At 42.9% G+C, this 53,832-nt stretch overlaps 1 protein-coding gene across 3 annotated transcripts; it reads left to right on the top strand.

Moving 5' to 3' along the window:
- The first annotated feature begins 7,705 nt into the window (after window positions 1–7,705).
- Window positions 7,706–51,897, top strand: BPIFC (BPI fold containing family C). 3 transcript variants are annotated; one of them, NM_001205834.2, is made up of 16 exons: window positions 7,826–7,911; window positions 15,694–15,823; window positions 17,434–17,554; window positions 25,568–25,696; window positions 27,341–27,496; window positions 27,624–27,687; window positions 29,792–29,852; window positions 32,510–32,601; window positions 33,637–33,813; window positions 34,938–34,991; window positions 36,620–36,790; window positions 37,407–37,474; window positions 47,862–47,904; window positions 49,542–49,605; window positions 50,349–50,425; window positions 51,301–51,894. In NM_001205834.2, the coding sequence occupies exons 2-16, from the start codon at window positions 15,694–15,696 to the stop codon at window positions 51,418–51,420; spliced, it is 1,527 nt and encodes a 508-aa protein (NP_001192763.1). In that variant the 5' UTR covers window positions 7,826–7,911; the 3' UTR covers window positions 51,421–51,894. The 3 variants fall into 3 exon arrangements, with proteins under 3 accessions (XP_010803616.1, NP_001192763.1, XP_010803617.1); XM_010805315.2 differs by lacking the exon at window positions 7,826–7,911 and adding an exon at window positions 7,919–8,026 and having other exon boundaries at window positions 51,301–51,897; XM_010805314.4 differs by lacking the exon at window positions 50,349–50,425 and having other exon boundaries at window positions 7,706–7,911; window positions 51,301–51,428.
- Window positions 51,898–53,832: the final 1,935 nt, after the last annotated feature.

Below are 53,832 nucleotides of genomic sequence, written 5' to 3'. Positions count from 1 at the left end.
TCTATCTGCCCAGTGACCCCTAAAGAATACCCACACTGCCCTATTCCAAAAAGCCTCCTCCACTTCCCTTGACCCCGTCTCCCACGAAGTCAGTTTGCCTCTGAGCTTTTACACATGCTGATTCTGGTACCTAGAATACCTTTCCTATCCTCCTTTTAAGCAAAGTGTGTTGCCCCTTCCTTTTGCTCCAGAAGCACTTGGAACATCCGTTTTAATGTTTTCCATCCCATTGTAGTGCAATTATTTGTGTACCAGGCTTTCTCTAGTCTGAGGCTGTGAGTTTCTCAGGGGGAAAAGGCAGGTCTTATCCATCTTCAACAACACTCAGCCCCCACCTCCAATGTGAGGGCTGGTTAAGCAAGATTCAAAATATGACATAAGGATATCCATGCTTATCTCAGAGGTCTTGATATATTTATTGGAAAAGTAAGATCTGCATTCTGTCTCTACAAGAAAAAGTCTGGTTGGCCTTAGTTTCGATATTTCCTTACGAATCTAATCCATTTTCCTGAATCTTGAGCTTTAATCTACATATTGATAGTTCTCACCCTTTAGAGTGTCTCATAAAACTTATATGAATTACAAGACTTTCCTGGCAGACCAGTTGTTAAGACTCTGCACTTCCAATGCAGGATGTGCTGAGTCAGTCCCTGGTCAGGGAGCTAAGATCTCACATGCTGTGCAGTGTGACCAAAAAATAATAAATATTTAAAGAGTTATATGAATGTACATTTAAATTTTAGCATGAAGTTAAATTCATTTTGAACTGCAAAAATAAAAATAAAAAGTAACTCCCTTTTAAATAAACAATAAGTAAGGGTTATTGGGTGAGTGGGTTTGTTTATTTTTCAAAACCAGCAGGAAGTCACTGCCATAAACCATTCCAAAGTGTGATTGGTGGGAGAGACCGTGTCTGAGTCAATCATCAGTGTCCACCCAGAAATGTTATCACATGGTCAACAGGGGAATGTGGCCTGGGACTGAGCTGGGAAGGGAGGGAGATGTGCTCTCAGGCAATTGGGTGGTTCTGCTAGATGTCTCCCTAGCCCTTCCAGAGCCACGCTAATTCCAGGCAGCTTCCTCTGGTTAGAAGTAAACTAGCAATTTCAAACAAACACATATATCTGTGTTACTCACACAAATTCAATTAGCAGCTCAAAAAACCAGATGTGCTGCCTAGCAACAGCATCCTCTCCTTACCTTCCACATCCGCTAGACTATGGCTTGTCCTTTTGTGACCTTCCTAAAAAAGGCAGCTTAGCACAGGGGTTAAGAGCCTCCCAGATGCAACTTAACCACAGAAGTAAACTTAACCATAGTGGTTCAGAGACTCCCAAAAGCAGAACACCTGGGTCCTGAATCCTGGCTCCACAAACTAGCTGTGATGCCTAAGACTAGGCAAAATTACTTAAACTCTCAGTCTCCTCGTCTATAAAATGGAGATAATATTATTACCTCAAATAGCTTTGGTGGGGATTTAATGAGTTCATATGTAAATGGTGCCTGTATGTGCATGCTTATTTGCTTCAGTCGTATCCGACTCTGTGCGACCCGACGGCCTGCAGCCTGCCAGGCTCCTCTGTCCATGGGATTCTCCAGGCAAGAATACTGGACTGGGTTCCCATGCCCTCCTCCAAGGGATTGTCCCAACCTAGGAATAGAACTCATGTCTCTTATGTCTCCTGCATTAGCAGGCAGGTTCTTTACCACTATTATCACCTGGGAAGCCCCATAGGGTACCAAGCATTCAATAAATGTTAACTCTCATTTTTCTCTACCTCTTATGTCGCTCTTCAGGGTTTCCTTTTAACCAGATTTTACCAACACAAAATGTTGGGGAATGGGGAAGTCAAAGTGTCCTTTGTCCTAAAACTGCTTTATCTGGTTCATCCCCACCCCCGCCAACACACACAAAGAATCCCTGTTTCCTCCCACTTTCGTCTCCTACAAAATATAACATATTTTGTTTCCAAGCTCAAAAACAGTCTTATATTCAAATAACTTCTTTCTGTATGGGAATAGCCCGGACATTCTAGAAACCAAGAGCTAGGATGGTCCACTCTTATATCTGACATCTTTCTCTTTTTTGGACACCTTTCTTTAATGAAGATTCTAGCTAGTTGATTTTTATTTTTCTTTTGGAGTGTTAATTAAAGTCTCTCTTGATCTGCAGAGACTAATATACTGTCAGCCATTAATAAGTGAAATAACAGTAGGCAGTGACCAAAACCATCCCAAAGAAAAAGAAATAGAGAAAGGCAAAGTGGTTGTCTGAGGATGCTTTACAAATAGCTGAGGAAAGAGAGAAGCAAAAGGCAAGGGAGAAAGGAAAACATACACCCAACTGAATGCAGAGTTCCAGAAAATAGCAAGGAGAGATAAGAAGGTCTCCTTAAATGAATGCAAAGAAACAGAAGAATGGAAAAGACTAACAATCTCTTCAAGAAAATTAGAGATGTCAAGGGAAGATTTCATGCAAGGATGGGCACAATAGAGAACAGAAACGGTAAGGACCTAACAGAAACAGAAGAGATTAAGAAGAAGTGGCAAGAATGCACAGAAGAGCTATGTAAGAAAAGTCTTAATGACCCGGATAACCACAGTGGTGTGTTCATTCACCTAGAGCCACACATCCTAGAGTGTGAAGTCAAATGGGCCTTAGGAAGCATTACTATGAACAAAGCTAGTGGAGGTGACAGAATTCCAGAATTCCTGTGTTATTAAAAATCCTAAAAGATGTTGCTGTTAAAGTGCTGAACTCAATATGCCAGCAAATTAAAAAACTCAGCAGTAGTCACAGGACTGGAAAATTTCAGTTTTCAGTCCAATCCCAAAGAAAAGTGAAAAGTGAAAGTGAAGTCCCTCAGTCGTGTCCAACTCTTTTCGACCCCATGGACTGTAGCCCACCAGGCTCCTCCATCCATGGAATTTTCCAGGCAAGAGTACTGGAGTGGGTTGCCATTTCCTTCTCCAAATCCCAAAGAAGGGCAGTGCCAAAGAATGTCAAACTACCGCACAATTGCACTCATTTCACATGCTAACAAGGTTATGCTCAAAATCCTTCAAGCTAGGCTTCAGCAGTATGTGAACTGAGGACTTTCATATGTATAAACTGGGTTTAGAAAAGGCACAGGAACCAGAGATCAAATTCCTAACATCTGCTGGGTCATAGAAAAAGCAAGGGAATTCCAGAAAAGCATATACTTCTGCTTCATTGACTACATTAAAGCCTTTAACTGGGTGGATCAAAACAACTGTGGAACATTCTTAAAGAGATGGGACTACCAGACCACCTTACCTGTCTCCTGAGAAACCTGTATGCAGGTCAAGAAGCAACAATTAGAATCAGACATAGAATAATGGACTGGTTCAAAATTGGGAAAAGAGTACGACCAGGCTGTATATTGTCACCTTGCTTATTTAACTTATATGCAGAGTACATCATGCCAAATGCCAGGCTGGATGAATCACAAGCTGGAATGAAGATTTCCAGGAGAAATATCAACAACCTCAGATACGCAGATGACACCACTCTAATGGAAGAAGGTGAAGAAGAACTAAAGAGCCTCTTGGTGAAAGTGAAAGGAGAGTGAAAAAGCTGGCTTGAAACTCAGTATTCAAAAAACTAAAATATGGCATCCAGTCCCATCACTTCATGACAAATAGAAGGAGAAAAAGTGGAAGCAGTGACAGTTTTTATTTTCTTGGGTTCCCAAATCACTGTGGATGGTGACTGCAGCTATGAAATTAAAGGACTTTTGCTCCTTGGAAGGAAAGCTATGAAAACCTAGACAACGTATTAAAAAAGCAAAAACATCACTTTGCCAACAAAATTCCATATAGTAAAAACTATGGTTTTTCCAGTAGTCATGTACAGATGTGACAGTTGGACCATAAAGAGAGCTGAACACTGAAGAATTGATCCTTTCGAACTGTGGGGTTGGAGAAAACTCTTGAGAGTCCCTTGAACTGCAAGAAGATCAAACCAGTCAATCCTAAAGGAAATCAATCCTGCATATTCATTGGAAGGACTGATACTGAAGCTGAAGCTCCAATATTTTGGCCATCTGATGCAAAGAGCCAACTAGTTGGAAAAGACCCTGATGCTAGGAAAGTTAGAAGGCAGGAGGAGAAAGGCACGACAGAATGAGATGGTTAGATAGCATCACTGACTCAGTGGACTATCTGAGAGACAGTGGAGGATGGAGGAACCTGACATGATGCAGTCCCTGGGATTGCAAAGAGTTAGACATTACTTATCGACTGAAAACCAACCAAATTAGTCTTGCATTCTCAGTTGTCATCATAGGTAGGCTGGATAAGTAGGAATTCCCAGCAAATCCTTAGTTAAATCTGGAAGACTAAAATAAATAATGAAACTGGATATCTGGATATCATGTTGCTGGCTTTTGTTGTTTTTAATGATGAATTTTGCAAATTACTAGAAAATGATTCTTCCAACAGAAAGGAAGGCTTGAGGTAATGTCTAATACCCTTTACAAATAAAACAAAAACAGACCAGCTGTACTCTCTTTTATCTTCGTGTCTTAAACTCCAAGTATCTGAGGCTGTTTTTCCAAAATTATTCCACATCATGCATGAGCTGTACTATTATTTACTTCATAAATAAACCCAATTCTTAAAGTGTATATAAATTTGTTTAAAAGGGGAAGCTATCTAAAGGGGAAATTTTATTAATTTCCTAATAGAGGATAAACATACAAAATAAATATAAATATCATGAACATTAAACTCTGTACAGTACTTCAAAGTAAAACTTGCTTAAAACATCTTTTAAATTATTAATTGAAAATAATAGAGAAAATACAGGTAATAGGGCATCTAAATTATTGACAGTGAAGGAAAAACTTAACATATGCTATCTCACTTAGTTTAATTCTCATAATGACTTTCAAAGTAAATGTGATAACCACTTTTATAGAAGATTCTCTGAGACCCAAAGGAAATAAGTAAATTGCCCAAGTTCCCAGAGTTGGGGTGGGCAGGGCAAGTCTGTGTGAGGCCAGAACCACAAGGACTGCAGGATGGGGTTCCTCCTCCACCCATTTCACATCCTGTCTCCTCTCCTTCATCCAGGCCACACTTCCCAAGACTTCTCTCCAAATCCTGTGCCCAAAATCCCAGGATTCACAACACTGACTTGGGTTAGAGTTTCAGTATTTTGTGCCAAAAATAAAAATTAGTATTTGCATCAGAAAATATACAATTATTTGTATTTTACAGTCTTCAGCTTGCTTTTAAGTGGAGCAGATTCTTATGCAGCTGGTTAATGGGTCTGACGATGCAAATAGGAGGCTAATCAAGGTCTAAGTCTCCCTGACAGAAACAAGGAATGAGGATGGGAAAGACAGGATTGGGGGTGGGGGAAGCAGGAGGTGGAGGTAGAGGCAGAAGCTGCTGGGGAGGTGGGGGAGAGAGAGATCAGAGAGAGAGAAGGGGGATGGAGGAAGAGAGACAGCAGTGCTGCCTCCGAGGGAAGATTCAGAGGGAAGGAAAGAAATATTCACAGGTGCTTGATAAACTTTTCCCCATATAATGTATTATGTCATTCATCTTCTTCCATGTCTGGTTCTTGGCTTTTTATAATACACTAAAATAAATACAATACAATACAATTTCACGTGTTTACCTGTGTAGCACCTGAAATGACCCCATCCTCCTCCTGTAGGACATGTACCATGGGGAACTGCCTCGGATGACCTCACCACTTCTACAGATTTAATTCCATCTCAAGGATAATGACTCGGAAATTCATATTTCTAGTCGACCTCTCCTGGGAACTCCAACTACCCACCTGACGTAGCCATTTAGATGTTTAATATCATCATTTCTGCCCTTACTGCATTCCAGACACACCGGCCCACCTTGGCTATTCCCTCCACCCAATCCCTTCAGGGCTTTTTCGGTCTGGCTTCTAATGATCAGATCTCAACTCAGATACACCTCCTCTGAGAAGCCTTCCTGAGCCGTCCTAACAGAGGAAGCACTTCTCCCCTCAGTTGCATCACCCTGCCAATTACAAGACCACACACCTCCCCCCCCCGGCCCCGCCCCACAATCAACTACTTTCCTTTATTTCCTCCCTAGCATATCACAGTCTACACATTTTGGTTTGTCTTGTTTGCCTGTTTGTTTTGCATCTCCATCCACTAGAATTTAAATTCCATGTGGACATGAATTCTGTCTGTTTTACTGAAAGGAACTTGTACATAGTAGGTGTCCAATATTTGTGGATTTAATGAATGAACTAGTCTATGATGACTGGCAATAACTGATTCTATGAAGAGAGTATCTTCAGGCTCCTATCACCATTGATATGACTGACCACATACCAATGAATAAAGATTTTACAGCACTTTACAATTCAAAAGCACTTTACAGCACAAAAATTTTTCAGCATTTTACAGTTCAAACGTTCTCCTAGGTCACTTAGGCTACTGCTATGGTCTGAATGTTTGTGTCCCTCCAAAATTCATATGCTGAAATCTTAACCCAAAAGGTGATGTTATTAGTAGGTAGCACTTAGGAAATTCATTTCTTCTAAAAGAGGCTCCAAAACTATTCTTAACTCTTTCCACCCTGTGAGAATACAGCCAAAAGAATCTAGCTGTGAACCAGATCTTAAACTACAACAGTGACCTGGATCCTGCTGAGCAACAGAGTCCTAATCAAGACATAACTATGCTGGCTCCTTGATTGTGGACTTCCCATTTCCAGAACAGTGAGCAACAAATTTGTTGTTTATAAGCTATGTCTTAGCTTATACATTTAGCTGAGCTTAGACTGGCTTGTGAAACTTAGTTATAGCAGCCTGAACAGACTAAGACAGCTATCAACATCTTTTTTTCACCAGTACCTATTAAAGTAGATGCTATTTTTATTCCCACTTTACTCCTAAGAAAACTGAAGTTAAACAGGTACCTATAACTGGAGCTGTGCTAGATGAGAAATTTAAAAGCTGTCAGAAGTACAGACAATGCCAAGCAAACACGCCTGTTGTTCTTCCTAGTTTTCCTGAACTGACCTGGTTTTAGTACTGAAAATCCTGTGTCCTGGGTAAACCAGAACAGTGGATCACCCCATCTTAAATTGTAAACTTAAGACCTTTGATGCTTCATGTAATCAGATTCCTGGCCATCTAAAGTGCAATGATTAAAACATGGGGAATGGGGTTTAGAGACTATAGATACCAAGTTCCAAAATAGTCGATGAACCCACCTAAACTGACTTTAGAGGAATGCTGGGAGTGAAAGTCATTAAAAATCTGAAAAACAAGCTGATAGTTAGAGATACTTTCTGTGATCCTACCCTGAAAGATAAAGATGGTAACTAGGTTGGCCTAGTTATCAAGATGCTTTCAGAATGAATCTGATCCACTGAAAGTCCAAAAGGTATCCTTGGCAGTAGTGGCAACATTCAGTACAGGCAGCCTGACCGAGGGAAACCAGCTTACTCTCCCAGAAAGGAAAAGTCTTCCTCTTCCAATTCAATACAACTTCACACCTTTTTTTAATACACTGGAATTCTGAAGCTTTCTGGTAAAGTAGGCATAATAATTTCTCAGGATGTGTGTGTGTGCACGCACGTGCATGTATGTGTGTGTGTGTGTGTGTGTTAGGGAGATAATTATTGCATAGGTGGCATTGTCTGCTCATCTAGGTAGAGACTGAAGTGTTCATTCATGTCTTCATGTTGTTGGGTAACTGAAGTGAAGCAATTATGTGTCACATTTTGAAAGAGGCTTTTTAAAAAGATTCACCACTAGATGATTCAGACTTAATTATCATCTTTGCAGCAGATGAGTTCAAGGCTCCAGTGGAGAACACATCAACTTCAAAGGCAGAGGGAACTGAAGGCGCTCCCTGGCTTTGGATACTTCCTCTTCTTGAGGTAAGAATCTTGAACCAAGATTGAATCAACTTGAAGCCTGAACCACCTTCAAGTCTCTGCCAGTGCACAGCGTCCCAACGGGAACTACCCTCTTGCTGGAGATGACCCAGATCTGGTAGGGCACCTTGAACAGCCGGCTGTCACACATCCTGAATTATTTTGGTCTGCCTAGCCTTTTCTATGCTTTATTTCTTTACGTCACTCAGCCCACCCAGAAAACTGTGAACAGCCCTAAGATAAAAATGAGAGTTGGTTTAGACTACATATTTTAGTTCTGCATCCTTCAAAAGTGGGGCTCAATAGTTTGGACTTCTACTTTTGCCTCCATTCCAGTGGGGAACCCAGCACAGTGGCAGGAAATTCTAACTTGTCTCTCGACTGGTGTGGCCAAGACTAAGGAACTTCAGTGATCTCTGTGCTTTGGGATCAGGTCTTAAACCACAACAGTGACCTGGATCCTGCTGAGCAAACAGCCTTCCCATCGACCTGAATTTTGTAACTCTTATGTGTTAAGTATGGAGTTTTGGGGGATGGGGGTGGGGAGACTTGGGGTAAATTTTCAAGGCCCTTGTTATTAGAGATCTTGGTATAAAATCAAATGTGTGGGCTGAATCCCTTGAAATATTCTTCAAGTCTGCCTATATTCCATACCTGTTGATTTAAACTTCTTACCAATTTTATTATCTGTCTTAACCATTAGGTTGGAATATTCTTATAGACTAGGCTTCTTTAAACCAATTGAACTTAATTTCTCAAACTTTGCCTTTATTTTAAAGGCTACACATTTCATTCACTCAACACACCTTTTAATTTTTCCAGAGTCTGCCAAAGCTCTCCTTCAGGAGCAGTAATGGTACACTGATATTTCTCAGGACTTTCCTAAGTCGTATGTGAGTTTTCTTATTTCTAGTCAACAGAATGGCTCAGGCAAAAGCCATTTAATTTAGAAGTATTATTCTGTCTGGATATTGGTATGGAAATGTAATGCCTTTTGAGGCTTTGAGTATTGGAAAGAAGAATTCCTCAGAAGCAACAAAACACGTAACTCGCTAGCAGGTTTTTAAATCATCCTGATCCCTTCTTTTAACAGGCAACTCACCCTGTCCTTACTTGTCAGCCAAATTACCTAAACTTTTAGGAGTCATCTCCTTGTTTGACAAGATTCTGTTCCTCCCCTGCCCATAAATTATCATCCTAACCAAACAATTCAACTGAAAGTTACATACAATATATTCCTTTATAGCCCAGTAATTTTACTCACTCATAAAATTTCGAGAAGAAAAATATGTGTTTTCTATATGCAGCTTTGAGTTCCTAAATCTCCGTCAAAGTAGACCACTTCAGAAACTTCCTTGAACCAAGAAGTGAAAACAGGTTTTTTGGCTGCTGGAAGGAAATTTAAAACTCCATTTGTGCCCAAGAGAATACAAATGGATTTGCACTTTGATACTTGAACATTTCCAGACACTTAATGAATCTTTCCACATAAAAGATGGCATCAAGCAACTCCTATTTAAAATTCCCAGATAAAAATGAAAAGTGTAGTACTGTCAAGTCATTAAATGAAAAAAAAAAATCATAAACACTAGAATTAGGAGCCAGAAGAACAGGTTTGATTCCCCAGAGTCTGACTTACTCTGGGATCTTGGACAGGTCATTTGAACTCTCTAAGCCTCTGTATCCATATGTCTAAAATGGCAGAAATATACTAGTGTTGTGAGTTTTGTGAATTGTGAAGAACTATAAATTTATCATTTTAATTGCTCTTCCATTCATAAGTAATATCTCTGCTTTGGTTTATTGTGGTTTTTCACTGTAGAAATGAAGAACTATTTATATGATAGTTTGGTTTTCTCATTGTTTTCAACCTTTTCTAGAACTTTCCTTAGCTAACAAGAATCTTGTAAGCCAGTTGGTTAGTAAGTTAGCAAATATTTATTGAGATCCTACTATATACCAGGCAGAGATAATTTCTACCTTACTTTGCATACATCTAATGGGTATAGACTTTTTGGTCTAACATTCATTTCTTTCCACTATTATGAAATCTTTTCCTCATTTAAAAAAATCCCTCTCTGAGAGGGGATATATGTATACCTAAGGCTGATTCATGTTGATGTTTGGCAAAAAACAACAAAATTTTGTGAAGCAATTATCATCCTTCAATTAAAAAATTAATTTTAAAAATCCCTCTCTTATAATAACCTATAATGGAAAATAACCATATACATACATGCTCATGCTCAGTTCCTAAGTCGTATCTGACTCTTTGTGACCCCATGGATTATAGTCTGCCAGGGTCCTCTGTCCATGGGATTTTCCTGGCAAGAATACTGGAGTGGGTAGTCATGCCCTCCTCCAGAGGATCTTCCTGACCCAGAGTTCGAACCTGCATCTCCTGCATTGGCACAGCACACACACGTATATATGTGTGTGAATCTATGTGTGTGTGTGTGTCTCTGTATGATATATATATCATATATATATATATACACACATATATACAGTACATGGGGTTACAAAAAGTTGGACACAATTCAAGTGGCTGAGCAGACATATATATATACATATATATGCACATACATATATATATCTATATATATATATGAGTTGCTTTGCATACAATATTATAAATCAACTATACTTCAATTAAAAAAAAACTCTCTTATGCCTGCCTAGCCATGACTCCCCCATTTACAGTTCTTTGCCTACAGTGATATCAACATAACTACACATCAGTTTGGCCTCATCCTTTGTTAAAATGTGGAACTACTTCTATACCAGTTGGTAAATAGCCACTAATCTAAGGCCCAGGAGTGTTCCTCTTACTCCCATTGTCCCATCCATCTCTACCTATCCCTCTCTCAAGGACCCCTGGACCACTCCCAGGATAGCTAAAGGATCGAGGAAGGCCTAGGATAGATGGCATGCTATGCATGTTCAGTCGCTCACTAGTGTCCAACTGGACCTAACTCCTGCATCCACCCTGAGTATAAAATGCTGTTGATATCATCCTGTCTCCCAGAACATGGAGAGCCTCACACTCATTTATCCTGCTCCTCATATTTCCCCCAACCCTCAGATCACTCATTGCTTGACCAGAGAGACCTCTTCTCCTACCGGAATTCTTTGTCCTCGGCTCTCGCTCTCGCTCTCGCTCCTCTGTGCTTTCCTTAGTATTGTCTTCACCTTATCTTCCTCAAGCTGCACCCCGGCCCTGCCCCCTGCACTGTCCAGTTTCTTTCTGTAGCTTGTCCTTTACTACCAAGACCAAGTCCATACAGCTGAGACACCACACTGTGACCCTATAGACGGTAGCCCACCAGGCTCCCCCATCCCTGGGATTCTCCAGGCAAGAACACTGGAGTGGGTTGCCATTTCCTTCTCCAATGCATGAAAGTGAAAAGTGAAAGTGAAGTCGCTCAGTCATGTCCGACTCTTCACGACCCCATGGACTGCAGCCTACCAGGCTCCTCCGTCCATGGGATTTCCTAGGCAGGAGTACTGGAGTGAGGTGCCATTGCCTTCTCCGGGCATAAGGTCATAGCAGTTTTAAAATATTGAAATACCTCAGTATCTATTAGCAAACAGTCACTGCTCTGGGTCCCCCACCCCACCCCCCAGTATACCCACAGTGGCCACTCCTCCAAGACTTCCTCTGTCCCACCCATGATCCAGGACCTAATCTCCCCAGCCCTGCTCTAGAACTGTGGCCACCATCTGTTCTAATGGATGAATATGCTCTGCTAGTGTGTAAATGCTTTAACCACCTCTGCAAAGAGCTATAATAAAATGTAGAGTGAAATAAATCCTATTCCTTTTAGTTGTGTGCGGCTAGAGGTATCCATCTTCGCTGCTGTATAATATTCCACCGTATGCATAAACCTCCGTGTATGTGCATTCTGCTGGGAATGTCTATGTTGTGTTCAACTCTCTGCTGGGCTCACTTTGCTCTTTTGGACATTTTGGCACCTGGCTCGCGTGGGCAGGGGGTTCTCTTGAGTGTGTTCCTAGAAGAATAAGGTATGTTATATTCAAGGGAAAAATAAAGGCTATTTCTTTGCTTATGATTCATTGATTCCCTCTATCAGTACTTATCAGTCACTCACTGCGTCCAAGACACTGAGGGATTCAGGCTCTGAAACCTCCAAGCCAGACAAGGCCTTTGGCCTCACAGCACTTATATTCTGGTAGAGGAGACAGACAATAAGTAAAAAAAGGAAATATAGGCACATGAATAAATATATATTTTGACTGAGGGTTCAGAAGGAAATGAGATTAGCTTAGGGAAGTCATAAATGGCTTCAGAAGGAGAACTATGTTTACAGTGAACCTTAAGGATGCACAGACTTTCTGTAGGCTAAGTGAAGGGCAACAGCCTAAGTGCAGGTATTAATCAGGAAGCATGGGGTGAGTTTGGGCTTCCTCAGTGGCTCAATGGTAAAGAATCCACCTGCAATGAAGGAGATACAGGTTAGATCCCTGGGTTGGGGAGATCCCCTGGAGAAGAAAACAGCAACCCAGTCCAGTGTTCTCGCCTGGAGAATCCCATGGACAGAGGAGCCTGGCGGGATACAGTCCATGGGGTCACAGAGTCGGACGTGACTTAGTGACTAAACAATAACAATAGTGGGATGAGTTTGGGGACTTCTCTGGACAAGGGATATACAGATCCGCTGACAAATGTAAGCAGGTTGACTGAACCAGCCTCTTCTCATACCTGAAGGTGGATTTATGCAATACAGGACAAATCAAGACTCTACTTCTCGATCTCATGGCCCTCTAGCAAAATGCCCCCTATGAGTATTCACCAGTCTGAGCATACACCCATAGCATGAGTGGGGAAGCTTGTGCACTGGACAGAATGCCAGCCCCAGGGGTGAGAGGAGCAGCCCTTTCTCTGCCACCAAGCTGGATACACTCGTGTGGGGTTTTCCTGGGACATTCTCTGCTGGTCCCACAGAGGCTGGTATATCTCCAGAGGGCATCCTTTCTCATTTCACACAAAAGCCCAGCATAAGCCAGCAGTAGCCCTACTCGGACACTCCCTCCCCTGGTCAGACTGCTGTGCTCCTTTCAGATAAATTCTCTGGAACTCCCCTTTGTCTACTTCGTAGCATTCCCATTTCTATGGTCTTACCCAAGGGCACACAAAAATGTTTGTTTTCTCTGTTGTTGTTCAGTCACCAAGTCATGTCCGACTCTTTGCAACCCCATGAACTATAGCCCACCAGGCTTCTCTGTCCATGGAATTCTCCAGGCAAGAATACTAGAGTGGATTGCCATTTCCTTCTCCAGAGGATCTTCCTGACTCAAGTCTTGAACCCTGGTCTCCTGCATCACAAACAGATTCTTTACCACTTGAGCTATAGGGAAGTCCTTTGTTTATCTTGGCCAAGCACAGAGATACTCTCTCTTTCTCTCTCTGTCACACACACACACACACACACCTCTTACAGTGACCTTCCCCTTCATCTGGACTGCTCCTGAATCCCAGCCCCTCTGGGGTACTTCCCTGCCCCAACTGGCCTGATTCCTCCCTCTGTCTAAATACACAGCTCCTACAACTCCCTCTTCCCTGACCACTCCCTCAAGTGCTCCCCTAACTAGTTGCACATTTGTGTGTTAACTCCGTGGGTATCATGTGAATACAGGAATGACAGGTCCCCCAGCTTGTAAACTCCCAGAACTAGAAACAAGGCCTGTAAATGCATTACCAACTCTACTGTCATTAGAAGAAACCTGTATCACTGATGTTGCTGCTACCTCTGCTTCATTCATCAAGAAAATGGAGTGACATTAATTCATTGAATCCATTAATTCAGTAAGTGTACATTGAACATTTGGTATATGTCAAGCACTAGCAAGATAACAGTGAATAAGATGCGGTCTTTCTCCTTGGAGAAGATGTTTAGTAAGTTTTTTCATGTGTCTTCTATGTGCCAGGTATTGTACTAGGCTCTGGAATCATAGTAGTAAGTCAGACAAGACAATCACAATGCAGGACTGTACATATGAAAATCAAGGACTGTTCCGAGTACTGTGGGACCTCCAAAGTCATGCCTGGCCCACTTCATAGTCTCAAAGAAGAGACAAGCCATTCATTCAATCAATCAATATTTGCCTACTGGATGCCAGTCAGTGTTCAAGGTGCTGAAGTGATGAAGTCCTTCTCCGTGAAGCCTTAAAATTCTAGTAGGAGAGATAGAAAATAAACAAGTAACTAGAAACCATGCTAGGTGATGACTAGTGCTTTGGAGAAAAAATGCAGCAAGGGAGGCATGGGGAATATCGAGGTCATGGGAAGTGTGTTTCGTTTAGACAGGTTAGGAAAGGCTTCACTGAGATATCGCTCAAAATACCTGAAGAAAGTGAAAGGCCCAGCCACGTGGTTTCTGGAAGCTGTCTCTGCCGGGCAGAGGGAACAACAAGTGTAAAGACCTGAGATCCAGGCTGCTTAGAGTGATCAAGGAAGATCAAGTCAGCCAGTGAGACTGGGTCCAGATGAGCCAGGTATGTCTATGAAGGAAAGTCAAGGAGGAAGTAGAGGTGTGAGCAGGGCAGGGCCTTGCAGTTGGTAGAAGGGCTTTGGATTTTTTGCTGAGTAAGATAAGGAACCACTGGAGGGCTTTAACAGGACGGGGGCAGAAGTGACAGACCTGACTTGAGAAGTTTTACCAGAAGAAGAACACTTGAGAAGTTTTCCCAGAAGGAACTGTGCAGCTGGCCCTGGAGGATGCATTCACCAGACAGATGTGGGCATGCGACGCAAAAATAGAGAGACAGAAAGAGATGTACATGCATGTATGTTTATATTGCGAGGGTTAAAGACAAAGCCCTCAACTGTGAGAGAACTGACAAACGGAAGGACAGTAAATAGCTCAGTGTGGACAGCTCAGAGCTCTACCCTCACTGAGATAGGAGAGGAGGGTCAGGAGCATGGGAGAAGTCCGGAGCCAGTTATGAAAGGCCTTGATTGCCATGCTAAGAGCTTAAACCTGTTTGTCCTGTGGGCAAAGGAGAGTCAACAATGATCTTAAAGCAGATAAGTGGTTGTCTCACATCCACTGAGGCCACCTTTCCAAACTCCTGAATCATTTGTTCTAGAACTCAAGAATTCCTCCATCCCACTTTCATATCCAAAGCATATCCTTCCCAAGGTATATCCAAGTTGTTACATTTATTGTAAGACTCTTGTATTGCATTGCACTATATCTTACTGTGTTACAATTATCTGTATGTTTATGTCTGCTGCTAAGTCACTTCAGTTGTGTCCGACTCTGTGCAACCCCGTAGATGGCAACCCACTAGGCTCCCCCGTCCCTGGGATTCTCCAGGCAAGAACACTGGAGTGGGTTGCCATTTCCTTCTCCAATGCATGAAAGTGAAAAGTGAAAGTGAAGTCACTCAGTGGTATCCGACCCTCAGCGACCCCATGGACTGCAGCCTTCCAGGCTCCTCCATCCATGGGATTTTCCAGGCAAGAGTACTGGAGTGGGGTGCCATGGTTTATGTCTAATTCACCCACTATTCTGTGGAAAGCAAAGGTCAGAGGTCACACATGGGTCATCTCTACATCTTCAGCACCTGGAACACATTCTGATGTGTTCAATAAATGATCACTGGATGGATGTTTAGATGGATGGTTGGATGGATGGATGGATGGAGTGAGTGAGTGAGTTCTGGAAGTAAGCAATGAAAATAAGAAAACCTAGAAATGTTAGGTTGGATTGGGCAATGAGAAAGCATAATAAAGGAACTCTAAATGTTGGCTAATTGCAGATGTGTACAAAGATGGCCCAAGTCCAAGTCCTCTGGGGATGTTTCCTCCTGTGGAATCTCTACATCTCATCTGCTCAGGCCATTTACCCTGGAATCAAGGCGAGGGCTACTCAGCGGGCCCTGGACTATGGTGAGTTGGATGCTTTCAGAAGCCAGGCTGTACTCACCTCCCAAGTGGAGTCTTTGACCCAAATCCAGAAGCTCATATTGGGGTATCTCATGACTGAGACAAGCTCAGCAGTGGGCTGATCCAGAGATGTTAAGAAGGCTGAGGGGAAAGTGTTTGCTTGAAAAATAATCCTCTTGACAACAGACATATCTAAATACAGCCACAGACTCATATTCCACTCCCCACCTCTCTTTCCCCTGTACATGCATACACAGTGAACATCTTGGACATAAAAAGCACTTGGAACAGAATCTTGCAATAGCAAATTCCCAATGAAGATTACCTACATTATTTTCACATGTGTCAACAGATACCTCCACAGTTGCTAACATCCCATGTTATAGATGAGAAAAGTGAAGGACAGGGAGATTTTGTAACTTGCAGAGTCACACAAGCTAGTGAGCCAAAGTGTTGAGATTCAAACCCAAGCTGTCTGTGAGTGCTTTGGATTCCATCTTTCTATCCTTTACCTCTGTCTTTATATCTCCATATTACTATGCTATTCACAGTATTATAGAGGATAAATCTGCTCTCCTTAATTTCCAGCAAGAATAGGAAAGTGGAAATGAGCTTAAGCTAAAAGGAAAGGAGTGAAAACAAAGCTTCCTCCTTGAGAAGGTTAAAATGAAAAGATCGTTCTTCGTTATTGTGTGAATTACTTTTCTCAAGCGTTCTGAGGGGCAGGAGAGCTCTATTTCCCCTCAAGCTCAGAGAAGCGTGTTCTGTGGTGCTATTATATAAAGATGGGCTTATTTCAGAATTAAACAAAATCAGTGGTTACTCAATTCTGGGGGGTGCTGGTATCCTGAGAATAAGATGAAAATGTGAACCCTCTCCCCTGAAAAATTAGATGGACAAACACACACACACACATCACAATATTTTATTAGAATTTTAGGTGTTGAAGGGTTACTAATAGTCCAAGGATCTCAGATCCAAAATTCCTGAATTTAAAGAATCTGGGAGAGAAAGAGGACAGTGTAATATAATTTTCTGGAACAGGCACAAACTCTGGAGTCAAATCGCCCAGATTTGACTATGGTCTCCCCCAGTTCTTAGCTGTGTGACTTTGGCAAGAATTAACCTCTTTGAGGCTCAGTTTCTTCATCTGCAAAACAAGATAATAATGATACTTTACATTTTTCCTAACACTGTCCTGTGTTAACATATTCTCATGCTGTTAGCTCTGGGGTCTCGGACAATTTCAGTAGCCTTTCTGAGGACTAGCATTTTCTTCTACAAAGTGGGGACAGTAACATCCACCTTGTAAGAATCTTGTTTTCTAAGTATGTAGGAGTATGATTTTACTTAATAAATTTCACATATGTATTTAATGATATTATGCCATCATCATCTTGTTTTGATCAATAAACATTTTCTGGGGCTTCCCTGGCAATCCAGTGGTTAAGGCTCTGTACTTCCGATGCAGAGGACTTAGGTTTGATCCCTAGTTGGGGAACTAAGATCTCACATGCCACATGGCGTGACCAAAAAAACCAAAATAAACAGTTTAAAAAGTCAAATTAAAAATTTTAATTAAAAAATAATAATTTTCTTTGGTTGCTTCACAGCTGTTCAAGCTGGAATGGAGATGATTGAACAAATGGCCAAGGAAAGAAAGCTCCCAGATTTAAAAGGTTCTGAGTCTCTTGAATTTGTGAAAATCGATTATGTGAACTACAATTTTACAAAGTAAGTAAAAGAGAAGAGCATTTTTAGCAGTGAAATTAATCTTTAAAATCTCAGGGTTGTGGCTATGCCACCATGAGTCCTGGTGTAACACCAGGACAGAGGAGAAGTTAACCAACCTTTGGTGACAGGCTTATCAGATGACTCACCCAAGCGAGAAGGGTCATGGAGTTGACCGAGTATGTGATATTTGGGTCAGAACGCGTGGGGCCAAGTCACATCTCTGCTGCATGCTCGTTGTGTGCCCCTGACACATCTGCTCAGAGTCTCAATGTCCTCTCCTCATCCCTAAAATGAAAATTGTAACTGAATGTAGATGCCAGCTGTGGCTACCTTGTCCCCAAGATTCTAAACGAAATTCTTGTTTGTTCCATTGCTTACCCCCATAAACCTGGATGCAGGGTTCAATCTCAGTTTCATAATCTACTCTCATCAAGTCTTATCTTACTTTAGTAAAGTTTAGTCAAGACTTCAGAGGTCATAGGAATGGGTTACAAGGCACATGGCCTTCTGCCCTCTTGCTCTCTAGACCTCCCCTCCTTCTCTGAAGCAATGTAAGTTTCTTCCCCTGACTTCATGTGTAGCAGTTCCACCCACTCCTGAGTACCAAAGGATCTTCCTAAATGCTTTTCCAAGTAATTTTCTCTCCAATAAACTGCTTTTCCTAAGAAGAATTCTGGTGGCAGGTACAATCTTTTCTACCACATTACAGCAATTAAATCAAATGTCAAAATCAGTAATCAGTAAAAGTCAGATATTATAACAAATGTGAAGATACTTCATAGAATCTGAAGCTGCTGAACATGAATTAGTTTGATAGACTTAATGATAGTGTAAGACCGTCAATGTAAGAACAACAAAATTGCCACATTGATCCAGATCCTTGTTTCACCCAGCATAGAGTTTTGAGGTTATACTGTTACCCTCCCTCTTACACTGAGGGGCCCCCAACTGGGTCCTTCTCTTGCCCAGTGCTGCTCATGTCAGCTGAGACCAGGTTCAACAAAGAAGAGCAGAAATTTTATTCATCAATCAAAGAATGGAGGAGGAGAGCCTGCACTCTGAAGACACATTCTCCCCATGGGAGGAAAGTGAGGGACTCTTAAGGGGTAGGTGGGAGGCAGGTGCAACATCAGAAACTGGGGGAAAGGGCAGAGATTTTCAGGAATAGTGCTGCTCACACAGGGCCTTGCACCCAGCACTATTTGTGCCTAGTGAGGTACAAGTCCACATGCTGCGGGCAGACATCCTAACATGGCAATGAGGCAGAGGCAACTTTCGGACACATCTAGATTTCCTTGACACAGACGCTGCTCTTGCACTTAGGCTGCAACCAGTTCAAGGCGTTGACTGGCGAGTTTCCTTTGAGATATAACTGATAATCTTTAACAATCATCAAGTGTTTTGGAACGAGACTAGAAATAGTTTAAAGCAGAGATCTTTCAGTTCCCTGGTGTGTCTATGTGTGATAGCACAAATTAGGAGTAAGGTTTGGCTGTATATAACAGAAATTGAGAGTGACTTAGATGAACTAGGGGTTCATTTTTGTCTCACAAATAATAAGCTCTAATGAAGCAGTGGAAGAATCCTGTTGAAGCCCCACAGTTTCATTGGAATACAACTGTCTTATATTTTTCTCCTCCGCCATCCTTAACTCTGCCTCTGGCCTCAGTGGCCTCATGGTCTAATGTGGCAGATGCTCTACAGTTAGTCCTTCAGTGGCAACCCACTCCAGTATTCTTGCCTGGAGAATCCCATGGACAGAGAAGCTTGGCCAGCTACAGTCCTTGGGGTCGCAAGAGTCAGACACTACTTAGGGACTAAACCACTACCACAGCACCACAGCCATCCAACAAGGGTTTGTTGGGCACCTACAGTGTACTAAGGCTTTGTTCTAGGCATAGGATATACTGCAGAGAATGACACAGATATGCTTAGTGTTCATTGAGAGAGATGAGCATTAAATACGTATTTACAAAATTAATGATTTAATTACACTGATGATAATGCCACAGCAGAAAAATCCAGGGTGATTCCCATAATATAAAGTGAAGTTAAACGTGAGGAGAAACAGGTATTCTCATGCATTGCTACTGGGACCAGATAAACTGGGACAAAAATTTCAGATCTGGCTGTCCAAACAGGAGCTGCTGGCCTCATTTGACTATTGAGCCCTTGAGATATGGCTGATACAACTGAGAACTGTATTTTTTAATGTTTTCAGCTGAAAAGTTTATAAACTCTAAATACAGCCAAGTATTTTTGATGAAGGGCTTCCCTGGTGGCTCAAACAGTAAAGAATCCACTTGCAATGCATGAGACCCAGGTCCGATTCCTGGGTCAGGAAGATCCCCTGGAGAAGGGAATGGCAACCCACTCCAGTATTGTTGCCTGGAGAAATCCATGGACGGAGGAGCCTGGTGGGCTACAGTCCACGGGGTTGCAAAGAGTTGGACACGACTTAGTGACTAAACAACAACAAAAAATTTTTGATGAAAATTCAGTATCTAGATTGAAGTATATCATGAGTATACAGCATGTCATATTTTGAAGGCTTATTTTCTAAAAAGGAAAATAAGGTATCTCATATATTGGTTACATGTTGAAATAATAATATTTCCCTTTTTAATACTACTAGATAATGTTAAACTACATATATGGCTCACACTGTATTTCTATCAGGCAGTGCTATTTTAGGAGATGATTTGCAAGCATATTTTTAGGTGTGCTCTTTGACCCAACAATTCCACATCTCCTCTCTAGAGAAGCATGTACACAAACAGCATGAATGAGGATGTTCACTGTGGCATTGTCTATAATACAGAGATACGCAAACATCCTAGATGTCCAAACACAAAGCAATGATTTTTTTTTTTAATCCACAGCTTGGATTACTCTGTAGCAATTACAAAGAATGAGTTAGACCTATATGTATCAAAATTAAAATATTTCCAAGATACTATAGTCTCTACCATTGTCTTCCCACAATGATACTCAGGACATTTGACAGAGAATATAGGAAAAGATGCCAAAAAGAGGAAGTAGTGAATAATCATTTCTTTTCAACTGTCACATTTTAAAACTTTCCCTAATCTTAGTTCATAACAACGCTTTCTCCTGTGCAACAGTTATATACAGATGATCTTATTAGTCTTCCCAACCTTCCCATGACACTCTTCTTTTAAGTGATTGACTGGAAGAGTTTAGTCTTCACTAAAGCCACACAGCTAGCAGAAAACTTGGCTCCAAGCTGAGTGTCCTTTGCATGATACCTGTAGTGCTATAGCTTAGTGGTTAAGAGGCCTCACCACAGATGGAGGCTTCCAGGTCTGGTTCTACTACTTATATATGACTTCAACCAAGTTTCTCATCTTTTCATCACTGAATGGGAGATCACAAAATCAGCAGTGGCCTCCTAGGATTATGGAGAGGGTGAAGATGAGCTAATGCATGTAAAGTGCTTACTCCAGTGCCTAAGCAGGTAGCAATTGCTCAATCAATGGTCATAATCATAACTCATAGTAAGGCACATGGCCATCGAACTATGTCTGTTGCATGCCACCTCGGTTCAGTTCAGTTCAGTTGCTCAGTCATGTCCAACTCTTTGCGACCCCATGAATTGCAGCATGCCAGGCCTCCCTCTCCATCACCAACTCCCGGAGTTCACGCAAACTCATGTCCATCGAGTCGGTGATGCCATCCAACCATCTCTTCCTCTGTCGTCCCCTTCTCCTCCTGCCCCCAATCCCTCCCAGCATCAGGGACTTTTCCAATGAGTCAACTCTTCCCATGAGATGGCCAAAGTAATGGAGTTTCAGCTTTAGCATCAGTCCTTCCAATGAACACCCAGGACTGATCTCCTTTAGAATGGACTGGTTGGACCTCCTTGCAGTCCAAGGGACTCTCAAGAGTCTTCTCTAACATTACAGTTCAAAAGCATCAATTCTTTGGCGCTCAGCTTTCTTCACAGTCCAACTCTCACATCCACACATGACCACTGGAAAAATCATAGCCTTGACTAGACAGACCTTTGTTGGCAAAGTAATGTCTCTGCTTTTCAATATGCTATCTAGGTTGGTCATAACTTTCCTTCCAAGGAGTAAACGTCTTTTAATTTCATGGCTGCAATCACCATCTGCAGTGATTTTGGAGATGATTTGCAGTGATTTTGGATAAAGTCTGATGCTGTTTCCACTGTTTCCCCATCTATTTCCCATGAAGTGATGGGACCAGATGCCATGATCTTAGTTTTCTGAATGTTGGGTTTTAAGCCAACTTTTTCACTCTCCTCTTTCATTTTTATCAAGAGGCTTTTTAGTTCCTCTTCACTTTCTGCCATAAGGGTGGTGTCATTTGCATATCTGAGGTTATTGAGATTTCTCCTGGCAATCTTGATTCCAGCTTGTGCTTCTTCCAGCCCAGCGTTTCTTATGATGTACTCTGCATATAAGTTAAATAAGCAGGGTGACAATATACAGCCTTGACATACTCCTTTTCCTATTTGGAACCAGTCTGTTGTTCCATGTCCAGTTCTAACTGTTGCTTCCTGACCTGCATATAGGTTTCTCAAGAGGCAGGTCAAGTGGTCTGGTATTCCCATCTCTTTCAGAATTTCCCACAGTTTATTGTGATCCACACAGTCAAAGGCTTTGACATAGTCAATAAAGCAGAAATAGATGTTTTTCTGGAACTCTCTTGCTTTTTCGATGATCCAGTGGATGTTGGCAATTTGATCTCCAGTTCCTCTGCCTTTTCTAAAACCAGCTTGAACATCTGGAAGTTCACAGTTCATGTATTGCTGAAGCCTGGCTTGGAGAATTTTGAGCATTACTTTACTAGCATGTGAGATGAGTGCAATTGTGCGGTAGTTTGAGCATTCTTTGGCATTGCCTTTCTTTGGGATTGGAATGAAAACTGACCTTTTCCAGTCCTGTGGGCACTGCTGAGTTTTCCAAATTTGCTGGCATATTGAGTGCAGCACTTCCATAGCATCATGTTTCAGGATTTGAAATAGCTCAACTGGAATTCCATCACCTCCACTAGCTTTGTTCATAGTGATGCTTTCTAAGGCCCACTTGACTTCACATTCCAGGATGTCTGGCTCTAGGTCAGTGATCACACCATCATGATTATCTTGGTCATGAAGATCTTTTTTGTACAGTTCTTCTGTGTATTCTTGCCACCTCTTCTTGATGTCTTCTGCTTCTGTTAGGTCCGTACCATTTCTGTCCTTTATCGAGTCCATCTTTGCATGAAATGTTCCCTTGGTATCTCTAATTTTCTTGAAGAGATCTCTAGTCTTGCCCATTCTGTTTTTTCCTCTATTTCTTTGCACTAATCGCTGAGGAAGGCTTTCGTATCTCTCCTTGCTATTCTTTGGAACTCTGCATTCAGATGCTTATATCTTTCCTTTTGTCCTTTGCTTTTTGCTTCTCTTCTTTTCACATCTATTTGTAAGACCTCCTGAGACAGCCATTTTGGTTTTTTGCATTTCTTTTCCATGGGGATGGTCTTGATCCCTGTCTCCTGTACAATGTCACAAACCTCCGTCCATAGTTTGTCAGGCACTCTGTCCATCAGATCTAGTCCCTTAAATCTATTTCTCACTTCCACTGTATATAATCATAAGGGATTTGATTTAGGTCATATCTGAATGGTCTAGTGGTTTTCCCTACTTTCTTCAATTTAAGTCTGAATTTGGCAATAAGGAGTTCATGATCTGAGCCACAGTCAGCTCCCGGTCTTGTTTTTGCTGACTGTATAGAGCTTCTCCATCTTTGGCTGCAAAGAATATAATCAATCTGATTTTGATGTTGATGTTGACCATCTGGTGATGTCCATGTGTAGAGTCTTCTCTTGTGTTGTTGGACAACAACACAACAACAACACTATGACCAGTGTGTTCTCTTGGCAAAACTCTATTAGCCTTTGCCCTGCTTCATTCTGTACTCCAAGGCCAAATTTGCCTGTTACTTCTGTTTCTTGACTTCCTACTTTTGCATTCCAGTCCCCTATAATGAAAAGGACATCTTTCTTGGATGTTAGTTCTAAAAGGTCTTGTAGGTCTTCGTAGAACCATTCACTTTCAGCTTCTTCAGCATTACTGGTTGGGGCATAGGCTTGGATTACTGTGATATTGAATGGTTTGCCTTGGGAATGAACAGAGATCATTCTGTCGTTTTTGAGATTGCATCCAAGTACTGCATTTCGGACTCTTTTGTCGATCACGATGGCTACTCTATTTCTTCTGAGGGATTCCTGCCCGCAGTAGTAGATATAATGGTCATCTGACTTAAATTCACCCATTCCAGTCCATTTTAGTTCACTGATTCCTAGAATGTTGATGTTCACTCTTGCCATCTCCTGTTTGACCACTTCCAATTTGCCTTGATTCATGGACCTGACATTCCAGGTTCCTATGCAATATTGCTCTTTACAGCATCGGACCTTGCTTCCATCACCAGTCACATCCACAACTGGGTATTGTTTTTGCTTTGGCTCCATCCCTTCATTCTTTCTGGAGTTATTTCTCCACTGATCTCCAGTAGCATATTGGGCACCTACTGACCTGGGGAGTTCCTCTTTCAGTATCCTATCATTTTGCCTTTTCATACTGTTCATGGGGTTCTCAAGGCAGGAATACTGAAGTGGTTTGCCGTTCCCTTCTCCAGTGGACCACATTCTGTCAGACCTCTCCACCATGACCTGGCTGTCTTGGGTGGCCCCACACAGCATGGCTTAGTTTCATTGAGTTAGACAAGGCTGTGGTCCATGTGATCAGATTGGCTAGTTTTCTGTGATTATGGTTTCAGTGTGTTTGCCCTCTGATGCCCTCTGGCAACACCTACCGTCTTACTTGGGTTTCTCTTACCTTGGTCGTGGGGTGTCTCTTCACAGCTGTTCCAGCAAAGCATAGCCACTGCTCCTTACCTTGGACGAGGGGCATCTCCTCATGGCCGCCCCTCCTGACCTTGAGCATGGAGTAGCTCCTCTTGGCCCTCCTCGCCCACGCAGCCACTGCTCCTTCGAGGTGGGGTTGCTCTTCTCAGCCACCGCCCCTGACCTCAGACGTGGGGTAGCTCCTCTCGGCCACCTCCCCTGACATCAGACATGGGTAGCTCCTCTCGCTGCTGCCCCTGACCTCGGGCAAGGGGTGGCTCCTCTAGGCCGCTCCTGTGCTGTTGCAGCCTGGCACACCTACTGCCTCTAATTACCTGTGTGACCAGTGACCACTCAGAGAATCCTTAGAAGGAGTTCATGCTGTAAAGTAAGTTTCTCAACTAGGGAAAATACTGTCCACGTAAGAGGGCATTTGGAAGGAAGGCAGGCTGTTTACTGTCCTGATGATTGTGAGGGAGGGGGAACTATTGGCATTTAGTTGGTACACATGCCAAATATCCTGCCAACAGTCCTCTATAAAAAATAATTGTCCCATCCAAAATATGAATGTTCCCCCCATTGAGAAATACTGAAACAGCTGAGGGGAAAGATCCTGATGGCAATATTCTGTCTTTAGAGAAACTAAAGAAGGAGACTGATTACTTGAAAATTTGCTTCTAAGCCTGCTCATTTCTCCCCTCCACTAGATACAAGGGGCTTCCTGCCAAGGGTCTGAAGGGAATTAGGAAGCAGTGCCCTGAGGCTGCAGTGCAGACCTGAGGGTCCTTTCTCTACCTTCAAGCAAGCCTTAGTCACTCAGTCGTGTCTGACCCTTTGTGACCCCATAGACTGTAGCCCACCAGGTTCCTCAGTCCGTGGGATTTTCCAGGCAAGAGTACTGGAGTGGGTTGCCAGTCACTTATCCAGGGGAATCTTCCAGACCCAGGGATTGAACTGGGGTCTCCTGCATTGCAAGTGGATTCTTTACCATCTGAGCCACCAGGGAAGCCCCCTTCCTCTATAGGAATTCACAATTGCCTGTTCCTTTCAAGAGTTCTACAACTGCATTTTGGGTTTTGCTTTACTGAAATATGTGCTACGGGAGTTGCACTAATTTTTCTGTTTCTTGTTTTATAGCATAAAAATCAATGCCTTTTCATTTCCAAATACTTCACTCTCCTTTGTTCCTGGTGTCGGAATCAAGGCTCTGACCAACCATGGAACTACCAACATCAGCACAGACTGGGAAGTCAAGTCTCCACTTTTGTGAGTATTCCACTGAAAAGTCTGCTGCTATTTTGGGGGGAAGTGGAGAAAAAAATCAAAACTGCACATGTTTGCCAATGTATTTGACATTAGGGTTCTTTCCCTCAGTCGTTAACTGTCGGGGGAGTGTGTAATTTCCTCGGTTCTGTCTCGCCACAGCAAAAATTTGAAGCGATGGATGGACCAGTGTTACAGCTTGGTTACAGCTCAGTTTTATTTGGCAAGCAAAGGAAAATACACCCTTGAGGTGTGAGGGTGGGACAACCCAAAAGAAGCAAAGAGAAGAGAAGAGAGAGGCTCAATTTTGGCTCCTCTTTTCATGTTTTTTCTCCTCCTCCTGAGCCTGCGCTGTGTAAATTGGGCTAGCCAGGAGGGCTGTTTGTTTCACTTGATGTTTTCACTCTGGTCCTCAGACCTTACTCTGTTCTGTTTTTGCAGGCTTTTTCCTTTCTTTGTCTTTTAATCACCACTATTTTGGACTCCTTTTTCCTAGTCTAACTACCTGACATTAACCATCTTTCTCAAGTGCATTCTTCAAGGAGAGATTTAAAACAGAATATCTTTTCTGGGGACAAGGGAGAGGGGCCTGAAAAGCATCAGTGGCAGAGCCGCTGATCAATGTGCCATTTAAGATTTCCTAAGAGCTAGAAGTCCCTGATTGTTAGAGGCATTGACATGAGCTTAACATTTCAGAGTCCCAGTGAATTGCCATCTGACCTTGAGCTAGTCTTTGAACATGTTTCCCTAACTGTAAGGACAACTGCTTGTCAATAAGCCTTCCTACCTCATAAGGAGGTTGGAGGAGGGTAGTCAGCTTGAGCCCAATCCTCCCTCTACCAAAAGGCCTTTGCACTCTTCTGTAGAAAGAAAGGATCAAGTTCAAGGTGCACTTATAAACTGCCTACTATGTGCAAGTCACTATCCTGAGTGAAATGTTTAGGTCTGCCTTGGTTGATTCCCCTAGGATAACACATTCATTCACCCATTTGGTCGTTCAACATCCATTTATTGAGTGCCTACTGCATCCATTTACAAATGGTACTGAATACCACTCATCTCCCTCTCAAGAACTCTAGTCTTATAGACAGTAGAAAAATAACATTTTCCCTCATAAGAAGCAGAGAGTCATGTATTATTCATTTCCTTGCTGACTTATCAACCATAGATTGAGTGCTTATTCTGTGTCAAGCCACAAGGTAAATCCTGGGGCCTGGAGATGAACACCATCAAGGAGTTCACATACGACATCTAACTGTCACCTTCCCATCTAGATGCCCGTCCTAAATAAGCTGTGGCCACTTTACCCCTATGTTCTCCCTCCAAACAAGCTTCATATATCAATTGTGGTTAATATTAAAACATGCCCAACCACGATGGAGGCCAGAGCACTCAGGATGAAATACCTACAAGGCGCCTAGAGCTGTCACCATTCGCACATTTGTTACTTCATTTGTTCAGTAAATATCCATTCAGCTCCACCCCTATCTGTTGTTAAGTACCAGGAATCCAGAGGTGATGAGGTTCCTGCCCTCCTGGGGCTTACAGCCTATGGGTAAGCCCTCCTATGGGCGTAGATTCAGAGGAACAAGATCCATCTCCACCCCTGCCCAGGCTTGGGTAACCTTGCACTTTTTCTCTCAACAGCCAAGACACAGGAGCAGCTGACCTGTTTCTCTCTGGGGTCTATTTCACTGGTATAGTTGTCCTGTCCCGAAATGACTTTGGTCACCCGATCCTGAAGCTCCAAGACTGCTATGCTCAAGTGAGCCATGCTGACGTCTCGTTTTCTGGAGAGCTCAGGTGAGCAAGGGCACCCTGGTGGGCAGTGGCCAGGCTGTGGCTGGATTCTCAGGCGGCTCCTAGGGGTGGTTATCAACTGGCAGATATGATTCTGTATAAGCCTTAAAAAAAAATTTTTTTTCCCTAGTGTCCTATATAACTCCTTCGCTGAGCCCATGGAGAAACCCATTTTAAAGAAATTAAATGAAATGGTAAGTCCTTAAAGATTATCCAGCCACAGTGACATGCTGTCAGCAGCAGTTCTACCATGCTTTGATGAACTCTAAGTCAATAAACCTTGCCTGAGCACCAGCTGTGTGCTAAGCACTCCCCAAGGCACTTTCACAAACATTACCCTTTGCAGCTTAATAGTTTCTCAAGTGCCTGCTATGTGCCAAATACTATGGTTGGTGCTAGAGATATAGAGATACATAAAACAGCACTCCTTCCCTCAAATCCTGACCTCAGGGTGGGCAAACAATCAAAAAGATTTGGATTATTGTGTGCCTACTGTATGCCCAGCACTAGGCTATAGTCTGTTGGGGATATGCAAAAGGAATACGCTCCTCTGTTTAGGAAAACCCAGTTCAGACTTGGGAAACTAACTGAATATGTATTTGAATCTTGTACATACCTATGTTGTCCTTAGATTGAACTGAAGGGGTTCAGAGAAATGGAAAAATTAAATAAATAGATCCTGGAAGTATCCTGGGGGATACTTTTGGAGGGTGCAGGTCTTGAACTTGGCCTTGAATTACAGGTAGGATTTGAATAGGTAAGGAATGGGAGAAAAGAATGGATATTTCCAGCCAAGTGAAATAGTGTAAGTTAAGGTGACTTCCTGATTCCAGAAGTCAGCATTTGGAGAAGGAAAAGATGGAATTGGTGGTGAGCCCTCTTTCTAATCCTGACAGTATCTTCCCTGAACACTTCACATGTTTCTGGAGAGACAAGGAGACAGGTGAGGAGGACAGGGAAAAGAAAGGAGATTCATCTCTGGAAAAGAGGAGCAAGGATGGTGTCTGGCTGTCTCCATCCTCCTTGTGTTGAATTCAATGCTCAGAAGGCAGGAGGTAGATAATGAACTTGATGAGCAAATCGACACACAGAAACATTAAGCAGCTTGTCCAACAAGGTTGCCCGGCTTGCCCAAGGATGCTGAAGCTTTCCTATCTTTCTCCATCCTGACCTGAAATTTGCTGAGTGCCAGCGAATGTGCATATTAAAGAGTGGCTGGGAAAGAGTGCTGTCACCTTAAGAGACCCCACCCTTGCTCATCCATCGTTCAAAACGAGTCATGGTCCTTTGGCCTCCAAAAAGAAGCCGATAGTTAAGCTTGCCTGGAGTTTATATATGACATGGAGCTCATAGATGCTTTGCTTCTAGGGTTCCCTCTGTGTCACTGGAAAAGGACAGGAATGCTCCGACCACAGTGGTCTAGCCATGTCAGACCAGATTTCAAATCCTGCTGATCTACTTGATCACCTTCTCTAAGCTTCAGTTTTCCCATCTGTAAATAAAGGACAGTAGTGCCTGCCCCTCAGGACTGTAGTGAAAACAGAATGAGGTTAACAATCGGTAACATTCATTGAATGCTTATGACATAGCAGATGCAATTATCATCCACGTGTTGCAGATGAGGGGGGTGAGGCAAAAGAGTACAAGGAACTTGCCAAGGCATCCAAGGCCAGGCAGTCAGACTCCTGAGCCTCTGCTTGTAACCTCCACACTGAGTGTTCAGCGTATGCCTAGCACATGGCACCCACCTCGGTACTTTTCCTCCTTCCTACAGATGTGCTTGGGAGTGATTCAAGATTGCTTTTCTGATTCCAAAAGGGGTTCTGATCTAAGTAGATGTTTGATCAAATGAGCTCTCAAAGCAGCCCAGCAAGGAAGTCAAGTCCCTGATCTAACTCTCCCAGGGCAGGGCCTGGCATGCTGGCAGTGAAGGCAAGAGGCAGGGGCATCCCTGCCATCAGGAGAGGCTCAGCAGGTTCCCCAGGTGTCATAGCACATGGACTGGGCACACGTCCTTTCGTGCCGCAGGAAGGAAAGCCAAGAGCTAGTTCTTTGATGGGGCAAGCTGGGTGTAGTCCCAGTTGCTCTGAAGATGAGCCAGCATTCAGTGGCACACCACCCACTCACTAGGAACTTGAGGCCCATGGACATCAATTCATTTAAGGGAAACATTTAAGGGAAAGTCCAAAGGGAGAAGGTCTTCTTACTGAAAGGCCTTTGTGGGCGCGGTCTAGGCCCTGAAACAGAGATGTCCAGTACAATGTGATAACTTGCATTTTTTTTTCCTTTTATGGCCAGCTCTGTCCCATTATCACAGGTGAGGTGGAGGCACTGAATGCCAATCTCAGCATGCTGGAGGGTGAGTCCTAGAGCCGTCTCTTCCGGGTGCTTCTTCTCCCACCCTGCACTCAGGTGCTCTCCAGGTGGGCTTTGCTCCAGCTCTCTGGTCTGCTTTCCCCTCTGCAAACTAGTGCCACTGCAGGGAGGGGCACACAGGGACTGACCCGAGTGTGTAGGGCCTGCTCTTTTCTGCTGGTTAGCTAGCTTCACTGCAGGAGGAGATGGCTTCAGGAGACAAGATGCAAGGCAGAGGATTAAACTCTTGTGAGCTTGAATCCCAGCTCTGGTACTAAACCCATCCTCTTCAGAATGATGGATGCTCATCCTGATCAGTTACCCCTGGTTCTAATCCCTTTGGTGGTTCCTATAGCTGCCTTCAGGATCAAGTCCAAATCCCTTAACATGGACTACAAGACCTGCCTGTCATGGTCCGGCTCCTCCTCACCTCTCTGAACTTCATCTTCCACCTCTAGCTGCTCCAGCCATCAAACTGCTTCTCCTTCCTCACACCCTTGCCTCCCACCTTGCTGTCCTCTCTGTCTAGAAAAGCCTTCTCTCCTCTTCATCCATTTATTCACTTAAGAGATATTTACTGAGTACCTGTCTCTCTGCCAGCACTGTGCTAAGCACAGCTCCTTCTGCTTCCTGTCCCTCAGCCATTTCTTGTCCTATTCCCTCCGCTCAGGCATAGTTCCAGTTCCTCAATGCTCACCTGATACTTTGGGTGTTTCTATCTCTTTGCACTCCATCCACTCATCCCCCAATGATGTGCTGAGCCCCTGGAATAGGCTGGGTGCTATTCTTGGTGCTGGAGATGCAGCAGTGAGCCTAGGAGACAGAAATACCTGCCCTTATGGGGCTAGTGAGAGGAGACAGCCAGCCAGCAAGATAATTAGTAACATCTACAGTATCATTGCAATAAATGGTAAGACGAAAACTAAAGCAGGGAAGGAACTTGCTGGCAGTGGGGCGGGGGCGGGAGTGGGGGCTGTTTAAAATAGCCTGGCCGGGAAAGGCACCCCTGAACAAGTGGCATTAGAGTAAGGACCTGAATGAAGTAGGGAGCTGCTGCTGCTGCTGCTGCTAAGTCGCTTCACTCGTGTCCGACTCTGTGCGACCCCTGAGATGGCAGCCCACCAGGCTCCCTCGTCCCTGGGATTCTCCAGGCAAGAACACTGGAGTGGGTTGCCATTTCCTTCTCCAATGTATGAAAGTGAAAAGTGAAAGTGAAGTCGCTCAGTCGTGTCTGACTCGTAGCGACCCCATGGACTGCAGCCTACCAGGCTCCTCCGTCCATGGGATTTTCCCGGCAAGAGTACTGGAGTGGGATACCATTGCCTTCTCCAAAGTAGGGAGCAGCTGCTCCTAAATCTGGATGAAGGACTTTCCAGTCAGAGGAAAACTCAAGCTCAAAGGCCCCTGTGGGAACATGCTGAGTGCCTTGGAGGAACTGTTAGGAGACCATACTGGAAACAGAAGGAACGAGGGGGAAGTATCAGGAAACAAGGTCAAAGAGGGGAAAGCAGATGGTTAGAGCTTCAGAGTTCTATAGGTCATCACGAAGGCTGGCTCTTAGTCTGAGATGAGAAGTTGTTGGAGAGTCCTTGCATGTCCTGACTTATATTTTAAGGAGATCACTCTGGCTTCTATTAATTATAGGACAGGGTCAAAGGTGGAGGCAGGGAGACCACTTAAGAGATTGCCACAGTGACCCATATGAGCAAGGAAGGGAGGGGCCTGGATGAAGTGAGGAAGATGGTGAGAGGCGTTCAGGTTCCAGATGTACCTGGAGGGTAGAGACAGTGGTACTTGCTGACACATTGAATGTGGATCATGAAAAGAATCAGGGATGGATGACCCCAGGGTTTATGTTGAGCATCTGAAAAACTGGAAGAAATGGATTTATTGATACCAAGGTGGGGAAGACTATAAGACTCAGTTTGTAGCTGGACCATCCAGAGCTCAGCTATAGATCTGCTCTTATTACATTGTGTTAATTTCCTGTTCCACCTTGAGTTCCTTGAGGGGAGGAACTTTGACTCTTCTCTGTGTCCCTAACACCAAGCACAGTGCCTAACTCATAGTAGTTTAATAAACAAGGGATGAAAGGAGATGGTGTCTGGACAGATGGATTGATGAGTGGATGCAGATAGATGAATAAAAAATAATAGATTGGCGAGGTAGGGAAAGAGTAAGAAGATGTAGAAAAGATGAGGAAAGAACCAGTGGAAGAGTCCCATGTCCTAGCTTGCTGTGGGCAAATTTCTTCACTTTTGGGAGCATGTATAACAGGATATGGACGAAAATTTGGTGTACCAATGGACATGAATTTGAGCAAACTCCAGGAGATGGTGAAGGACAGGGAAGCCTGGAGTGCTGTAATCCATGGGTTCACAAAAAGTCAAGACACAGCTTAGTGACTAAACAACAACAGCCAAAATTTTATTGATGTTTCTCTCAGGGCAATGTGACAAATGAAAGTTTTTATTTTCTTCTTTTCATTTATCTACTTTTCCTGAGTTTTGAAAAGTGAGCAAGTGTTATGTAAGAAATGGGGTAATAGTTAATTTTGTTTTAAATAACAGAGGATTCAGAATTATATTGTTCTGGATAAACATTAATCGTGTTATACTATACCTGTATGAATGTAAATTTTCTTTTTTCTTTGTTTTTTAGTTTTAAGAAAGATTGACAACTATACTCTGCTGGATTATTCCCTAATCAGTTCCCCAGAAATTACTGAGAATTACTTTGACCTCAATTTGAAGGTAATTTTGTCATCATCAGAGTTCTGATTTTGGCCATTAACAGCCAATATTCGAGGAACAAACATTATGTGCAGAAGGAAATATAACTACGTTCTCTTCCAATAATTTAATTTTCTTTCAAGGAATTCTCTCATGTTTATGTCCCTTTAAAAGACTCTTGAACACTTTCTTGATTGGTAAATGATTGTTTGGATTACATGACATATGTCTGCCTTCTTCAAGAAAAGTGTGTTGTCTTTACGTCTGGGAGTAAGGTTTGAGGCTAAGAGGCAGCAAGTAAGATAGTCTGCATTTATTAGAACTCAACAGATCCATATATTATAAATATTGATACTTCTATTTATTCCTAACTCTCAGGTTAGTGAATTTAACTGAGGGCTGCTGATCTTGGTCAGGGCCATTAGCACATGATAATGGTGTGTGCTGATTCTAGAAAAGTGATTAACTGTGGTTACATTATTTTGCTCCAAAGTTAATATCATTGTTTTTTTAAATGCATACAGACTTATGTTTCAAGGACTCAGAGTCATTCAAATCAGTTAAACGTTACATGAGACACCATTTTGTAATAACAACCTATAGCTAATGAGGTCAGCATTTAAAATGTCACAAAAATGCTTTAAGCCACGTAGCGTCCTGGGTCCTTTTGTGTCTGTGATGCCCCAGATGCTCAGAAGTCATGGGTTTTGTAGATCAGAGGTTTGACATCTTTAATTTTCTACATGGCACTTTGGGAACTCTCCAGAGCTGTCCCCTCCAGATACAGGCACTTGCCTTCCTTTCTCTGAGAAGAGGACCAACAAGGACGCTCTCACCAGATTACACCCCAGGGTGGACAAGACACGCTCAGATCTGCTCAAGAAGTCATCAAAGCATTGAAATATAGCCCGTAGTCAAGCAGTCAGAGGACTCACGGTTTTCTCATCCCTACTGAGTTTCTGCAATTTTCCATATTCTGACTTGAGTGGGTCCACGTCCTTTTAACCCTACACAGCTGTCTTCCCCTAATACACTGGTCTTTCTATTTCCCCACAGGGCGTTTTCTACCCGTTGAAAAGTCTCCGATATCCCCCCTTCCCATCAGTTCCTTTTGTGCTCCCGGAACGCCGTGACTCTATGCTCTACATTGGAATCTCCGAGTATTTCTTTAAATCTGCATCCTATGCTTATTTTACAGCTGGGGCTTTCAGCTTCACTCTCACCACAAAAGAGGTGAGGAATGTTGATGGATGATATTTTAAGTATCCCATTACGGGGGTTGTTAGGTTCTTATTCCTGGGCCTTTGTAGACACTATCACTTCTAGCAGGACAATGAATAAAGGGATTGCAGAATGAATGTTGATATGAATTGGAGAGTTGCTGGGTTTCCAGTTCTGCCAATTTCAGCTTTTTATGTTCTTCTAGACTGATCTTAAATAATACTAAGAACCCCTTTCACTACTTATTACCTGTGATGAATACCTGTGAAATTTTGGCAATTTCAATGTACCTAACATCTCTATGCCAGATTTTCATCATTTGGAAAATAGGAATAATAATAAATCCATACACATGGGGTTGTTTCGGGCATTAAAGAGGTTTACATATATGTAAAGTATTCAGGCCAGTACCTAACACAGAATACATGCTCCATACATGTTTATTATTATTGTTTGTGTTATGCCAACATAAAGATTTCTCCTATTGGTAATTACAATTGACATCTACAATGATCAGTAAATAGCACAGATATTCACTGACCTCTTTGTCATGCCCCTCCCTTTTATAATGAGAACACTCTCTCCAGCCAGTCAGCTAACAACTTTCATTGAGTATCCCTTATGACTCTTTCCATTCTCTAGGTCCCAATTATACATGTAGTTATAAATCTTATGTTCAAAATGCTGGTGGCAACACCGGCTCCCAGACACCGCTGAGAATGAGATATTTCTAGTATCAGACCTGAAAACCATTCATCTGTGAAGATAAATTGCTTATGCATTGTTTATCTCAGTAATCTCTGAAAATGAGGACAATAAAACAAGACTTCTTGTTAACCACTGTAAAACATTTACATATGGGTCATACCTATATGATGTACACTGTGTTCCCAAGGTTAAAAGGTACTTCTCAAAGCAGTGTAGCTTCCTGTGTGACCTAAGGGCAAGTGACTTTACTTCTGTGGGCCTCTGAGTTCCTGTGTTTGGGCTATGAATCGATAGATCACCTTCAAACCCTAGGCATTTCTGGTGCAACAGCTTCACGATTCATAAAAATGATAAAGAATGCTGCATTTTGCCTGAAAATACAACCCAGGTGTAAACCTTCCAGTGACATGATGTTCTTGATTTTCCAGATTTCCAACCATTTGCTTCACAACTCTCAAGCCCATGGCAACATGCTCTCCCGGGTGAGTGCTCAGGGTTTGACTCCTTAATGGTGTATTTGCTTTCATTGCAGTTATTTCTGGAAGACTTTGTATTCCTTTTTGGTTCAAGCTTGCATCTATATTTCCCTTCTTAAGAGGGTTTTTTTTTTCTTTTTTATTTATTTATTTATTTATTTACTTTACAATATTGTATTGGTTTCACCATACATCAACATGCATCCGCCACGGGTGTATACATGTTCCCCATCCTGAACGCCCCTCCCACCTCCCTCCCCATACCATCCCTCTGGGTCATCCCAGTGCACCAGCCCCAAGCTTCCTGTATCCTGCATCGAACCTGGACTGGCGATTCGTTTCTTATATGATATTATACATGTTTTAATGCCATTCTCCCAAATCATCCCCCCTCCCTCCGCACAGAGTCCAAAAGACTGTTCTATACATCTGTGTCTTTTTTGCTGTCTTGCATACAGGGTTGTCGTTACCATCTTTCTAAATTCCATATATATGCGTTAGTATACTGTTTTGGTGTTTTTCTTTCTGGCTTACTTCACTCTGGTGGTCCAGTGGCTAAGACTCCATGCTCCCAATGTAGGGGGCCCGGGTAAAGTACTTATTTATTTATAGTGCCACATGCGGGATCTTCAGCTATGGCATGAAGGTCAGGCAGTCCCTGACCTAGGACTGAACCCAGGCCCCCTACATTGGGAGCATGGAGTCTTAGCCACTGGACCACCAGGGAAGTCCCAAGAGTTTTGTCTTTTAATCAAATATCTACAAATACTAACTGAACAATACAAGTTTCTAGTGAAGACATTGTACATTCACAGAATAAATCCTCTCTTCCTTCTATAAGTTCCACCGCTCTTGAAATAATTACTTTAAATGGGAAAGGAAGGAACAGGGCTTACATTTGTGACCTTAGTAGTAGTAGTGTTAGCCGCTCAGTTGTGTCCAACTCTTTGCGACCCCATGGGCTATAGCTTGCCAGGCTCCTCTGTCCATGGAATTCTCCAGGCAACAATACTGGAGTGGGCTGCCATTCCCTTCTCCAGGGGATCTTCCCGACCCAGGGATCGAATCTGGGTCTCTCGCATTCCAGGTAGATTCTCTACCATTGAAGCAACCAGGAACCCATTTGAAACCCTAGTCAAGCAACTACTAAGATCATGGTGGCGTGGCACCTGAGTACTGGGCACAGTGTACTGAAAGGGTCAGGTTTGCCCTGGAGGCCCCAGAGGTGCTCGTGTAGCTTCCTGGGTTTAGAGCAAGGATTGTAAGTCAGATAGACCTAGACTTGAACCCTAGTTCTACAACTTACCTGCCTGAAACCTTGAGAAAATTACTTAATCTCTCTAAGGCTCATTCTCTTTAGTTGTGAAATGGGAATCCTGATAGAACCTGCCTCACAAGGATTTTGTGGACATTGAATGAAATAATACTGAAAGTCCTAACATGTGCCTGACACACAGTATGTGTTCAGTAAATGCCAGCTGTTCTTAATCCTATGTTGTTATTGGTATTATTATTAAAGAGCTTTTTTCTGACTGTGATGATGTAAGATTAATCACCACAGGCCACCCCAGATTTGTGATATCTCCTCCTCATCTCATGACTCCCGATCTCTCTCTTTCCCTGAATGTGGGCAGATTGCAGAACTCTACATCTTGTCCAAGCCCTTCATGGTACAGGTCATGGCAACAGAGCCTCCTGTGATCAGTTTACTACCAGGTAACTTCACCCTGGACATCCCCGCCTCCATCATGATACTCACCCAGCCCGAGAACTCGACTGCAGAAACCATCGTTTCCATGGACTTTGTAAGTCTGTGGGGACAGGAGGGCAGCCTATGGATACCAATCCTGTCTGTGCAATAGACCACTGACCTGCAGGCTCTACCAAATGTTTGGAGGGATGGGATGAGCTCCATCAACTAGGGGAGGGGGCAAGGTTGAGACTGAGGTAGAGGAAGGTATGGAGGCCAGTTCTCATTCAATGGCTCGCAACCCTTCCCCACATGCTGTGTGCCCTTTCCTCTGCTTCATTTACATTAATAACCAATTTTTTTAATAAGTCCATCAAGGTGGAGTTCAAGTTTATTTGAGTAGATGAAGGCCAAATGCAATCTGAGAGAAAACGACTGAACAATGAACCTAAGTGAGATGCTACACACACACACACACATACACACACACACACAAACATACACACATACTTACACATACATGGAAAATAGAGATTAGAAGAAAATGAAAAATAATTTAAAGGAGATCTGCAAACAGAAAGTCTTTATAGTCTCCCTACCTGCAAGACAGTATTTTCAAGAGCTCTTTCTTTTCAATATTTTTTAAGATGAAAGTGCTATGGGTAGTGATATTTGTGACCAAAATAGACAAATTCACTCATCTTACTAATGAATGCCTTTGTTCTCTGCAGGTTGCTAGTACCAATGTTGCCCTGGCTATTTTGGGACAAAGACTGATCTGCTCTTTATCTCTGAACAGGTAAGCTCAGTTGATATGACTATTGGATGGTAGTAACAAGTGAATCAACAGGCCAAGAGACAAGTGAACATTCACAACACAGGTGAAGTTATCATCCAATAGACATGAATCATCAAGCATTTCTCCTGTAACAGTCCAGATAATTTCAAAGTATGGATCTAACTGAAAATTGCATTATGAATTTTTTTATCTTCCCAGTAAACAATATTCAGATAAACCTGGCAACAAAATTAGCATAAGTTTAATTCTACAATGTAAATTCTCATTCTAATGGTACAGCAATAAAAAATGAATTTCCTTTTCAACAAATTTAAAATATATACTATTGAAGAAAGAGAATGAAACTTTGAGGTCAAGGAATGAAGTTTCAAAACCCTGCTCCCTGGTTCCAGAACCATGATCAAGTCTTTTAACCTCTTTGAACCTCAGCTGTCTTATAAATCACCTCTGAGTTACCTTCAGTCTCTAACATTCAGAGCCCATTACTAGAGTTTAACTAGAATAGAGTTTAACTAGACCATGCCCCATGGCCTGGCTGGCTCTCAAACACAAGCCATGCAGTGTGAAAGAGCTGGAGCAGGTCATGTACACAGATCACTGAACACTAATTGCCACTGGGAAGGATCATCTTCAAAGCTCATTCTCTTCAGCCCTTATAAAGCCCATAGTGAAAGTCATGAATCAGACAAACTAGGAGTGAGGATATACAGAATAATCAGATGGCACAGATTAAATCCATGAAAGGAGGAAGAGGAAGCAATAAAATAGACAAATCAGAATCTGAAAAGACTGGGAAACCAACAGAGGAGAAAAGTCAATCACTGTAAGTCAACTTGATGGCTAGGAAGACTATTGTAGGAACATGGAAAATATGTTCAGTAAAATAATACAAAATGAAATAAGCAGAATATAGAACTGCATAAACACAACAATCAACCATGTAAAATAGCTTTCCATCTGGATTAGAAAGTGAATTACAAATGGAGCATTTTGTTAGGATATGAGATTATGAGTCAGCTGTTTTCTTAAAAATTTTTTTATAACTATGTTGCTTTTCCAATAAAAGGAATGATAAAAGCAAAAAGTAGTGTGGTTTCCCAGAGATAAAAGATTTCATGAAGGCTTTCTCCTCAACTTTACCCAGGTTTTCAAAGAAGGACTTATTTCTCCATTAAATTCAATAGGCATGGTGCCCAGAGCCTATGAAACTTCAGGGACTCATGAAAATGTTTTAATATATTTTAAAATATAATGAATTCAATCCAGACTAGACTGTACCATGACTTTATAACACCTCAGTCTTCGGAGATCAGTTTTAATGTTTTTTTTTGTTTTTTTTTTTTTTATGGAGGAAGAATTCCCAAAGGCTTCAGGCCACCAGATGTCATGATGTAGCCTTGTTTAGAAGATCAAGGCTGATGAATTTCTTAACCTTGATGGGTGATCTTTGAGATGGCAGTTTTAATGGTTGAAAGGGTAGAAGCCAGAGAGCAGAAAGAGAGAGGGGAAAGGGATGGAAGGTGAGGAGCTGGCAGTATCTGAGCTAGGCCATGAGAAAGGACAATTTGGAAGTTGGTTTGCCTGAGTCACAGTACTGTGAGTACAGGTGAGACCTCCATCTGATGGCTGAGAGGAAAGGGGAGCTGGAAGTCTGGAGTGATGGGAGATCCCTGGGGCAAGGCTGCCAACTGAGGCAGCAAGCACTGGGAAGGTAGAAATAATATTTACCCTTAAGCCAGGGTCTGGTTTCCTGGCAGGATGAGAAGGAAGGATTTAACAAGAACAGGACTTCAGGCTGTGGCAAGCAGGTAACAAAGACCTTGAGTTTCAGAGAGACCAAGGTGCTTTCCTGCTGACCCTCAACTCCAACATTCCTACCAGTAAGAAACTGCAGGTACAGTGGGCATTATGTTTCTTTACAGAAAAGTGAAAGTGTTTGTCGCTCAGCCATGTCCAACTCTTTGCCACCCCATGGACTGTAGCCCACCAGGCAACTCTGTCTATGGAATTCTCCAGGCAAGAATACTGGAGTGTTCAGCCATTCCCTTCTCCAGGGGATCTTCCTGACCCAGGGATGGAACCTTGGTCTTCTTGCATGCAGATTCTTTATCATCTGAGCCACCAGGAATAATTAGGAAAACTGATGGTAACCTGTTAAATTCACATCATCCAAAGAAATGTTTGAATTCATTCTCCAGCTTCCTGAGATCCACAAATCGGCTTTGACCCTGCAAACACAAATCTGAAAGTAGGACTCCTGCCTTCCCAAAGTCTCCTCAGACTCCCCTGTGACCTCCTTTAGATTCAGGTCACTGGGCAGGCTTCCAGTACCCTGAGGCCTTGGTGGGCTCTGAACAGGACTACCTACATAATTTGTGAGGCTTGCTGCAAAATGAAAGCGCAGAGCCCCCTGTTCAAAAATCATGAAGAACTGCAAGATGGAGACAGCAGGGCATTAAACTGAGCACAGAGTCCTTCTGAGCACTGCACAGGTCACATGCACTGAGCCTGAGGGTGGCTACTGCCACAGTACAACAGCAAACCTCAGGCAGTGAGCAGACTGAGGGCAAGGCTGGTGGGCCTGGCATCACTCGGCTCCAAGGAACAGAGGCTGTGCTGACAGAATGCTTTAATCTTTGGCAACAAGAATGGTAACCCTATCTCCCACACGCCCACGCCTCTGCTCCTGGGCTCTGGGAGAGAGGCTTTTCAGGGGGAGCTGGTTTGCCGTTAGGTGACATCATAGAGGGGCTTCCCAGGTGGCACTAGTAGTAAAGAACCTGCCTGCCCCAATGCAGGAGATATGAGATGTGGGTTTGAGCCCTGGGTGGGAAAGATCCCCTGGAGGAGGGCATGGCAACCCACTCCAGTATTTTTGCCTGGAGAATCCCACGGACAGAGGAGTCTGGTGGGCTACAGTCCATAGGGTTGCAAAAATTCAGACACAACTGAAGCCACTTAGCATTCAGGCACACACACACAACGTCATAGAGACACAGCAGGAAGAGGTGTAAAGAAGACGGGGATCAGTGAAACATCCCTGAGAAGAACCAGGGAACCAGGGTCTCTGAATACATCCCCCCAGAACACCATAGCCTTCCTAACCATCCTCTGCCTGAGGGTGGCTCTCTGGAGCTGCTCAGGGCTGGCTCCCTAGATATAAGATATAGAAATCAGAGGCTAATCCAAGGTGGAGAGTTTAGAGAGGAGGTGAAATCACAGGTTCAGAATAGCTGGTTCAGGTCCCAGCCCAGATATCATTAGCTGTGGGATCTCAAGCAAGTTTCCTAATGTCTCTGGGCCTACATTTTGTCCTCTATTAAATTATATAGTAAAACCTACTTTAAGGACTTGTAAGAACACTGGAGTGGGTTGCCATTTCCTTCTCCAATGCATGGAAGTGAAAAGTGAAAGTGAAGTCACTCAGTCGCGTCCAGCTCTTCGAGACCCCATGGACTGCAGCCTACCAGGCTCCTCCGTCCATGGGATTTTCCAGGCAAGAGTACTGGAGTGGGGTGCCATTGCCTTCTCCAAAGTGTATGTTAAGTGTCTTAAAAAAAAAAAAAAAAAGATGGCAATTTAAAACTTGGATGCTGGCTTCAGTCAGGGGAAGCCAATTATTTTTGAATTCAAGAGTATGTCAAGAGTTTCATTCAGAAAATACTTCATTCCTCTGCCTCCTGCCCAGTGATGGGTACTAGACAAATAGCCTTTTGCTCTATTATTTATAACTACTCTTCATTATTGAGCCTTTACTATCTGCTGGTCCTGTGCCAAGCACTACATGTATATTATTTAAACCTCACAGCCTGTATCTCCAGAACCCAGTACCATGTCGGCAGATTGAATGATTAATCCTAGAGGAAGCTTATTATCCCCATTTAATGGTTTATATGGGTCAATTAACTAAGTGTTGACCAACATAAATGGACTGCCAGATATTTCTCCAGCAAAGATGGTTTAATTTGGGACAAGCAGAGAACTGCATTTTGGGGTCTATAACCATGGGGAGACTTGTACAAGCCCCCACATGGCAAAGGAAGGAGAACCCTTTTACAGAGGGGACAAGGAAGTCAAGAGGGCTGTAATAAAAAGTCCGTGACTTTTCTTTAACTGAGTCCTTGCTAGAAAAGAAGAGGAGGCTTCCTTCTTCCTATTGGGCTCTGCTGTTGTCCCAGGGTGTAAGAGCTCCCCCTTCTGGTTTCCTGACTCTATTTAATCAAGCCTTCTGTTTACTAATAGTTTTTTACATGAGTCACAGAGCTATTGAATGGCAGAGCCAGAACTTGAATCTAAGTGAGTCTTCAAAGCCATGCTTGTTTGTTTCCTTGCTACATTATACTGCATTTGATGTGATGAATAGCTAAGACTTAGAAAATGACACTTAGACCTTCAACTTATAAAATAAATATCCTTGCCTGGAGGAGGAAACCAAAAGCATGGAGTCAGGTTAAACTGAAATAGGCAGCATGTCCTTTCTCAGTTTTAAATACTGATAGGAAAAAGAGAAGACACTGGCATTCTGTGTCCTAAAACGGTAAAAGCACACAGCCCTTTTCTCACTGCATTAAATGAAACTCGGCCAGGGAAAGCTAAAGAAAGCCAAAGCTGGGAGTATTAGTAACAAAGTTGACTTCTTTGGTATGTCCAATTAGAAGCACAGGCTCTGGAGTCTCGCGTGTCTCATTGTGAATTCGACCTCAGTCATTTGCTGACTTGTGACCTTGTACAAGTCCACTGATCCCTCTAAGAATCAGTTTCTTCCTCAGCATAACAGAGCCCCTGTTTAGAGTGTTGTATTGGAAGAGATGAGAATGTAGGGAAAGCACAGCTCCCAGCACATAATCAGTGCTCAAGAAACTTTGTTGCAGCTAGTAGTAGGGCTTTATTCTTTCCCATTCTGGGATCAAAGTTGGGCCAAATAAGACAGGAGAAATTGGTCCCAAGAGACATGACAAGTCAGGAGGGTCTTAAAAGCTGTGGAGTTGGCCTTCGGGTTACAGCTCTTTCTACAGTTGAGTCTTTTTTTTCAAACACAGTTCTACTTGGAGGTAACTCCGATCCAGATTGGTCTTGTAGTAGGTGTTTTTGAGACTAATTCAGAGACTAAATTAAACAACACTTCCCCTTTTATGGCCTTCATACAGATTACTTAATTCTAACCCTTTTTCTTAATCACGTGTAAAACTCAAGGCAATCCAGTGCACATGACTGCTCAACCAATTAGAGTGTGGAACATTTTTTTGACATTCCCATAATCAAGAATTTGGATGCTCCCAAACTGCACCCCACCCCACTACCATACACACAGGTGCATGTGCGTGTGCACACGCGCGTGCGCGCGCACACACACACACACACAGTTGCCCTACTACCTCTCCCACGCAGCACTGTCAGAGAATGCAAATACAGCTGCCTACAGCAGATAGTATCACACCCAACTCTACTTCTCACAGTTGGGCAGATAAACTTTTCCCAGCGTGAGCCATCTGGTGAGAAACAGAAAGGAAAACAGGTCTGGGAAGAATGGATTCAGTTTCTGTTGGAACGGTGCTCGGACAGGCCAGCAGAGCTCAGGCTTGGCAACCGGGCTGATTTCCATCTCCACCCTCCCATTGAGCTATGGTTGAGGCCAGCGGAAAGGAAGGCCACAGTGGGGGCCCCTATTGGAGAAGCAACCCCCAATGACTTCTTCCCTTTCTCCCAGACTCATTGGTGGGAGGGCGGATTTCTAAACTGCAGAAGGCAATGGAGTTAAAATACCGGGAAACTCTTCCTCAGCGAGAGAATCCTTTGCTTCTGGAGGAGGCTCAACATATGCCTCCCCTCAAAAGTGTTCATCATTGGATTAAATCCACAGCCTAGAGTTTTCAAGATCTTCAGCATCTGGTCCTACCTTTCAAACTAGCCAGTCTTCCCTCCCTAAAGTGAACATACTGCTCCAGCTGCCTCACCCTTGAGGTGACCTCAGTCCAACAGACCAGCGGCCCCCAACCTTTTTAGCACCACAGACTGATTTTGTGTAAGACAATTTTTCCATGGACCAGGTAGGGGTGGGGGGATGGGGAGAGATGGTTCAGGCAGTATTGCCAGCAATGGGGAGCAATGGGGAACAAACGGCATTGATCGCCCACCCACGGCTCACCTCCTGCTGCACGGCCCAGTTCCTAACAAGTACCAGTCCGTGGCCCAGGGGTTGGGGACCCTGCAATATACACTTTCCCATCCATCTTTTATCTGCTCATTTATCCATACGTCCACTCGGTAAGAATTTATAGAGCACCAAGTATATGTTCTGCCCTGTTCTTGATACAGAGAGCTGAGAGAAAAACAATAGTTTCTACCTTCTGGGTCCTCAGCTTAGTGAGGGTAATACTCAGATTAACAAGCAATTACAGTACTGGGTGCTAAGGGACAGGTGCTTGTACGTGGTAGTATACAGAGTGCTTCTCTCAAAGGACAATTTATTTTCCCCCCATATTACACACACACACACACAATCCACTCTGGTCCTATCACCTTTTCACACCTTCCCAGAATTCCTGCAACAAGTAGTGTGTAAACCCATAAAACAGCACCTGAATACAAGCTGCTTTGTAATATCCTACAATTGTTTCCTGCACATACAGCTTCTCCCGATCCCTCAAAAATACAGATACCAATAAAATTCTTCACATTGCCTAGCACATTACTGAGCATAGAAGAAGCACCTGGGAATCTCACCCTGCCAATCTTTTCTCCATAGTGCAACTAGAGTGATCTTTACAGAGCACTGACATTCCCTGCCCCTCCTTAGAAACATTCCATAGATTCCTTTCCAGATAAACATAAAATTTCTAACATGGCCTGAATAGCCTAGCCTGGTCAGACAGACAGCCACTGTCTGTCTGTCTAGCATCATACTGCAGCTCTCTCCCTAGCTTTCTGTTCTCTCTACACAGACCTTTGCAACCTCTGCGCAGACCCCTTCCCCCTTCCTTCCCCATTTTGCCTTTTTAATCCTGCTCACCCCACTCCAGTACTCTTGCCTGGAGAGTCCCATGGATGGAGGAGCCTGGTGGGTTGTAATCCATGGGGTCGCTAAGAGTCGGATACGACTGAGCGACTTCACTTTCACTTTTCACTTTCATTCATTGGAGAAGGAAATGGCAACCCACTCCAGTGTTCTTGCCTGGAGAATCCCAGGGATGGGGGAGCCTGGTGGGCTTCCGTCTATGGGGTCGCATGGAGTCTGACACAACTGAAGCAACTTAGCAGCAGCAGCAGCAGCATCCTTCTTATGTCAACTCTAAGACACAGCTCTTCCTTGGAAACCTTACCGAATCCACCAAGTTAGATCAGGTTCTTTTGTCATTTACCTCAATGAACGTATTTCTTTCCTTCAGAGTTTTTATCTAACCTTTAATTAAGCCTTCATCAGTGCGATTGTTTGGCTAAAGTCTGCCTTCCCACTGGGCTGTAAACTACAAGTGACTGTGTTTGGTTTTTACTCACATTTCTATCTCTGGTACCAGTTCCAGGCCTGACATATACTAGGTTTTCAATAGATACCTGCTAGAAGAGTCAACGAGTGAATGAGGGAAGACTATGTGTGATATATGTCATGCTCTGTACTCAGTCCTAGGAATACAAAGGGAATTAAGGCTGGATCTCAACCCACAGGGAGCTTATAGTGAGAGGGCAAAGAGAGAAGCAATTATTATAGGGACTGCATACAAGGACTCATTATCAATGTCTGACATGGCCATAGGGTTGCAGGAAAGGCATTGTGAGTGTCTGTGCGTTGGTCCACTTGGCCTTCATTATGTCACACTTGCTACATTAACTCAGAATATGAAGAAACTTTGTCTTTTGCTGTGTTTTAAAATTTGCACTTTAGCTCTGGTTTTCAATCAGAGCAGTAAACCTTCTCCAAAACATTCCTTTCTTTTTCTCTTCTCTTCCTTCTTTCTTTCTGCCATGTGGCATGCAGGATCTTAGTTCCCTGACCAGGGTTCAAACCCATACCCCCTACAGTGAAAGAGTGGAGTCTTAACCACCAGACAGCCATGGAAGCCCCCAAACCCTTAAAAATAGGCTTTACTTGGACTATCAAGTCTAGTGGTTAAGACTCCATGTTTCCGATACAGGGGATGCAAGTTCAATCCCTGATGGAGGGACTAAGATCCTGAATGCCATGTGGCATAGCCAAAATTAAGTAAAATAGGTTATACTTTTATATGCCTGCAACATAGAACTATTTGAGCTCCCTTTCTCTCCAGCTACTCTGTGTTTCTCTAATAAAAATTAGCTGCTAGTAGCAGGACTTCCCTGGTGCCTCAGACTGTAAAAAAATCCATCAGCAATGCCAGAGACCTGGGCTCGATTCCTGGGTTGGGAAGATCCCCTGGAGGAGGGCATGGCAACTCACTCCGGTATTCTTGGCTGGAGAATCCTCATGGACAGAGGAGCCTGGTGGGTTACAGTCCATGGGGTCAAAAAGAGTCAGACATGACTGAGCAACTAAACACAGCCCAGCACAGCAGGGCTTGAAGTAACAGATTAGGGGCCAAGAGGAGAATGCAAAGTCAAAGGAGTGAAGTTGGTTGCCACCTAGTGGTCTGAGTTGAGCTTTTGTGTTTTTCAGAGCCAGGACAGGAAGAGTTTAGCTAGTGAGACTTGTCCATTAAATGGCAACCTACTCCAGTACTCTTGCCTGGAAAATCCCATAGACTGAGAAGCCTGGTAGGCTACAGTCCATGGGGTCGCAAAGAGTCGGACATAACTGAGCAACTTCACTTCACTTCACTTCACTTCACTTCAAACTAACAGGGTAAATTGAGAGCTAGGAAACAGAAGTAATCCCAGGTGGCTCAGTGGTGAAGAATCTGCCTGCCAACTCAGGAGACACAGTAGACACACAGGTTCCATCCCTGGGTCGGGTAGATCCCCTGGAGCAGGAAATGGCAACTGGCTCCAGTATTTTTGCCGGGATAATCCCATGGACAGAAGAGCCTGGTGGGCTACAGTCCACAGGGTCTCAAAAGAGTCGGACACAACTTAGCAACTGAGCACACGTGCACAAGGAAAGGAGAGTTGGTTTGTAGGAACCTCAGATGGTACCCAGTCATGGTTTGGGGATGTAATGAAAGATCAGAAAGGAGATTCACAAGTGTGTTCCTCTTTCGTGTAGGGCGAATTTCTAGACTGCTCTAGATTGTTCCTCATAAGAAGCAGGTTGACCGGGGGAGGCATCCCCCTCACATTTCCCCAGCAGTATCTTCAAGTGATGTTCAACTGCTCAGCTTCCTTCCTTCAAGGATGCCCTAAAAATTCTGGTCTTCACTTTCTAGTAAGATCAGTCTGAGTCACAGGGCCTCTGATATCATCATCTCTTTTCTTTTTTCTTTTTTTTTTTAATTTATTTTTTGGGGATCTTAATCCCTCAACCAGGGACTGAACCTGTGCCCCCTGAGATGGAAACACTCTATCTGGAAAGTTCCCTCTGGTACCATTTCTGATCCTTGTTAGAATTAACAGTCTTTCTAGTTTTTGCTCTTAGCTGTCACCTTAAAGAAACCTCAAAGCCTAATTCATACTAACATGATATTGGCTGATAATAAGCAAACTTCTCTTCCATGCACATTTGTTTCTTAAATGTTAGAGCAGAAATATTCTTGGGAGAGGCACAGCTGAGTAAAGTGGCCACACCTTATTGAAGAGGGGCATAGATAGGGAGACACTTAGACGTTTGTGAACTCCTTGATCATCAGTTTTCTTGTCTGCCAAAGGGGCAGTGATAGGAGCATCACTCACAGAGTCATTGGGAAGATTACATTCTAAATGCTTATATAGCTTCTAGGAGAGTCCGTGTCGCCACCACTGTCGTCATCACTGTCATTGTCATGTTTATTAATAAGGGACCAGTCTAACTCGGGGAAGTTGCAAGGTTGAGTTTAGGGCAAGAAGACATAAAAACTGCTTCTTAAGAATGTTCTGGGAAGTTCCCTGGTGGTCCAATGGTTAGGACTGGTTACTGTCACTGCCAGGGCCTGGGTTTGATTCCTGGTAGGAGGACTAAGATTTCAAACACCACATATCTCAGCCCAAACAAAAATGTTCTGTGTTTCAAGTTGGCAACAGTAAGTCCCTTATAGCAAATGCAGTTGGGCAACCTGTCTTGTTTCCGTTTTTCCTGCCCCGCTTCTTCAGCAGCAAATACAGGGGGAAAGATGCACTAGAACTCGATGTTCTCACAAGTTTGTGTGGCTTTTAAATAATGACTTATTGAACTGAAAAAATTGTATCTTTTTCCTTTTGTTTCTTTCTACTGATGTGGTTGTTTTTAAGCCTTCCCTCCTTGAACTGGTTCCTACTGTTTTTTGTTGTTCCTTTGTTTCATTTTCAGATTCCGCCTTTCTTTGCCAGAGTCCAATCGTGGCAATATTGAGGTAAGAATCAGTGCTCTCCAAGTTCCCACCTAGGGAAAAATGAGAAATCTATATAGTAGCTGGATAATTGTTTTCTTTGCCTCTGAGTGTAGGCTTTGATTTTAAAATTCTTTATGTAGCTACACATCCACCAAGCCCATTAACCATTAAGCAAGAGAGGAATTCCCTTGTATATATTCAAAAAGACTTTAAAAAGAATTCAAAAGATTGTTAAGACTATGTAATGCTGGGGGAGGGAACAGACATTCTCAGGAACATGTCATTTTTTGGATAAAATAATCCTCTAGAGTTTACGATTCAGACTACCAAAGGATGATGCTCTAAATTGTTAGGCATGGTTCAGTTTGTTCTTCAAAGGTTTTCTACCCATCTCCTAAAATTAAGTTAAGGCTGGTTGCGTAGATGCCTCTTTGGAGGGGTCTAGCTTGGTGACCTCCTAATTGGAAGAGGTCATCCCAACATACAACATGGAAACCCTATGCCCCAAGCCTCAGGAAGATCAGCCAAATCAACAATTTGTGTCTCTACCCTATCTCTACAAGTCACTTATGTTATAGAGAAATGGTTCTCAGTTAGGGTCAATTTTCCCCTTCAGGAGCATTTAGCGATGTTTGTAGACATCTCTGAAAAAAAATGACAATGGTGTAGATAAGGAATTTTATATCATATTAACTTGTTTAATCCTGGTAAAACCCCAAGGGATTAGTATTATTATCTTCACTTTATGGTTGAGGAAACTGAGGCACAGAGAGGTTAAGGAACTTCCCCAACATCACACAGTAAGGTGGTCAAAACAAGAGATACACCTAGGAAGTCTGCTTCAGAGCCATCCTTGCTAAGCTGCAAAAAGGTTCTTTTCTTATTATTGCTAAGCATATGGGATGCTTAAAAAACATTCATTGAACGAACTGAAGTTCATCATAGTCTATTTGTTTTTAATACCTGAGTCTTCCCAAGAACCAGCAGTTTGCTAAAGTGAAAGTCGTTCAGTCATGTCCAGCTCTTTGTGACTCCATGGACTATACAGTATATGGAATTCTCCAGGCCAGAATACTGGAGTGGGTAGTCTTTCCCTTCTCCAGCGGATCTTCCTAACCCAGGAATAGAACCAAGGTCTCCTGCATTGCAGGTGGATTCTTTACCAACTGAACTATGAGGGAAGCATTTTGCTAAGATTATACAACTACTTAGTTTATTAAAGATAAATTGCATGTTCTGGTGGTGCCATTGACTATAGAGCATAACATAGGGAAACTCCTGTGACTGGAGTTCCCAATAAATTAATGAAAGACCACTAACTGGAATATCTATTGGCCATTCTAGATTGTCTTACTTGATATCTAAGCTGCCACGTTTGCTGCCACTGTGTGGTCCCTCTGCATTTGCTGTCACCATGATCCAGTGTAGAGAGGGCAGAAATGCCCATCCTCAATGAGGAAAAAAGATTAGGAAACCTGTGAAAATGGTTATCCACAAAATAGCTTTCCGTGTCTGGAAACCTAGAATATGTCTGTGGGGAGATGCTGATTATTGCTGCCCATTCTGATAAGGTCTGGGAGAGTGCATGTCCAAACCAGGCATCATACTTTCAAAATACCCTCATTTAACAACTGATCCAGTTTCCCCTTTCATTTTAGGTCTTGAGGTTTGAGAACATTCTGTCCTCCATTCTCCACTTTGGAGTCCTCCCACTAGCCAATGGTAAGGGAATCTGGGGAAACAATGTAACTCGGACACTGGTTACATGTTGGGGATTGGCCGGGATTTTCCATCCTGAAGCTTGTACTTGCTAATATGTTATTATGAATCCAGGCCAGGGCCAGAATTGACAGAGTTGATACCATCAACTATATGGCTTCTAAATTAGATATTCCAGCTTCAAGCCTTGTAGCAACCCTACTTGCAAGCAAGAACTGCTAACTCTGGTTGAGCTAAGGAAATTAAAACCATTCTCCTTAGGCAGTCAAGAATCTCCTTTGGGTCAGCCAGAAATGAGATGAAGCTCTCTTGAGGGTGTCTCTGTGGTTCTTATGCAAAGATCACCACTGGAATAGACAGTGGAATGACAATCCCAGACCTACACTGCAATTGTTCACAAATGGTAGCATCTTGAGTGCGGCTTGGTTAAAATATGTTTTGTATTGGAGATCAAAATATTCTCAGGACCCACTGATTAAGGTATTTTCAAAATATAAATTGGATGAATTGCTATCTTTTTTTTCTGCCATCCAGATACACATAGTTGCAAGAACATTTTTATTAAGCACAGACTAACCATTCTTTCAGGAAAATGCTATGGATATATCAGAGAGAATTGAAGGCACAGAACCAGGAAGAGTGGAAGGATAAATTATCAAAAAGTTTTTTGTTAGTCTCTTACTAAAAAGTTTACCAAATCTTCCATTCTGGTGCCCAATTATTTCACACCTTATTCTGTATTTTAGCAAAATTACAGCAAGGATTTCCTCTACCCAACCCACACAAAATCTCACTCGTCAATTCAGATATTGAAGTTCTTGAGGTAAGAATTATCAGTATTAATTGCGCCATTTCTTTTCATCGTAGAATGCACCTCTTCTTATTTTTCTTACTTTTTGTTTTATTTTGTTCTGCTTTGTTTTTTCCCAGCCCAAGGAATTTTATAAACAAGATATTTAGCTCTTAAAGCTCATAATTAATAATGAAAAGCCCTTAAACTTGAGTTTAAAAATCACACCAGAAAAAAAAAAAAAAAAAAACAACACACATCAGACCAAATCTGATTTCCCTGTGAAGCCAAGGTTATTCACACCACAGTACAAGAAGATGCACCTGTGCACTTTATTTTATTTGTTCCACAAGATATGCTGTAAGGCTGGGATTGTGAATCCCATTTTATAGATGAGAACAGGAAGACTCAGAGAGGTGAAAAGGTTTATGTAGCTGGAAAGGGCATATTCGAGACCAGATTGGCTCTTCTGATTCCCTTAGTAAGTAAACTTTGGCCTGAACCAAAGACACTCCTCTGGGTTCAGGGATCTGCTGTAAGTGGTTTCCTGGTTAATTATTATTCACAAACTTCAGAATACCTTATTTCTTCCCTTCTGGGGCTTTTTGGTTTAGGGAGGTAGATGTTAGAATCCGACAGAATTCTCCAATCCTATATACTACTCTGCACCCCCTGTTCCCTCCCCATGTCACCTTCTATAATTGCTTAAGTCGCACAAGGTGACAAGAATCCAAAATAGCCTGTTCCCCTGTCTGAGACATTGACAAGGAGGTGGGGGTAGAGGAGGGTATGATATAGTAGGACCCGGTAAAGAAGCCCCGTCCCCCTCACCCTTCAGGCAGACTTAGACATCCTATGGCAGCACACCCCCAAGTTTGACATCGTCTTCGTTGTTGCATCCTTTTCAGGGTTTCCTTTTGATCTCCACCGACCTGAAGTATAAAACATCAAAGCAGCAGCCAGGTTTCCATGGTTGGGAAGATCTGCACCTGATAAGTGGACAGTGGAGCGGGAAGCCAACCCCATGATTGCCTGTTTAGAGTCCACTCCAGGAAGCAAATGGCCCTTAATCCCACAGCTCCTATAAACCCAGGGCTGGAAGACAGTACACACTGGAATTGTAAAGCCCTTGTGGAACGCCGGAAGTTTTCTTTCTCAAGGCCTCAGAAATATAGAGGGAGGCAAACTGGGTGAAAGGGTTAAACCAGGCTGTGTGTGTCCCCACGGGCGTGGAGGGGTAGCTGTTGGAATGTGCGTTCGTGTTTGCGTGCCTGTTGTGTGCTCCTGTGTCAGTGAGATTCTGTGGCCAAGAACAAGGTATGTATTACTTCTAAGGTCTGTGAGAAGGTCTCAAATACAGACTTGCATCAGTTGTTATCAGCGGAGATCCCTTCAGCCTCTTCAGCTTTCTAGGGTTCCCTCCTCCCTGCATACTGGATTTTATGTTTTATATTTACTGCTACTGTCTCCTGTATTTAATTAAAATTGTTTTCTATCAAAGTAAATTTTGCCTTTTCATTTGCAAAGTTTCTTGTCCCTGATTTTTTTTTTTTTTGTAATAAAATAAGACAGGTAAGAAGAGAATATGGTGTCCTTAAGGGTTTTTTGTTTGTTTGTTTGTTTGTTTTTCTCTCCTACGCTGCACGGCCTTCTGGCTTGTGGGACCTTAGTTCCCTAATGAGGGATGGAATCTGGGACCTCTTGGAAATGCAGAGTTCTAACCACTGGACCATCAGGAAATTCCCTAGTGTTTTTAATACTACCACAAACTGAGCTTGTACAGATTTCAAAACTTGATTTAAAAAGGGAATATGTTCTCTCTTTGGAGAAGGCAATGGCACCCCACTCCAGTACTCTTGCCTGGAAAATCCATGGACAGAGGAGCCTGGTAGGCTGCAGTCCATGGGGTCGCTAAGAGTTGGGCACGACTGAGCGACTTCACTTTCACTTTTCACTTTCATACATTGGAGAAGGAAATGGCAACCCACTCCAGTGTTCTTGCCTGGAGAATCCCAGGGGTGGGGAAGTCTGGTGGGCTGCCGTCTATGGGGTCGCACAAAGTCGGACATGACTGAAGCGACTTAGCAGCAGCAACAGCATGTTCTCTCTTAGATGTGTCTGGAGAGAAACAGTGATTGCAGGAAACTACAAATTGTATCACTTTAAGTTTTAGGCTGCTTTCTCTCTCAAATTAAATGAAATGGCAATGCAGAGTACTAGATAAATCATAGATAGATTAATGTTGTTGGAGCAACAAATCATTGGGGTAAAATTGGGGCAGAAGAGGAGGAAAGGGGAACTAAATAGAATCCACACTTTGCTTTTGTGATGCTGACAATCCAGTGGGGGAACAGAAGACAGCTGTTTACTGGAGGGCTTACCCAGTATTTAATCTTCACGATCACTTGTGAAGAATTATGATCCCATTTTATAGAAAAGGAAACAAAAATTATTAAAAAGAGATTTATCATACAAAGCTAGTAAACAGCAACAGTAAAAATTCAATCCAAGCCTTTCTGATTCCAACGTCACTGTTCTTTACATGAGGTAGGATTAGAAATAGAAAACACTTAAGGCTCATTTATTATTGTGAAGAAGAGGCAGTGTGTATAAAAGCAGGTTCATAGAGTACTTAGTCATCAGAGAAGACTAGGCTGGGAAGCCCTAGACATCCATAACAACTGCCATTTACTCATCTTTGTATTGCTCATCTGACCTCAATAGATGTCCTTGTCAGTGTTGTTGGGATAAATGATAAACTGTCATGTTTCGTTCTTCGGAATGCTCTTTTCTGACTTAAGTATTTAATGTGTTCACAAATTCGTTTTGAAACATTACAAAATTTCCATTGTGGTATCTGTTTAAATGTTTCTCTTTCTCAGCTACAGACATCTCTTTCTCCCTCACTCAGTTCAGTTCAGTTCAGTCGCTCAGTCATGTCCGACTCTTTGTGACCCCATGAATCACAGCACGCCAGGCCTCCCTGTCCATCACCAACTCCCGGAGTCCACCCAAACCCATGTCCATCAAGTCGGTGATGCCATCCAACCATCTCATCCTCTGTTGTGCCCTTCTCCTCCTGCCCTCAATCTTTCCCAGCATCAGGGTCTTTTCAAATGAGTCAGCTCTTTGCATCAGGTGGCCAAAGTATTGGAGTTTCAGCTTCAACATCAGTCCATCCAATGAACCCCCAGAACTGATCTCCTTTAGAATGGACTGGTTGGATCTTGCAGTCCAAGGGACTCTCAAGAGTCTTCTCCAACACCACAGTTCAAAAGCATCAATTCTTCGGCGCTCAACTTTCTTTGTAGTCCAACTCTCACATCCATACATGACTACTGGAAAAACCATAGCTTTGACTAGATGGATCTTTGCTGGAAAAGTAATGTCTCTGCTTTTGTGGGGTGTAAACTCCAAGTTGTTCATGGGGTTCTCAAGAC

The sequence above is a fragment of the Bos taurus genome, chromosome 5, assembly GCF_002263795.3.
Source record: "Bos taurus isolate L1 Dominette 01449 registration number 42190680 breed Hereford chromosome 5, ARS-UCD2.0, whole genome shotgun sequence".
In the NCBI taxonomy this organism is placed as follows: domain Eukaryota; kingdom Metazoa; phylum Chordata; class Mammalia; order Artiodactyla; family Bovidae; genus Bos; species Bos taurus.
Note: the sequence above shows the minus strand (reverse complement) of the source record. Positions and strands in the feature narration are given on the sequence as shown.

What these genes read in the sequence shown, in the direction of transcription:
- BPIFC (XM_010805315.2), top strand. Translation starts at nt 15,694, where the DNA reads ATGTGTACAAAGATGGCCCAAGTCCAAGTCCTCTGGGGATGTTTCCTC. An exon ending in CCATCGTTTCCATGGACTTT is followed by an intron (nt 36,791 to 37,406) that starts GTAAGTCTGTGG and finishes TGTTCTCTGCAG; the next exon opens with GTTGCTAGTACCAATGTTGC. An exon ending in CAGATATTGAAGTTCTTGAG is followed by an intron (nt 50,426 to 51,300) that starts GTAAGAATTATC and finishes CATCCTTTTCAG; the next exon opens with GGTTTCCTTTTGATCTCCAC.